The 63,795-nt window shown below is 56.7% G+C and overlaps 6 protein-coding genes across 9 annotated transcripts; 4 read left to right on the plus strand and 2 right to left on the minus strand.

Moving 5' to 3' along the window:
* Positions 1–3,103: 3,103 nt before the first annotated feature.
* CRYBB1 (crystallin beta B1) lies at positions 3,104–7,217 on the plus strand. The gene is made up of 6 exons (XM_041488361.1): positions 3,104–3,136; positions 3,723–3,882; positions 4,658–4,776; positions 6,317–6,449; positions 6,566–6,708; positions 7,037–7,217. The coding sequence occupies exons 2-6, from the start codon at positions 3,742–3,744 to the stop codon at positions 7,215–7,217; spliced, it is 717 nt and encodes a 238-aa protein (XP_041344295.1). The 5' UTR covers positions 3,104–3,136; positions 3,723–3,741.
* Positions 7,218–8,202: 985 nt separating this feature from the next.
* On the plus strand, positions 8,203–24,069 carry TPST2 (tyrosylprotein sulfotransferase 2). Of its 4 annotated transcripts, XM_041488357.1 has the most exons (8): positions 8,203–8,288; positions 15,695–15,760; positions 18,177–18,269; positions 18,859–19,761; positions 21,223–21,421; positions 22,123–22,173; positions 22,296–22,344; positions 23,532–24,069. In XM_041488357.1, the coding sequence occupies exons 4-7, from the start codon at positions 18,926–18,928 to the stop codon at positions 22,323–22,325; spliced, it is 1,116 nt and encodes a 371-aa protein (XP_041344291.1). In that variant the 5' UTR covers positions 8,203–8,288; positions 15,695–15,760; positions 18,177–18,269; positions 18,859–18,925; the 3' UTR covers positions 22,326–22,344; positions 23,532–24,069. The 4 variants fall into 4 exon arrangements, with proteins under 4 accessions (XP_041344291.1, XP_041344289.1, XP_041344290.1 ...); XM_041488355.1 differs by lacking the exon at positions 18,177–18,269; XM_041488356.1 differs by lacking the exons at positions 8,203–8,288; positions 18,177–18,269 and adding an exon at positions 11,801–11,877.
* Positions 24,070–24,201: 132 nt separating this feature from the next.
* TFIP11 (tuftelin interacting protein 11) lies at positions 24,202–33,423 on the plus strand. The gene is made up of 12 exons (XM_041488353.1): positions 24,202–24,544; positions 25,821–25,974; positions 26,639–26,795; positions 27,285–27,412; positions 27,891–28,043; positions 28,713–29,222; positions 30,018–30,124; positions 30,358–30,526; positions 30,713–30,956; positions 31,505–31,647; positions 32,108–32,273; positions 32,844–33,423. Exons 1-12 carry the CDS (start codon positions 24,348–24,350, stop codon positions 33,197–33,199), a joined length of 2,484 nt encoding a protein of 827 aa, XP_041344287.1. The 5' UTR covers positions 24,202–24,347; the 3' UTR covers positions 33,200–33,423.
* Positions 33,424–34,098: 675 nt separating this feature from the next.
* On the minus strand, positions 34,099–35,907 carry SRRD (SRR1 domain containing). Its single transcript, XM_041488363.1, has 7 exons — positions 35,759–35,907; positions 35,646–35,686; positions 35,436–35,566; positions 35,262–35,360; positions 35,029–35,183; positions 34,753–34,798; positions 34,099–34,480 (listed from the first exon to the last, which is right to left on the minus strand). The coding sequence occupies exons 1-7, from the start codon at positions 35,905–35,907 to the stop codon at positions 34,274–34,276; spliced, it is 828 nt and encodes a 275-aa protein (XP_041344297.1). The 3' UTR covers positions 34,099–34,273.
* HPS4 (HPS4 biogenesis of lysosomal organelles complex 3 subunit 2) lies at positions 35,878–50,315 on the plus strand. Its single transcript, XM_041488354.1, has 13 exons — positions 35,878–36,072; positions 36,875–36,965; positions 37,637–37,780; positions 38,752–38,859; positions 40,032–40,148; positions 40,257–40,351; positions 41,594–41,666; positions 42,352–42,385; positions 42,940–43,036; positions 43,477–44,365; positions 46,686–46,818; positions 47,143–47,251; positions 49,157–50,315. Exons 1-13 carry the CDS (start codon positions 35,906–35,908, stop codon positions 49,326–49,328), a joined length of 2,229 nt encoding a protein of 742 aa, XP_041344288.1. The 5' UTR covers positions 35,878–35,905; the 3' UTR covers positions 49,329–50,315.
* Positions 50,316–53,746: 3,431 nt separating this feature from the next.
* On the minus strand, positions 53,747–58,110 carry ASPHD2 (aspartate beta-hydroxylase domain containing 2). The gene is made up of 3 exons (XM_041488360.1): positions 57,231–58,110; positions 54,915–55,028; positions 53,747–53,858 (listed from the first exon to the last, which is right to left on the minus strand). The coding sequence occupies exons 1-3, from the start codon at positions 58,108–58,110 to the stop codon at positions 53,749–53,751; spliced, it is 1,104 nt and encodes a 367-aa protein (XP_041344294.1). The 3' UTR covers positions 53,747–53,748.
* Positions 58,111–63,795: the final 5,685 nt, after the last annotated feature.

A 63,795-nucleotide genomic window follows, 5' to 3' on the forward strand; every position in this document is an offset into this window, starting at 1 on the left:
CCCCACCACAGCTCCTGGTGCCAAGGAGAGATCTAACCCCGGATCTTGGATGTTCCCACAGCTCCTTGCTCCCAGGACCCACCATGGGCATGGGGCAGCTGCCCCAGGCTCCAGCGCTTACCTGGGGTGAGGCACTGGTGCCCAGGGAGGTGGCATGTCCAGCAGCCTCTGGCTGGGTTTTTATAGCCTCCAGATAGAGACAGAGCCCAGGGGAGCATTACTGAAACCCCTAACTCAGCACATGGCGGGGAGGAGGGACCGGCCAGAACAAAGGCACCGTGTCAGAGACGCTGATGAGCTGGGATGTCGAGCTGGCCCCCCGGGCACAGGCTCTGACCCCCTCCCCACAGCTCCAGGGCTGGGGCATCGCCCCCAGGCCCTGCCAGCACTCCTGCCATGTGCCCTCCCTGGCGTGGGGCTGGGCTGGGCCGTGTCCCAGCTCTGGCAGTGCTGCCTGCTCTGGGGCACAGGGAGGTTTCCTCACCCCTTTCTAGGAAGTGGGAGGAAGGACACGTCTCCACTTGCTCTCCCTTCAAGGGCAGAGCCACTCTACCCTAAATCCGGGGTGGCTTGTTGCAGGTTGGGCACACAACAGCCATGGACACCATAAGAAGTGGGGACCAGGGGCATGGAAAGTGGTGGTGGGGGGTATAAAATGCACAGGAGGGACTGGAGGTGCAGGTCATGACTCGGGAAGAGCTGCAGCAGCCTCCTGCCTCTGTGTGCTGGAAAGACTCTGCTGCCACCACATTATGGAGACCTAAACACCTTCCAGCTTTGCTCACAGTGACCCACACACCTCACAAATCATCCCGGGGTAGTGCCAGGGCTCCACAAAGGCTGGGCAGAAGCAGCCACCCAGCCTGCCCCTTGGAGCGGGCAGCAGGCAATGGAGGCTCTTGAGTCCAATGGGAAAACCCGTGTCCACAGGGAGTGCTGTGTTTTGGGACAGAATTTGCTAGAAAACTGCCAGGAGGCTGAGCCAGAGTCTTTCTCATGCAGCTGCAGCAGCCCTGTGAGCCCCGGGCACTCTGGGGGAGGCAGAGCAGGGCAGCTGGGGAGGCTCAGCACAACGGGCTGCCCCAGGGCACAGCAGGGCTGCACGGGACCTGCAACCCCAGCAAAAGCCCTCTTGGCACTGGAACAATTTGTCCCTGGCCTCTCGCTGTGGCCTGAACTAAACTCAGCTTGCACTGGCCACCAGAACAGTGACCAGCACTCGCTCGCTGTCCATGCCTTGTCCTAGTAGTGTGACACGGTCACTGGAGCCTGTGCCCCCATGGTGCCACTCATGCCAAGCAGGGAGGCAGCAGCAGGAGGTCCATGGGCAGCAGGACTCACCAGGGCAGAACAAACCCTCGTGCCCGTGCCCTCCATGCCCACACTGTGCCAGCTCTGGCTGTCTGCTGCCAGGGCAGCTCTTTGCTGTGCTGGAATTGTGCATCTCTGTGCCAGGGAGAGATGGTGCAGTGAGGGCACAGGGTCCATGGCAGGGCTGAGATTTTGTGTCTGGGGGGCTCAGGGATGGCCAAGGATTGATCCCTCCTGTCAGCCCTGCCACAGCACTGGCTCAGGGAAGCCCACAGGGATGCTGAGTGCTCAGTAAGGAGCAAAGCAGCCATCAGGAGCAGGGCTTGGCCCCTCTGAGCTGGCTTTTCAATGCCCAGGTTCAAAGGTGCTGGGGATTGGGAGGGGAAGCAGAGTCAAGAGCAGGGGGTGGGTGAGACCTGGTGATTAATGCCCAGGAGGCACAGGGGAGGCAGCACAGGGAGAGCACCCATGCTGGCTCTGGGAGGAAGAGAGGGCAGGTTAAATTAGAAATCTGGATAAAAACCATGGAAACGAGCGCAAATTGAGATCGTGAATCATAAAACACTGCTCGGTATCAAGGTGACAACCAGACTGAGCCAGTGCCCAGGGTGACAGGGCAGCGGACCCCACACCCAGCCATGTCACGGGCACAGCACACCTCCTGAAAAGCCTCGGGAAAAGAAGGGATCAATCCATTCTTTTTGTTGGGGATTTTGTGCAAAGGCCCAGAGGGTGCAGCTGGACCCCACCACTGCTGGGTGACACATGAGAGGAACAAAAGAGGAGGGCAGCACACGGGGCTCTGAGCCCTGTGCCCGCACCCCCCGGGTGAGGCACTGCTGGTGCTGGATGCTGCGGGAAGCTGCGGGTGCTGGACAGGGGTGTGGAGATGCAGAAAAGCTGATCAGAGGTTCAGAGGGATTCAGGGGTAGGTCCCCCCGAGGTGCCATGGGGTAGGGGAGATGTGGCACCAGAGGCTGAGTGCACCCTGCTGCAGGGACTGGTGCCAGTGTGTCCCCAACCAGCCACCCCACGACCCTCCTGCACCAGTCAGACAGAGCTGATGCCCCAAAACCATGAGTGTGGTGGTGGCAGAACCAGGGGTGGTACAGGGTGACCACAGCATGGGGAAAATGGGCTAAAAAGCAAAGAAGAAACCTGCCAGTGAGCAGGGACGTTCCCAAGGGAGAACAAACACTGTTTTCAGGCACTCAGGTGGTTCGCAAAGTGTCAGCTTCCATTACACATCGTTTGGAAAAACCTGGCTCCTGAAGCACTTCAGAACACTCAGGTCTCGCTCTCTGGCATCTCCAGAGCAGCGCTGCCGACGCTTGCGGGCACGGGGTGATGTTCAAAGTGGGAGGTTCAGTGTTTGGAGGGGAGGAACGGGCACGGCGGGGCTGCCAGGAGAGCGGGGTGTCGCCGCGGGCCCGGGGCCGGGGCGCTGGGCAGGGGAGCTGTTCCTGTGCCGGTGCCGGCCCCGGCCGGGCCGTGCCAGGGCTATATATGCCCTGCCGGGGCGGCCACACGCGGGGCAGCGGGTGCCGGGCGCGCTGCAAAGTGGCACGGTCAGGTCTTCTGTTGTGCCGGGGGCACAAAGGAAAGTGCTGGGTTCAGCGGCTGGGCACGGGGCCGGGGAGAGGCTTCCAGCTCGCCCAGCGCTTTGCAGGATGTGATGACTGGGCGGCCGCGCAGACACTGATGAGCTGGCAGTTCCTTTGTGAGCCCGCCCGGGGGTCTGCCCTTGCCAGGCTATAAAGTGGGGGCCTCGCGGCGCCCCGAAACACAAGCCCGCTCACTCCAACAAGAAGCAGCAGCTGCCCAGGTAAGAGGACAAAGTCCCCGGACACCGGGCTGCAGCCAGACTTGAGGTGGGGAGAGGGAAACTCAGGGTCTAAGCCGTGGCCACTGCTGTGGTGGTCACGTCTGGGAGCACCTCTGTGCTCAGCATCCCACCGCCCTCCACTCCCCGGGGAGCTGCTGCTGACACTCACCTGCGGGGTCACAGCAGGGTGCCAGCTGCAGGGCCTCAGCAGACCAGGGCTGTCCCCTTCCCACCCCTCACATGCTGCCTGGTGCCCCCCAGGCTCCCAGGTGCACCCCATGCGGGATGGCCCCGGTGCCTGGCACAGCATCGAGCCCCATCCCTGGGCACTCCTAAAGGGCTAGGACCACGCTCAGGGCTCTTCTGACCACAGAAGGAGAGTATGGACTCCAGAACCTCCTGTGATCCCCCTATTGAAGACAGGACCCCTGCCTGTGCCTACTGGAGAACCTTCCAGCAGCTCCTCCCCTGGCCCTGCCCACCCACCCCATTGAGAGTCCCCATCCAGATGTCACTGTTCCTGGGGTATGTTTTGGGTGCCTACATCCATTTCTCCCTCTAACCTGCTGCTGGTGCCCTGTCACAGACTTGAGCCCACCACCGCGATGTCTGAGACCACAAAACCCGCTGCTCCCGGCCAGGCTGCGGATGACAAGGAGAAGGCAGCTCCTGCTCCAACTCCATCCCTCGACCCTGCTCCTGTCGCAAACAGCAAGGGCGAGGAGCCCTCCCCAGAAGCCTTCAGGGTAAGCCCTGTGGCTCCCCATGTGCAGGGACACGCTCCGGGCTGAGGGACAAGGGCAGGAGGAGATTGTTCCAGGGGGAAGAACTGTGGAAGTGTGGGTGATGCCATCCCTGCTCTGTCGCTCTGACAGCAGGCACAGGATTTGGGCAGCTGCTGCAGGAGGAAGAGTGCCTGAAGGTGCCTTGGCCAGGACAGCTTGTTGGGGACCACAGGCTTTGGAAGTGTTCTCCCCTGGGTTGTGGTGTCAGAGCTGACTGCTGTCACCTGCTCCCTCTGGTCACCCTCTGCATGCAGGGGTCCTGTGGGGAAGTGGAGGGGACACTAGGGGTGACAGGGCCAGCACTGAAATGCCACAGTGATACCAGCATGCCACAGAGGCACTGCAGCAGGGCTGGCATGGGGGGTGAGGGATAAGAGGGCTCTGGTGACACTGTGCCAGGCTGAGAAGGCCACGGTGCAGACAGAGCACCTGGAGAAACAGCTCCTTCCCACCACTGTGGGCACCAGCAGCAGCAAAACCAGGTGCAGGATGAGGCCATCTTGGAGCAGGAACAGCTGTTGGGGGGAGCCTTCCTGTGCTCAGCCTGTGCTGGGCTTGCCCATGCACAGAGCCCAGCTCAGCACAGGCGGGCACCAGGTCCGAGAAGCTGCAGGAAGGCTTGGAGAGCCGAGGGGGACACGTGGAGCAGTGGGCTCAGGCATGCTGTGTCACCCAGCACCAGCCTGCCCTCCCTGAGCATGCCTGTTCTCATCCAACCCTTTCCTTACACCCCCAGATTGTTGTCTTCGACCAGGAGAACTTCCAGGGCAGGCAGATGGAGTTCACCGCCGAGTGCCTGAACCTGGCTGACCGCGGCTTCGACCGGGTGCGCAGTGTCATTGTCACCTCCGGACCGTAAGTGACCCCAGCCGCGGAGGGGGCTGTGACCCTGAGGATGTTCCTGCTGGGTGGGGACACAGCTCTGGGGGCACCCTGGGCACAGTGTGATGTTCAGGGACAGCAGGGCCAACACAGGAGCAGAGTGGGCATCCCGGATCTCCTTCAAGGAGGACAGGAGGGCCAGGATGGGTGGGAAGGATGCCAGGGCCACATGCAAAGCAAAGGGCACCAGAGGCAAAGCCAAGGGCTGAGGAAACGTGTCCATCATTTCAGGCACCTGGAGCTGTGCATGGAATACAAGGGACCTGCAGATTTTAGAGAAGCCAAGGTGAAATGAGGTGGGATCCTTGGACCAGGCTGGAGCAGGCAGGGACAGGCAGGGACAAGCACCCGCCTGCACCCAGGCAGCTGAGCAGCAACAAGGGGGCTGGGCAGGTCTCAAAGCCGTGGGAACAGTTGACACAGGCAGGGACAAAAACGATCCCCAAAGCAGATAACTGAGCAGACAGATGATCTCTGAGCATCCCACCATGCTGTGCTCGGCTGGAAACAGCATGCCCAGGAATGCAGGGGGGCTGATAGAGCTGTGGGGAGGATGCAAAGAACATGGCTTGTCCTGACAGCATTGCTGAGGAACCAGGAGGGTGACCTGGAATGACACCACGCAGCACCTGAGACTTTTTTATTAGGAGCCCAGAATACCCAACTCCTCTTGAAACAAGTGGGGGATGGAGCAGCCTGGAAGGAGCTCAGATATGATACCTGGGAAGCTGCACTAGACATAGAAAGGGTGAAACTGGGAGGAGAGAACTTGGGTGTCATTGTGGTCCTTAGAAGCTTCTTGAGAGTCGCTGATGGAACTCTGCACCCAAAAATGTGCCTAGAGGAAGATGAAAGCAAAACAACCAAGCTGAGCTTTAGCAACCAGCTTGAGGCTGTGCAGCCTGGGGTACCTGAACACATCTCCTGCCAGCGGGAAAACCCCTGCTGGCATCTGCAGGAAGAGCTGTTCTGCAGGGAAAGGGGAAGCAGCAAATGCAGGGCTGTTGTGGTGCCAGGGGCTTCTGGAGCCCCACACCCATGACATTCCCAGCACCTCGTGGCTCTGCTGAAGAGGTGACATTGCAGCTGAGTGAGCCCCACTCCTGGCAGTGGGATAGGTGCCAGTGCTGGCTGGCGCTGGAGCAGTGAGGCGTGCGGGCATGCCAGGACTACACAGCCCAGGCAGGAGGGACAACAGAGTCCTGAACTGACTCTGCAGTGTCACCAGCTGTGCAGGAGTCCTGCTGCTCCCCAGCTGAGGAAGAGGAGCACTGTGAGTGCTGGTGCCTGCTGCAGGTTTGGACACTCACACACCAGTGAGCTTCCCGCTGGGAGCCCATGGATCAGTGCTGGCTCTGCAAAGGCCACAGTGACTGGGCCGGGAGAAAGACGGCAGCAGGGTGGTGGGGCCACAGCCTTTTTGGAGACCTCTCCACTGTCCTGCAAGCTGACTGAGCAGGAGGGGAAGTGCTGCGTGGCACCTGACCCACTCTTTGCCCACCTCTCTCCCCAGCTGGGTGGCGTACGAGCAGGCCAACATGCGTGGGGAGATGTTCATCCTGGAGAAGGGCGAGTACCCTCGCTGGGACACCTGGTCCAGCAGCTACCGGAGCGACTGCTTCATGTCCATGCGTCCCATCAAAATGGTGAGTGCTCGGGAGCAGAGAGCCCAGTGCCCAGGGCTCTGTGCTCGATGGCTCACTGCAGCAAAGCTCCAGGGCTTTGGCCATAATGCCCAGCACCCTCCCTCTGTCTTCCCCAGGAGGCTGAGGACCACAAAATCTCCCTCTACGAGTCTGCTGACTTCAAGGGCAACAAGATGGAAATCCAGGAGGACGATGTGCCCAGCCTCTGGGCTTATGGCTTCTGCGACCGTGTGGGCAGCGTGCAGGTGCCCAGTGGAACGTAAGCTGGGCTGCAGTGGTGGCTGCCTCGTGCCAGGCTCCCTGTCCTCCCCAAATGGCTGCTGCAGGCTCTCAGGCAGCCAGAAAGTGCTGCACGGCTGGTTTTGGTGGCATGGCTGGTTTTGGTGGCATGGCTGTTTCTGGTGGCATGGCAATTTTGGTGGCAGTTTTGGGTGGTGTGGCTGTTTCTGGTGGTGTGGCCTGTCCCCCAGAGGTTGGGGGCCAGCACAGGGAGGCCCCACCGGCCCCCTAAGCACCCACTAGCCATGTGGCTGCTGCCTGGAGCGGCCAACCCCGCTCAGGTGCCTCTGTGTTTGCTTTTCCCACAGCTGGGTCGGGTACCAGTACCCTGGCTACAGAGGCTACCAGTACCTCTTTGAGACCGGAGACTTCCGACACTGGAATGAGTGGTCTGCCTTCCAGCCCCAGATCCAGTCCATCCGCCGCATCCGGGACATGCAGTGGGACCAGAAGGGCACCTTTGTCACCCCCGACGCGCCCTCCGACTGAGCGTGCTGCCTGCTAGCTACGAGTCCCGGGCCCCGTGGGGCACCCCCGCCTCCCCTCGCGCTCGCCTGCCCAGCACTTTCCTTGTACATTGCACATTCCCTGGATGTACTCTACCTTGTGAGGCAAATTAAAAAAAAACCAGAAGATTAGAACTGCTCGGGGGTCGGTGGTGCATGAACGCGGCTCGGCTCGCCCGGGATGTGCCAGCCTTGCGCTGGAGCCGGGTGGGACACGGGGGAGGGGGGTTTTGCCGGGGAATTGGTCTCATGCAGGAACTCCCCGCGCTGGGGCTGGGACACAGGAGACCCTTGGGGTAGGGGAAGGGGTTGGCAAAGGCTCTGAGCCCGACCCCACCAGCGCCGGTGGGGACCCTCTCAGCTGGGGGACTCGGGGTGCCCCGGGAGTTGCTGAATCAGGGCGGGCTCCCGGTTCCGTCCACGGAGTCAGGGAGAGCTCCTGGCTCCGTCCACTCCTGCGGGATCAGGGGGCTGCGAGGGGTCCTGGGTCCGTGCCCGCAGGATCCACCTGGGCACTAATTAACAGCCGAAATTGCAGTCAATCAAAGACCGATTCACTTTCAAGGAGGTTTTTTTCCCCCTCGGATGCTGTCCCTCCCCACCGGGCACTCTTTGCGGCCTCATTCCCCTTTCCATCCTGTTGCCTCCCGGTGGGACACCTGGGGTGGCATTCCCCTGCGCTCCCACGCCGCTAATTAGCGACGGCGGTGATTAATTACAGCGATAGCAGTGACGGCAGGGCGCTGCACACAGGCAGCACGGGCACCGGGGCGGGGACCGGGGATAACGGTGAGGCCGCGGCAGCGCGGTGCGGAGCGCTCCCGGCAGCCCGCGGGGACGGCTGCGGGGCCACGGCCGGTAGCGGCACGGGCAACAGCACCGGCACGGGGACAGGCAGGGACGCGGGTTCGGGCTCGGTCCCGGGCTCGGTCCCGCGGTGCCGCCCGGTGCCCGGCGCGCGGGGCGCACGCGCGGAGCGGCGGGCGGGGATCCCGGCCCCGCGTGCGCGTGACGTCGCCGCGTCTCGCGCCGCTCCGGGCCGGCGGCGGCCCCGGTGAGTGCGGGGGGCACCGGGGGCGGCGGGGGGAGCGACCCGGCCCGGCCCCTGCGGGTACCGCGTGTGCCCCTGCCGTTTGTCACCCCAGCCGCGCCGGCTGGCAGGTGACAGCGGCCGGGCTGCGCGGCGGGCGCTGCCTGGTACCGGCGGGCGGTGCCTGGTACCGGCTCGGGGCTCGGTGGGTGGCGCGGGCGAAGCGAACGAGGAGTGAAGCGGCAGGGGATGCTCGGTGCGCAGTGCGGGGGGTGCGCGGTGCGCGGTGCTGGGAACACCGGGAGGTGATGCGTGATCGGAACGGTGCTGCGGACACAGAGCGGTGCTGGGTGTGCGGTGCTGCGGACACAGAGCAGTCCTCGGTGCTCGGTGCAGAGTGCTCGGAGTAGCGCTGGGTGCCCAGGACAGGATGCGCGATGCAGGGTGCTCGGAGTAGCGCTGGGTGCCCAGGACAGGATGCTCGGTGCAGGGTGCTCAGCGCAGGATGCTCAGTGCTTAGTTCAGTGCAGGGTGTGCTGAGGTGCCCACAGGATGCTCAGTGCACAGAACACAGTGCAGGATGCACGGCAGGTGGGACAAGGTGCTCAGTGCAGGGTTCTCCTCGTACCTTTATCCTCTCATTCTGCTCTTTGGCTCACGATCCCCTCTCCCCACTCCCGTGGCACCCCTCTGGCAGACCAGCACCAAGCTGTGCCCCCGTAACCTGAGCACTGCTGTACACAGTGGCACCCATGGATTGGGGCTGTCCATCTGTCCAGGTGTCCAGAGCTCAGCCAGAGCTGTAACTGCCCTCCTATACCAGGATGAGCCTGGTGGCCTGGGCAGGGTGGGTGCCCAGTGAGAGGCTGCACCTGTGAGTCTCGGGCAGCATCAGCCCCTGCTGAGATTTGAGAGGTGTCGGCAGCACCGAGGTCAGGGTGGCTGTGGGATGTGGGTCCCTTGGCAGGGGGTGCAAATGGGCTCCTGAGCAGCTGTGTTGGCACCTTGCAGCCCACGCAAAGCACTGGCACTCTCCTGGCAGTGCCCATCTGTTACTGTGCCCTGTGTGGCAGGGATGTGACACCCACACTTTGTCCAGCTCGAGTTCCTTAGGACTCGTGGCTGGAGGTGCTGGCACTGGAGTCAGCAGCATGAGCTGGGCTGCCCTCCTCGGCTGGCAGGGGATGGTTTGCATCACAGAGGCCTTTGCTCTGTCCCCCTCTGTGTTTGTTTGCATGCTCAGGCTCTGTCCAAAAGTCATCTCACAGTTTGAAACCCCTTCAGACACCTCCCTCTGCCAGGCCCCGCCGGCTGCTTGGACTCAGTTTCGGGAGGGGAGTCCCCCCTGGGCACAGCTCTGCTGCTCCCTCCTGCTCAGGCACCGAGCAACGGTGAGTGGGGAGATCCGAATGATTGGTGCCAACAGGTTTCCAGATTTGCCGTGTGTTTTGTGGGGATGCTGCGGGGTGCTCGTGGGGAGCTGTCAAGTGCCAACGCGGGCGCCTGCGAGCGGGGTGTGCCATCGCGTGCAGTGGCAGCTGGTGCCCCGAGGCTGCTGCATGTGGTGCCACAGGAGCAACTGTGCTGCAGAGCCCGAGGGGAGCCCAGGGTCTGTGGAGTCACACGAGGGGGGCAGACTGGAATTTGGGGGACAGCAGCTGAACTGGGCACTGTGTGAGTCCTCCCCAGCATCTGGTACTGGGGGGCTTCACTGTGGGGGGATGTGGCAGGCTGAGGCCTGGGGTTTCTGTAGAACACTGGTGGGCTCACCAGCATGGGCAGGCTCATGCCATCGCTGTACTCTGCCTGGAGGTTTTACAAAGTGTATTAGTAATTTCTGTCGCTATTTTAAGGAGATTTTTCCAAAGGCAGTTGGCATTACGGGTACGCTGAGCCTTTGGGGATGTGTGGGATGGCAGGAGCGCTATTAAAATGCGGGGACTGTCAAGAAGATTTTTGGAGAGAGAAAACAAACCCCCAGCAGGTGGTTTTATTTGGCACTGTGCAGATGTGCCTTGTGATGAATTTGTGATGCCTTGAGGAACCTCAGCCTCATGCCTTGGCCGAGCACGTTTCCCTCCAGATTCCACAGGCAGTGGGCACACAGAACCCGGGAGAAGCTTGCCTTGGTGCTGGCTGCCTGCTTTGGTTCACTCTGTTTTCCAAGCCTTTAGTGCCCTGTCTGCCTCCAGAATTCCTGCAGGAATTCTCTCAAAGATTTCCTCTCTCAAGGTGAATAATGCCTTTTTGCCCCCTTTTGGTCCCCAGTCCGTGCTGTGGTGCCTCACGGTGTGGGTGCAGGCAGGAGGGTGGCCAAGGCTGCCACAGGAGCCCCTTGTCCCCTCGCAGGGACATCAAACAAGAGAAGCAGCGGGGGTTGCTCAACACACAGCACTCGGAAGTGAAGCAAGCGGCTGCTTCCCACCGTGCATTCCCAGGCAGTGACCCCAGACGAGACTGGGGGCTCTGAAGGGGCTGAAGCATGCAGGTGCTTCTCCACGGAGGAATGACCACGGGCATGTTGGCTCTGAAGCTGCAGGCTGGGGCAGGGGAAGCTTTTCCAGCACTCCTGCTCCTGCTCGGTGCTGGGAGGGATCCTGTGGTGCGAGCAGCTGTTGCCAGCAGTGGCTGAGCTGCAAGGAGGGTGGGAAAGCAGCCATCCCCCCTCGGGCAGCTGTGCTCAGCTGGCCGTGAGCCAGCGTGGCTGGGTGGCACTCAGGGCACGGGCACAGGCCTTGGTGGCTCAGCGTTTGCAGATGCAAGTGGCAGCAGAGGAGGAGCAGGGCTCCAGCTGGGCTCTGCAGACAGGAAGGCGCTCGGATGTGCTGTGCAGGCTGCTTTGGCTGATGAGGCAGCGGCAGCGCAGGCTCGGAAGGACCCAGTTCCGTTTCTTCCACCGGTGGTTTCACAAGGGCTTCACCCGTGCCAGGGCTTGGGGGTGGTCACTGCCCGTCCTCGCTGGGGCTGGGAGTGGGAGGCCACAAACACACATTGCTGAAGTGGGTGCTGGTGCTTCCCAAAGTTTCTGGCTTTGTGGAGACGCCACATGCTTGTCTTTATGGTATCCATTGTGCTGAGCATGGCTGGGCACTGCTGGAGATCCTGGGGCTGGTCTGTGTTCGGGACTGTGCTCCTGAGGGAGCTGCAAGAAACAGGACAAGAACGAGCAGAGGAGCTGGGGAAGATGGGGAGCAGTGTTCCCTCCCCCCTCCCTGCCTGCAGGGTGAGCAGTGGCACCTCCATCCTTGCTGCCCTGCCCTGCCCTGCCCTGCCCTCAGGCAGTGCTTCCAGGGCTGCTGCTGATGCTGCATGGGGAAATAAAACACTTTGATTTTGTTTCTTAAGCAAATTTGAGGTTTTGGGGTTTGTCTTGCAGAAACAATTTTTTATTTGCAGATCCTGATCTTTGTGCATGCAAGAATGGAGCTTGTTGAGACTTAGGGTTTGGCGTGTGGACTGGGAAAATATTTTTTGAAGATACTTGGTGTTTTTTCTAGCAGTTCCTCTGACTTCTCTTCCTCCCTGTTGTATGGCAGGCTCTGACCACCCACATTCCTGCAAGGGAATATTTGTGCAGTTTTGTGAGGGAAGAGCTGTGTTTGCATCAAACGTGGTGAGTGAACAGGGGGGTTGCAAACCTCGGTTCCCCTCACCCAGTGCCCCTCTCCCATGGGGATCACCAGGACATACCCTGGATGAGGGCTGAGAGTTGGAGGGACTTGATCAGAGTTGTGGAGAGGAATAGAATCATCACAGAATCATGGAATGGTTTGGGTTGGAAGGGATCTTAAAGGTCTTCTAGTTCCACCCCCCTTCCATGGGCAGGGATGCCTTCCACTAGACTGGGTTGCTCAGAGCTCCATCCAGCCTGGCCTTGGGCACTTCAGAAATGGGGCAGCCACAGCTTCCCTGGGCAAGAGGAGCTGGGGGAGAGCTCAGTGCTTTCCCAGAGCTCCTTCCTCCAGCAGGACAATGGAGTCACTGGTCAGGGCACAAGGGGAACCAACGTGGGAGTGTCACCATCAGTGGACCTGTGCTGGCTTTGCCTTTGTCCCCCTGAGGCAGCAACTGCAGAGTAATTAAGGAAGGGTGAAGCTCTGTGGGTTAATTAAAAGTCAGGAGCTCCCTCTGAAGTGCAGAGCTCGTGTCCCATTTCAGCACCAGCGTGTCTGACGTGCCTGAGCCTTGCTGCGGTGTGGGCACACGGTGCCAGGTGCTGGGGAGTGGGTAGGTGCCTCCATCCCTGTGTCGTGCCAGCAGCTTCCCCCTTGGGCATTCCATAATTAATCTGCCACTCTGAGCTGAAGGCCGTGTCCCTGCAAGGTTGGCAGGGTGAATGCTGAGGTTTCCATCTCCCGATGATAAAATGCCGTCGCCGTGCTTGGAATGAGGGATGGGTGGAGGGGACTTACTGTAAATTGGTGGGATTTGTATTGTTTGAGGAACACTGTACCACTGAGCAGGATAATAAAATGTTTTGCTAATCATAACAGCCTTGAGGCGATAAACCAACAGTCTGTGCTGTGAAATGTCTGTGGATTCTCTGCTGATGTGATTTAGAGCCTGTTGGAGCTGGCTGGCACACAGTGCCCCTATCCCTGGCTGGGCTCTTTGGGATGCTCGGCTGGAATGATTGGTGTGGCTCAGGGCTCTCACCTTGCAGGCTCTTCTGAGCCAGAAAGTGTTTGAATCTGGCACACACTGCCTTAATCCTTGGGGCAGCAGGTTCTGCTGGTTTATTTTTCTAGGTACTCAGCAGTGAGAATAAATTCCCCTTTGCCCCCTGAGCCTGTTGGGTGCTAAGATGCAGCTGGAGCAGCCTCTGTGTGGTTTGGGTGCTGAGGTGGCTGCTTGAACACTCATCTCTGAACTCTTTTGACTGTTATTTTTCCCTGGGATGATGGTGGCGGTGCAAGTGTAAACCACAGTGCTGTTTGGGGATTTTCCAAGGGACACAGAACTCCAAAGTGCTCCAGATCCCAGGTGTTTTTCTTGGGATTGGTTGTGTTTTCACTGGAGTTGGCCTCTGTTCCAGTGGATGCCTGGGTTCATGACCTGCAGTGCAGCTTCAGTTTTAGTCACCAAACCCGTCCTGCTCTCAGTGGTGCCACTCTCGCCACGTGGTGGCTGACAGCAGCTTCTTTTTTGTTGTGGGTTTTTTTTGAGTGCTGCAGCTTAATTTTCATATCTTCTCTCCAAGGCTCAGGGCCATGGCACACCTGCAGCAGAGGTGGGTGCAGAGCTCCTGTCCCACCACTGGGGTGGGTGGGTTGGACTCTTGTTCCCAGTGTCCCGTGGGATCAATCCCGGTCTGTGCAGTGCTGGGGTGGAGGAGCACGAGCTGCGGTTGTGCAACAGGGCTGACGCTGCACTCAGTGACCACAGCCACCCCCGTGGTGCCTCTGTGTGCTTCTGGTGGAGATTGGGGCTGGCCCCATGCTCCATGCCCCACACTGCATGCTCGCTGCATTCCAGTCCTGCTGAGAGAGATACTTGGGAAGTGTTTGGAAATGTGCTGTACAAGTTGCCAGCAGGAGCATCCAGGAGGAGCAGAGCTGCCGTCAGCAGTGCCAGCATTGGACTGAGCTCAGGTTGGGATGAAGCAGTGGCCCTCAGGCAAGCTGTGTTTATTTTTGTAAATGAACTGGAGACTATCAATTCAGTAATTAAATATTGCTGATTTGTAAAGATGCGAGTTGGATATGTTGGGACATTGCTTGCTGACCACAGTTTCTGCTGCTGTTCTGCCACAAGGGTGCCTGCAGATCCTCATCCCTTTATTAAGCACCAACAAATTGAGCTCAAATTTTCCAGGCCACACCTACGTGTTTTGGGGAGGCTGCACTTGATGACACTCATTTCTGGGAATGGTTTAAAGAAAAATGCAGCTTTTGGTGATATGGGGCTTCTTGTAGAAACTGTTTCTGTGGTTGTTTGTAACACTTTAACAAATGGTGTTTCCTCACTGCTGAGGGTGCTGTGCCTGCTCAGGGCTGTTCTGGGGGTGGTTTTTACCCGTTCCCAGCGCAGGTGCCAAGGTCAGGGGTTTGACCCAAGGGTTTTGGTCGGGGTTTCGGTCAGAGCTGTTGGAGCCCAGCTGGTGGTGACGCCCTGCACAGCTTCAGGAAGGAAGTCACAAACAAGTGCGTGTCTATGTGTCTGTCTGTGTATCTGTGCCCGGGCAGGAGCTGGAGCTGTTTCCGGAGCGGGGTGAGTCGGGTGGGCTGTTGAACCACCTCTGTCCCTGCCCCTCAGTGCTTGGGGCACTGCAGAAGCACATCCAGGGATGTGGGTGCTGCTTTGTGGAGCTGCAGCTTGATCTGGTGCTGGAATCCTGCAGTCCATGGAGGCCAGGCTGAGCAGGAAGCCTCACAGGGAAGCGCTTGCACTGTGGATAAGCCCTTGTAGAGCTCCTGCTGGGTGGAGTTTCCCTCTGTTTTCTCCTTAGTGCTGAGGCGGAGGGACCAGTGACACTCGATGGCAGGAGAGGAGACTGGAATAGCCATTAGTGTCACTACTGGAAATGTTCTCAGAACATCCTGCGAGGCTAGGACTTGCTGGACAGCCAGGGGGAGCTGACTGGGAATGTCCCAGCAGCAGTGACCCCATGATGGTCCCATGTCCATGCTGTGATCCTGGGAGCAGAGTGACATCTGGTGATCCGCCAGGTCCTGGCCCCTCAGAGTGCTCTGCTGCAGCTCCGTGTCACAGACTGTCCCAGGATGCTCTGTGCTTGCAGGAGGACTGCTGGGCTGCTGGGCTCCCTGGCATGGAGCAGTCCTTGTGGGAAACCCAGTGTCCAAGGTTTGGTTCCCAACCTGGAGGGATTTCCATGCTGTGCAGGGCTGGTGCTGCTGCCTTGGCAGGTGGTGAGACTGGAGAGAGCTTTGTTCCTTGGGATGGAGCCAGGAGGTCCTGTCAGGCCTGCAGGTCCTCTGGGCTCTGTCTCCTTTCACTGTCACTGATTTGGAGGCTCTGGTCATTGTCTGATATGTGCCTGATTTCAGCATTTCCAGCAGGCGAGTCTGGAGCTGCTTCCTCTGGTCAAGACTGTTGTGCTGGTCGGTGTTTGCTGGAATTGTGCCCAGCTGGATTGTCATCCCCTGGGCTTTAAACATCCAGGCTGCTCAGGTCCCCCTGAGGCCTCTTCCTTCCAGGAGGCTGCATTTCCTGAAAGAGCAGCTGCCCTGCTGCTTCCCTCTGTGTGTCTTGGCTTGGCTGTGCCCTGTGAACAGTGCTGGTGTCTCAGGGCAGGTGTGTCAAGTCCAGCTGCCGGTGCTGACCGTCAGCTGGGGCCACCAGCTCCAGCAGGAACACCTTTCCCTGGGGCTCAGAGGAGGCTGTGGGGAGGAGGGGGAAGGTGCTGAGGAGGAGAGCAGATGCGTGTGCTAAATAAACAAATCAACACTGTGGCTTCTCTTCCCCATCAGGTGTTTTGGTGGCCACAGGTTCACCATGAAGCTCAACTAGCAGCACAATGGCCGTACGGGGAAAAGGTAAGAGCAGCTGGATGTGTGGCTGCCCTGGGATGCTGGGTGGCTGCTGCACATCTGTCTGATGATGTTGCACGTCTGTCCACACCACCACTTCTGCCCCATTGATCCTGTGTTGCTTTCACAAGCTGGCACAACACAGTGTCAGCCTTGCTCATGCTCAAGTCCCATCAGCATGGGAATAGGGAAGACTTACTGCCTGTAGGACCTTGTCACTCTGCTGTCACATCCCCACTGGTTCCCATCCTCGCCCACGCTCTGGGTACCAGTCTTACAAGGCTGCTTTTACTGCCTAGGGTTAGGGTTACGCCTAGGGTTAGGGTTTTGAAAATCACAAAGCCCAGAGCTCCAGGCACACTGCAGCTGCAAAAGGCATCCCAAGGGGAACACAAAACTGCCAGAACATGGCTGCTCCACAGCTTTATCCTTGGAACCAGCCTTAGTCCCCTGATGCTGGCCATGATCGGAGCCCCTGGCCATGTGTCACATCCCTGTCCTGCTGTGTGTGAGCTGCACTCAGGGGCTTCAAGCCCTGGATTGCTGCTGACACTTTGCTTTCTGCTCCCATGTCACCATTCCCTGCCAGAGTAGCCTCTGAGAGCTCCCTAACTCCTGCTGGAATGGGAAGCTCTCAGAGTCAGCTTGGGCATCTGAAAGGGTGTTGTCTCTGGAAGGGCTGTCTCTGCTCAGACAGCCCTGCACCTTATTACACCCTGATTCCAGCACAGTGTCTGCTGGGGAGGAAATGACCCATCCGTCTTCCCTCACAGACTAATGAGGCCCATAAATTTTAGGAAATTCTCGGTGGAGAATTGCACAAAAGAGCTGAGAACCAGCTGGGCCGTTTGTGGTTGTCCCGGCCCGCGGCCAGACACGCTCTGGGTGTTGTTCAGCCCTCCCAGCACACTGGGGTGATCCCAGGGTGATCCCAACGGAGATCCCAACGGGAGAGGTTTGTCCCATTCCAGCCCTCCCAGGCCCAGGGGCTGCTGTGCAGGGGCAGAGCCAGAATCCAGAGCTCAGCAGTGGGGAGAGGCCATGCTCCTGTGGGCACCTGCCTTTCTCACTCCCCACACAAGAGTGAGAGCTTCCCATGTTGGTGGCGTTGGGTAGGAGCAGTGAGGGCTCAGTCCCTGCCTGCTGGACAGGCAGGGTAGTCCCCAGGGACTCCCAGAATCCCAGGATCATTCAGGTTGGAAAAACCCTCCCAGACCATCCAGCCTGAGTCCAACCTGTGCCTGGTCCCCACCTTGTCACCAGCTCAGAGCACTGAGTGCCACATCCAGGCATTCCATGGACACCTTCAGGGATGGAGACTCCACCACCTCCCTGGGCAGCCCCTCCCAAGGCCTGACCTCTCTTTCCATGAGGAAATTCCCCCTGATGTCCAACCTGAACCTCCCCTGGCACAGCTATCCAACACAATATGAGAGTCCCTTTGTTCCCTCCAGAGCTGCTGGAGCATCTCGGTGGGAACTGCTCCCTGTCAGCTGGTTCTCCTGGAGAACAGAGCACTTCTGTGCTCCAGCCTCCTTTCATGATGCAGCCTTTGCTGCTAATTAGCCTGTCTTGGTCTGCATTGCCCTAATTATTCCAGTTGGCCTTAAATCCTGCCTGCTCCTCTGCCACCCATTGAGATGGGCCTTGTGGCATTTGCAATTATTTTGGGGTGAATATTTGAATATATTTACATGACAGAAACAGATGAAGAGAGCAGGAAGCAGCAGCACTTGTCTTGTTAATGGCTCTGACTCTGCTTGTTGCTGCAAAAATGCCAGAGCTGTTGGGTGTCCCTCTGATCTACATCCCAACAAATCCACCCACTTTATCTCATACCTGGGGATGCAGTTGAGGCTGTTTAGCTTCAGGTATGTTAGCAAGCAGCTGGTTAGGGTGGACCAGGGAGTAAAGAGCCACAAAAATACTTTTAGTGGTGATGTTGCTGTGCTGCTGGGATGTGGGAGGGCATCCCTGGGCTGGCAGAGAGGGGTGGATAAAAGCCAGTGGGTGGAGTCCAGGATGGTGGAGTGGGATGTCAGGGACTGGAAGGGGGAGCAGAGCGAGTCCTTAAGTGCCTGGCAGGAGGAGCAGGAAAGCTGTCCAGCTCCAGGCTCTCTCCTGCCTGCTCCCTGCTTCGCATGGGCTGCTGCACAATGTATTCCTTCGTTGTGGGGGGGAAAGGATTTTCTGGAGCAGCTCTTTGGCCTGTCAGCAAAACAGAATCCATGGACGGCCCGTTCCTTCCACTCCATTCAGCTCCTGCCCCAGCCACATAATCACAAAGAACTGGAAATCCCGGGGTGAGCCCAGGGGAGGATTGCAAAACCTGCAACTGGGGCGGACTGGGGGAGGGGGCGGGAAGCAGTGCCAGCATTCCCGGGAGTCCCTCCGGGCACGCAGCTGAGCTGGGCACTTGCAGAGGCTGCAGCCTTCCTGCTGGATGTCCTGCCGAGCCGTGGAAAACCCCGAAAAGTCTCAGTGCCAGATGAAGTTTCACGGATTTCTCCGTCAGGTCAGTTCCCGAGGCAGGGCAGGGTGGTGAACGCTGCGTGTGGCTGTTTGCTCTCAGATGGTTGAATCTCTCAGTGTTTCATTATAACGGTTTCTCCTGACTCAGACTCTTAAAGCTGGCATGAAAGGCTTTTGTTTTTCTCTTATTTCAGCTTCCCCCTCCCCTGTGACCGCATGGTTAAACTAAACAAAATGCAGGGAGGATGCAGGTGGCTGGGAGGTGAGCAGTGCTGGAGCGCTGACTTGGGTTTGGGAGGCATAACCTCAGCTTGGGTCTGGGCTTCATCTGGGATGGAGCAGGCTCTCTGTAAAGATTTTGTTTTAAGGAGTCCCTGAGTATACAGTGCTCCTCCTCTCCAAAACGTTCCTGGAGCTTTGCTCTAGCTGTAAACCTGTGTTTCTGGGAGCACAATGCAGAAATTCTCTCTTTGGGTGTGCACTGAGGCAGACTTTAATTACCTGCTGGGTGTAGGGCACCAAGCCTGGGAGGTGCTGATAAATGAAGGAGGTGCTGATAAGTGAAGGAGGTGATGAAATCTGGGATGGTGTCAGCATCCCATCGCTGCTCTGACAGTGCTGTTCTCTTGCAGATGCCCGTGGGGTTGGACACTCGCTAGCAGAGAGCTGAAGCCCCCAGCCTGTGCCCAGGAGAGCAGGATGCGGGTCACCACGCGCAGGGTGCTGCTGCTGGTGGGCTCGGTGGCGGCCCTGATGGTGACCCTGCACCTCGGGCAGCAGGTCCTGGAGTGCCAGCAGGTCCTGAGCGAGAGGAGGCACAGGCTGATGAGGCCGGAGAACGAGGAGCTGGTGATGGTGGACGCCAACCACGTGGAGTACCGCTACAGCAAGGACATGCCCCTGATCTTCATCGGCGGCGTCCCGCGCAGCGGCACCACGCTGATGAGGGCCATGCTGGACGCCCACCCCGAGGTGCGCTGCGGGGAGGAGACCCGCATCATCCCCCGCGTGCTGGCCATGCGCCAGGCCTGGTCCAAGTCCGGCCGCGAGAAGATGCGCCTGGACGAGGCGGGGGTGACGGACCAGGTGCTGGACGCGGCCATGCAGGCCTTCATCCTGGAGGTGATCGCCAAGCACGGCGAGCCCGCCAGGTACCTGTGCAACAAGGACCCCTTCACGCTCAAGTCCTCGGTGTACCTGTCCCGGCTGTTCCCCAACTCCAAGTTCCTGCTGATGGTGCGGGACGGGCGCGCCTCGGTGCACTCCATGATCACGCGCAAGGTGACGATCGCCGGCTTCGACCTGAACAGCTACCGGGACTGCCTGACCAAGTGGAACAAGGCCATCGAGGTGATGTATTCCCAGTGCCTGGAGATCGGCCGCGCCCGCTGCCTGCCCGTCTACTACGAGCAGCTGGTGCTGCACCCCGAGCAGTCCATGCACAACATCATGAGGTTCCTGGACATCTCCTGGAGCGACACGGTGCTGCACCACGAGGAGCTCATCGGGAAGCCTGGTGGGGTGTCCCTTTCCAAGTGAGTCTCGGCTCTTTCCTCAGCTTTTCACTGCACAAAGCAGGCTAAAATGGGACAGAGCCGCTTTGCTGGTGTTTGTGTGTGGTTTTGGGGAGGAGGGACAGCACATTGTACTGCAGTGGGGTTTGTGTTCCTGAGTAAGAGATGGCTTTAATGCTCCCAATCTGTTGTACTCCGCAGAACAGCTTGTCAAGCAAGGATTTCGGGAGCAGGTGACTGTTTAATCTCTCTTGACACTGCAGAAATTATTTCAGTCTCTAATTTGCAAAGAATTGCTTGCTCTGAAACGTGAGCTCTTTAATGCCTCTTTCTCCACCCGTCCTCAGATGCCTCCTTGGTGTGATTAGTTGTGCTGTTAATGATGATGAACTGCAGTTCAGCTGCCAGGTCTGGGGTTGGTATTGCAGAATAAAAGCAATACCTGCTCAGTGGAGGCACACCCAGCACTCCCTCCTGCCCTCTCCGTGTGTAGGGGGTGTTTGTCTTCTCCCACTTTCTTTTCCTCTTTTAATGCTGTTTCTTTTCTAAATGGAGGCTTAAGTCAGGCTTAGCAAAATTTAATCAGCTGTGTAAGGGAATTATCCAGTCTGTCTCAGTTGCTGGTGCCCTGGTGGTGAGGGCACAGGAGCCACGGGGGGATGTGCAGCTGCTCCGGTTTTCCAGGATACCCTGGGAGAGCAGCCAGCTCTACTTCCCTGTTTGCTTAGAGTAAATTGGTCCAGGTTGCTTAGATCAGGTTTTGAATATTCATTGGGGTCACCTAGTGTATCTGTGCTACAGCCCACACGTCTTACATTGTTTTCCTCTGATAAGCAGAGGTGTCCTGGTGAAACCCCCTGTCCCAGTGCAGGAGAAATCCCTCCTGTGCAGGATAGATCCCAGATAGGAAAAGAGGAAGCAGCCTCAAGTTGTGTCAGAGGAGATTTAGGTTGGATAAAACAGCAAATTCCTTCCCTGAAAGGGTAGTTAAGCTTTGGAACAGAACAGTGGTAGAGTCACCATCCCTGAAGAAATTTAAAAGCTGTGCGGATGTGGCAGCTGGGGACATGGGTCATTGGTGGCCTTAGCAGTGCTGGGGGAATGGCTGGACTCACTGATCTTAGAGGGTTTTTCCAGCCTTAATGATTCCATGATTCTAATCAGGAGAACCCAGCCTCTGGGGCTGTGGAACCCCCTGCCAGGGTCTGCTTCCCCAGAGCAGGGCTGTGAGGGACAGAAACTGTGGCTACCCCATCCAAGGAAGTGCTCAAGACCAGGTGGGACAGGATTTGGAGCAACCTGGGATAGTGGAAGGTGTCCGTGCCCATGGCAGGGAGTGGGATGGGATGGGATGGGATGGGATGGGATTTAAGTCCTTGTCCTGTGGTTCTCTGTGGAGGTGGCAGCAAGCTGTGTGTGAGCCCAGCACATGCGTGAAATCCAACCATTTTATGTTTTGTTTTTTTCCTTTGTTTTCCCCAGGATAGAGAGGTCAACAGACCAGGTGATCAAGCCGGTGAACATGGAGGCGTTGTCCAAGTGGATCGGGCACATCCCGGGGGATGTGCTGCAGGACATGGCCCACATCGCCCCCATGCTCGCCAGGCTCGGCTACGACCCCTACGCCAACCCCCCCAACTACGGCCAGCCCGACCCCCTGGTTGTCAACAACACGCACAGAGTGAGTGGCACTGCCACGGAGGGGACGGGCCAGGGGCTCACCCAGCCCTCCGGAGCAAGGGAAGCTCCTGAGCTGGATCGGGATGGAGCAGGGGGGAAACAGACTCACACAGGGAAAACAGAATCACAGAATTCCAGAGTCATTCATGTTGGGAAAGGCCTCCCAGAACCATTGAGTCCAACCTGTGCCCCATCCCCAGCAGAGCACTGAGTGCCACATGGAACACGTTCCTTGGACACCTCCAGGGATGGGGACTCCAAACCTCCCTGGGGAGCCCCTTCCAAACCCTGACCACCCTTTCCATGAGGAAATTCCTCCTGGTGTTCACCCTGACCCTCCCCTGGCACAGTTTGATGCAGTTTCCTCTCCTCCTGTCCCTGTTCCCTGGGAGCAGAGCCTGACCCTCCCCTGGCTGTCCCCTCCTGTCAGGAGTTGTGCAGAGCCAGAAGGTCCCCCCTGAGCCTCCTTTTCTCCAGGCTGAGCCCCTTTCCAGCTCCCTCAGCTGCTCCTGGTACTCCAGCCCCTTCCCTGGCTCTGTTCCCTTCTCTGGACATGCTCCAGCCCCTCCATGTCTGTTTTGGAAAGAGGGGCCCAGAGCAGGACAGAGCACTTTTCCCTGGGAAGGCTGGGAATGGCTGACAGCAGTGACCCAGAGGGGATTCCACTGCCCCAGGGGTCACTCCAGGTTCTCTTTCCCACAGGTTTTAAAGGGGGATTATAAAACACCGGCCAATCTCAAAGGTCACCTGCAGGTAAGAGCTGGGTGTACCCTGAGGGTTTGGGTGTTTGGGACACGCCAGGGTACCTGGTTCCTGCTGCCTTCCCTGAGGAATGCTGGCTCAGAGCTGACCCTTCTCTTTTGGGGCTCCTCCAGGTGACTCAGAACACGTCATCTTCTCACTAAGAAAATTAATGATTTCCAGGTAAGACCCTGTTTACTTAATTTTGGGATTTAGGCAAATCCTGCTTTGCTCCAGGACCAGCACTTGGTTTGTGTGATTTCTGTGGTTCAGCTGGGGTTCCAGGCACACTCCTGGTGCCAGGGATCCTTTGCAGTCGCCTCAGATCTTCCCACACAATGCTGCTGTGTGGGACCATGTGTAAGGAATTCTTTTCCTGAGCTCTGGGAACAGGATTAAAGCTGCAAAATGAAACTCAGCCGCCTGGGAGGGTTATTGCAGCCCATCCCTGTGGGCAGCAGGGACACATGGAATGCATGGATGAGCTGAGCTGCTCCCCAGCTGCCTCCAAAGACGTGCCATGGACCTGAGGAAGGGGATAGAAAACAAAGGAAAACATGATGGAAAACAAAGCTGCTGCCTTGGGCTGCTGCTCCAGAGACAACTGTTGATGTGTTGGATGTTCTTCGTCCATGCTAAAGCATAAAATACCATTCTTGGTACTAAAACTGATCCTTTAAGAGCAACTTTCTGTGTACAAGCAGATGGTTGGGCTAGAAAAAGATCAGAAGCACTGAGGGAAGATCAGGAATTGTATGTCCCCTTGTCCTGGGCTGAGAATTGGTTCCTTTCTGGCCAATTTTTGTGTTGTAGGGGCTTTAAATCTGCAGTTGGGCATTGCTGTGATAGCCTGAGGGGATCCTGCATGTGAGGAGATCCAGCTCCTTAGGGGATCCTATCCCTGAGGGGATCCTGCTTCTGAAGGGATTCTGTTCCTTCGGGGATTGTCTTCCTGAGGGGATCCTTCCCCTGAGGGGATTCTGTTCCTGAGGAGATCCTTCCCTGAGGGAATCCTCTTCCTGAGGGGATCCTGCTTCTGAAGGGATCCTGCCCCTGAGGGGATCCTGCCCCTGAGGGGATCCTCTTCCCTGAGGAGATCTTTCCCCAAAGGGATCCTGCTCCTAAGGGGATCCTGTTCCTAAGGGAATCCTGCCCCTGAGGGGATCCTCTTCCCTGAGGAGATCTTTCCCCAAGGGGATCCTGCTCCTAAGGGGATCCTGCCCCTGAGGGGATCCTCTTCCCTGAGGAGATCTTTCCCCAAGGGGATCCTGCTCCCGAGGAGATCCTGCCCCTGACGGGATCCTGTTCCTTAGGGGATCCTGCCCCTGAGGGGATCCTGCCCCTGAGGCTCTGTGTTTCGTCTCTTCCAGAACGCTGCCAGCGGCCTGTTGTTGCCCGAGAAGGACGAGTGTGCAGTGGGCCCGTGGAAATCTGTTCTCCAAGCATATTGCTTGCTCCTACTGTTGCCAAATGACTGCGCTCCAGGAATGTATTTGCATTTATTTGCAAAGGCCAAACGTGCTCCACGGCGGGAACGTCCCCGGCCCGGCCCGGCGCTCTGTGGGGAACGCAGCTGTGGAAAGCCGGGCTGAGGGGGACGGAAGGAGATTCCCTGTGCCGTGGCTGGAGGACTCCGTACATCGCGTTTGTGTCTCGTGACCTGTTCCCCGTTCCCGGTGTGGGGAACAGCCCTCCCATGCCCGCTGTTCCGTATTCCTGGGATCGGGAAGAGCCACCCTGGTCCTGCTGTTCCCAATGCCCAGGGTCAGGAACAGCCCCCTGGCCCTGCAGAGCCTTTGTGGTGCGTGTGTCCCCTCTACCCCTACCCCAACCCTGCAGAGGCTATTGCAGAGTTAATATATGCCTCCCCCCCACCCGGTGTCGGACACCATTAAAGTGTTGATTTGATATTTAATATTTTAATTATTCATCGCGCGGACTCCGTCCCCTCTACCCCTCCGGGCCACAGGGCGACGCTACCGGCGCGGCCGCGCCGCTCCTGGCGACTCTATGGTTTAGGGGCGGGGCTTGCGCTGCTGGAAGCGGAAGTGAATGGGGCGCATCCGGTGTGGCGGCGCGGCCGCGACCGGTGCTGGGATCCGTGAGCGGGCCCGGGGTCCTGGGTCAGGAGTTCCTCAGGGGGCTTGGGGTCCCTGAGCGGGCCGGGGCATCCCGGCGGTGCCAGGATGTCGATGTCACACCTGTACGGCACGGACGGAGACGATGGCGTGGAGATGGAGAGCTTCGAGGTGTCGGACTGGGACCTGCAGAACGAATTCAACCCGCACCGGCAGCGACACCGCCAGACCAAGGAGGAGGCCACCTACGGCGTGTGGGCCGAGCGCGACTCGGACGAGGAGCGGCCCAGCTTCGGAGGGAAGCGGTACGGCCGGGCTGGGACTCCCGGCCCGCTCAGGGACCCCAGGAACTGCCCCGGCTGCGGAGCTCCCCCTTTCCCTGGATATTATTTCCCCCGCTCCCTGGATATTATTCCCCCCCTTTCCCTGGATATTATCCCCCCCGTTCCCTGGATATTATCCCCCCCGTTCCCTGGATATTATCCCCCCCGTTTTCTGGATATTATCCCCCCCGTTCCCTGGATATTATTCCCCTCCGTTCCCTGGGTGTTTCCCGGCTGTGGACACCTGTGGTTGCGTTTGAGGGTGCCAGGAGGTGGGAAGAGATGAGAATCTTGACTCCATGTTTCAGAAGGCTGATTTATTATATTATGATATTACCTGGATATTATCCCCCCCGTTCCCTGGATATTATCCCCCCCGTTCCCTGGATATTATCCCCCCCGTTCCCTGGATATTATCCCCCCCGTTCCCTGGATATTATCCCCCCCGTTCCCTGGATATTATCCCCCCCGTTCCCTGGATATTATCCCCCCCGTTCCCTGGATATTATCCCCCCCGTTCCCTGGATATTATCCCCCCCGTTCCCTGGATATTATCCCCCCCGTTTTCTGGATATTATCCCCCCCGTTCCCTGGATATTATTCCCCTCCGTTCCCTGGGTGTTTCCCGGCTGTGGACACCTGTGGTTGCGTTTGAGGGTGCCAGGAGGTGGGAAGAGATGAGAATCTTGACTCCATGTTTCAGAAGGCTGATTTATTATATTATGATATTATATTATATTAAAATTCTATACTAAAAACTATACTAAAAGCATAGAGAGAAAGGATCAATCAGAAGGCTGGAGAGAAGAGGAGAGGAATGATAACAAAAGCTCACGACTCTCAGAGTCCAACGCAGCTGCATCTTTGATTATTAAGTAGAAACAACTCACAGGAACTAATCCAAGATGCACCTGTTGGTAAACAATGTCCAGACCACATTCCACAGCCATCAGATAGTTAATTGTTTACATTTCTTTTCTGGGGCTTCTCAGCTAGAATAGGAGAAAAATCCTAGCAAAGGATTTTTCATAAGATGTCATGGCTACAGACACCCCCCCGAGCAGCCCATCCCTGCCCTCGGGACCCCCTCACCTGCAGAGATTTTCCCTGTGCTCACTCCCTGCAGCACAGGGGGGAGGATGAGGATTGCCTGGCAAAAGCAGGGTTAAGCAGCTGGACAGCCTTTACTGTCCCATTTTTGAGGGGTGTAAGGCACAGCAGCCCCCAGGAATGAGCAGAATTCCCTCTGGTTTTGCAGCTCCAGGGATTACTCGGCCCCCGTGAGCTTTGTGAGTGCTGGGCTGAGGAAGGCGGCCGCCGAGGAGCTCTCGGATGAGGACTCAGATGATGATGAGAAGCCTGTGAAGCAGGAGGAGATTCCCAAGGAGTTTGTGCCCAAGAAGTTAAAAACAGTGAGTTCTCCAGGAAATTTACTGTGCTCTGTTTTATGTTCATGAAACTCTGGCTGTGGTTGAGGGCAATGAGACTGTAATAGGGCACTAAAAAAGGGAGGAATATTAAACCAGAGACCCAAGTGTGTCAGTAAGGGAAGTGTTTGCTCTGGATTTTGTATCACTGATACAAATACATTGATAAAACAAAAGTCAGGATAATAAATCATTGGTATAACTGTACATTGATATAATAACTGTGTGTCCTTGGGAATCAGTCCTTTCATTTTTCTCAATATTCCTTTTGGTCAGTGGAGGTTTAAAGAAGAGAATTCCTGTGGTTTCCTGCCTTTCAGAGACTTTGTTTTTCTGCTTTCACAGAACAGACAAATCCGTTATGTTATAGATTAAAATTCAAACCCTTCTTTTCAATTAAAACCAGAAAGAATCAGGAATCAGCTTCACCTAAATCTGGTGGTGGACCCTGAAAACTGTCAGGTTGTCAGCCAGAATTTTTTCAGGATTTTCCTTTCCCATCTGAGGAATTTCAGGAATCTCCACAGGAAGCACTAGCAAGGTTCCAGTGAGCTGGGCAGAGTGGGAAGAACCTTCTGAGGGGAATTTTGCACACCTTGGTTATTTGGAGCCTCAGGGCTGCAGGTTTTTGCATGTTTGTTTTTGACAGGGTGGAAATTTCAAACCCAGCCAGAAAGGCTTCGTAGGGGGCTCCAAGTCCTTCGTGGATTTTGGCAGCTGGGAGAGACACACTAAAGGAATTGGGCAGAAGCTTCTCCAGAAGATGGGATATGTCCCTGGAAGGGGTCTGGGGAAGAATGCTCAAGGTACTGTCAGTGTGTTTGGTGGTTTATTATTATTAATTGGGAATTTGGGGGAGAGGTTGGATTCCTTAAAGAACTGCCAGCTCCAGGTGGTTTAAACTTCCTTCTTGTTTTCCTGCCAGTGATCCAGGTCCTGTGGTGAGAGTCAGGGGTGTTCAAACTGACCTGTGGTCATTTACAAGAGAAAAAGAGCAAGAAGAAAGGCAGTAAATTCCAAAGAGGGTCATCCCAGAGGAAAGGAGATGCTGTGTTACGTGGCAGAATAAACAGGCAGTGGAATGTGGCTGGGAGCAAGGCTGTGCTTTGGCAGTTTGGTGTGTGCTGGGATGAAGTGATTTCACAGGGAATTGGTGATCTTGGAAATGCCACAGCGCTGGAGGCAGTGCCAGGGAGGGTGTTGGTGCTGAGCTGTAACTCACAGGGAAAGCCTGGCTGTTCAGCTCTCTCCCAGCACACAAACTGCTCCTGCTGACCCCATTCCCATCCTGCCAGGAATCATCAATCCCATCGAGGCCAAGCAGAGGAAAGGCAAAGGTGCTGTGGGCGCTTATGGCTCCGAGAGGACCACGCAGTCCTTGCAGGACTTTCCTGTGGTGGACTCAGAAGAGGAAACTGAGGAGGTATTTCTGGGGTTCTTGCTGTTTCCCTGCTCTGCTGTGTGTACAAAATTCAGTTTTCTTAATTTCTGTGTCAGAGAAAACTGTTTGGGCTCATTTTAGATAAGAAGCCAAACACTGAGCACACTGATTTTGTTTAGACAGATCTTCCTTGTCACTACATTGTTCTTTGTTGTTTCTGGCTCACTCTATTTCAGTAGCTTTGCTAGAATCCCTCCTTTGAGGAGTCCCCCACATAAATAGCCTTTGTCTTTTGTTTAAATTAAAAAAAAAAAAAAAGACCAGGAACATCCTGTTCATTTAATCCATAGGGTGGGTGACTGCCCCACAGCATCCAAGCTGGTTTGGCAAGAGCTTTTCTACTTCCCATTTATTTCCTGTACAAATTCGTCATTGACCTGATGGTTATTCTCCTGTAAAAAAGAGGCAGATTTGAGGTGTGACAAAGAGCAGCCACCTCAATTCTGCTGTTTTTGTCCAGGAATTTCAGAAGGAGCTCAGCCAGTGGCGGAAGGACCCGAATGGAGGCAAGAAAAAGCCCAAGTACAGCTACAAAACAGTGGAAGAGCTGAAAGCCAAGGGCAGGATCAGCAAGCAGCTTGCAGCCCCTCAGAAGGAGCTGTCCCAGGTCAAGGTGAGGTTGATAAGCCAAGAGGTGACCCCTGAGGAACAGTTTGGGCTCTTTGGTGTCACCAGCACATTTTAGGCACTGGTAACCTCAGTAAAGCCAGTCGTAGGAGCTGCCTGTGCAGCCTCATGGAGCTCATCCCTGAGCCATGTAATAGCTCTGGATGTGAGTGTGTGTAGAGGGTTAATTGCAATTTAAGTTTAATTGTTTCACATTTGTCATAATAAACATTCACCCACTTCTATAAGCACAGTTGTCCTTTTTGGGATCGTTTGAACAATCTTCTACCTCAAAGAGACAGTAAGGGATTTGTCTGCTGTGCACTCAATAAAATTATTAATCTGAAATTAAAGTATCTTTACAAAATTGTAGAAGTTCTAAGTGCAGTAACTAATGGCAAGATCACTGCTTGTAGAATCATTCAGTGAAACTGGGATGAGATGAGGAGATTCTTCTGGTTCTGATTCCAGATTGTCTCTTATTTGTTCTGACTTCTTGTGTCTGGAGAAGGCCATTGTGGAGGCCATCCCCTTGTTCAAATACAGTATACATTAGCAGCCTCCTGGAGTAATTAAGGTCCTTGGAAATCTCCAGATTTCAGTTTGGACTCAGGGCTTTTCTCCTTTTTTGAAGCTGAGAGTTTTTTGTTAGAGAATTTGTTTTGTGTGCTGGCAGGTGATTGACATGACGGGCCGGGAGCAGAAGGTTTATTACAGCTACAGCCAGATCAGCCACAAGCACAACATCCCAGATGACAGCCCCCAGCAGCCCCTGGGCAAGGACTCCAAGCCCCAGGGCTTTGCCCTGCCCGAGCTGGAGCACAACCTGCAGCTGCTCATCGACATCACGGAGCAGGAGATCATCCAGAGCGACCGGCAGCTGCAGTACGAGAGGGACATGGTGGTCAACCTCAGCCACGAGATCCAGAAGATGGCTGAGGTGCTGTCCCACGAGGAGAAGGCCATCAGCAACCTCAGCAAGGTGCTGGACATGGTGGAGGAGTGTGAGCGGCGGATGCAGCCGGGCTGTGAGAACCCTCTGACCCTGGATGAGTGTGCAAAGATCTTTGAGACCCTGCAGGACAAGTACTACGAGGAGTACAGGATGTCAGACAGGGTGGACCTGGCAGTGGCCATAGTTTATCCTCTCATGAAGGAATACTTCAAGAACTGGGATCCTCTCAAGGTGTGTGTTGGTTTGAGTTATCTGCAGTTCTCACTTGATGGCTCCAGTAATCTTTATTACTTTGTCCCAAGTGTGGTCTAGTGGGAGGTGACCCTGCCCATGGCAAGGGGTGGAATGAGATGAGCTTTAAGGTCTCTTCAAATCCAAACCAGTCTGGGATTCTAGGATTCTAAATTCCTGATCAGTCTGGAGAAAAAGAAAAGAGACAAAATGAAACTCTGTACTGTCCCCACTCTCAGACATTTGCTGGGTAAAAATTTAGGAGTTTGTTAGGCGAAAACCAATCTCTTTTATAAGTGTTGGGATGAAAAATTTGATGAAAAATGTCTAGCTGTTGTTTTTTAGCAGAAGCAGGAGAGGTTTATCTGTCAGGTATCAGAGATGCACAGTCTGTTCTCAGTGGCATTTAGGCTGGGATAGAGTGGCTCTCTCTGTACACCTGCAAAAGTTCAGACTGTCCTATTCTCTCCCTGGAGGTGTATTAATACTGTAAGGTGGGGTTTTTCTCTGGCAGGACTTTACTAAAAGTCATTTAAGAAATGATGGACGTAGCACTCGGTGCTCTGGGCTGGTGACAAGGTGGGGAGGGGTCACAGGTTGGGCTCAGTGGTCTGGGAGTTCTTTTCCAAGTTGAGTGATTGTGGGATTCTGGAATTAGGACTGCAAGCTCCTGGCTTGCTGTGAGAGGAGGTGAAAAGGCTGGCTCTGCTCAGCACACCCTCAGCCTGCTCTGTGCAGATCCCAGCTGGAATTAATGGGAAAGGATATGGACCATTTGTGCCTTGTCATTCCCAGGACTGTACATATGGCACAGAGATCATAGCCAAGTGGAAGAACCTTCTGGAAAACGATCAGCTGTTATCCCACAGTGGGCAAGACCTGTCAACAGATGCTTTCCACAGGTAAAGAACAAATGATCTGTACTTTGTGCAGCATCTTCCTGTGCTGCTTCCTCGGGGATGGAAAAGAGCAGATACAAGGGAGCTTTTCCTGAGGATTCCCTTGCTGGGCCTGTTAACATCCAGTTTGCAGCTATAGAAAAGAAGCAGCTTTAACTAAAAGCTCCCATTTGGCTTATTTAGGCCCAGGCTGTAGCTTTGAGCTTCACTTTGATTTATTTGGGGTTTCTTGCCAGATTGATGTGGGAGATCTGGATGCCATATGTCAGGAACATCGTGGCGCGGTGGCAGCCGAGGAACTGTGGATCCATGGTGGATTTCTTGGATAGCTGGGTGAACGTTGTCCCTGTGTGGATACTGGATAACATTCTGGATCAGCTCATCTTCCCCAAGCTGCAGAAGGAGGTGAGAGAAGAGGGCAGGGGAGAGCAAAGCCATGCTCTGAACCAGTGTTTGAATTCCAGCTGGAACTCCCAGACACCTATGTGCAGCCTCTGCCAATGGATTGAGGAGCCGGGGAAGCTCTTTGTGCTTCAAAAAAACTTGCTGCTGGTGGCTGGATTTATTTAATCTTTGCTGTTGTGCCCCAAGGTGGAGAGCTGGAATCCTCTGACGGACACAGTGCCGATCCACTCGTGGATCCACCCCTGGCTGCCGTTGATGCAGGCGCGCCTGGAGCCGCTGTATTCGCCCATCCGCAACAAGCTGGCCAACGCCCTGCAGAAGTGGCACCCCAGCGACTCCTCTGCCAAGCTCATCCTTCAGCCCTGGAAGGATGTGTTCACTCCTGGCTCCTGGGAGGCTTTCATGGTCAAGAACATCGTGCCTAAACTCGGTGAGACAATAGTGCTGGCAGTGGCACCTTCACCCTTGCTAATGTTGGTGCCGGTGTTACATCAGAGATTGTTGTTCGTGAGGTTAGACCAAGTTTGCCTCTGATGTTCTGCCAGTCCTGTGCAGAGGCAGAAAGATGAGAAGGAATTACTCTGGTTGTTCTCTAGGTTTTCTTCTTATTTTTTATAAATCGTCCATCTCCAGCTGGTAGGAATATCCGAGAACTGTCAGGTAGGACCAGGCTGTAAGATGTCTCTCTGTTACTCTTGAATTCCTTGGTTCTAATGTTTCACCACGAGTTTTGTAATGCAAAGAGGCTCAAAGGTTAAAAAATAGTGAAGTGTTTTGTTAAAAAATAGTCAAGTGCTGCAAATTGTAATCACTGAAAGTGGAGCTGCACCATTTTGTGGCAAGATCAGCCAAAGATCCCCACTGTCCTTTAGGATAACAAAAAGGTGCTGCTCAAGTTCTGTGTATTGGTAGTGAAAGACATCAGGGCACTGATAAAACTGAGTGAGGCTCTTTTGTAACTGTCCTTTCCTTTCCCAGGAATGTGTCTGAATGAGCTCATCATCAACCCTCACCAGCAGCACATGGATGCTTTTTACTGGGTGATCGACTGGGAGGGGATGATTTCTGTCTCCAGCCTCGTTGGGCTGCTGGAGAAACACTTCTTCCCAAAGTGGCTGCAGGTGAGACACTGAGGGCTGAGGAAAGAGTTTTGGTTAACTGGGGAGTGTTTCAGTGATTCCTGTCCAGGAATTGCTGAGCTGGGCTGGTTTCCACTCACAGCTCAGTAGTCATTGGAACAGTTCCTGCTTTTACTGGCAGTAATAAACCAAGTGGTAAATTATGCCAGGAGAGATTCAGGTTGGACATCAGGAGGAATTTCCTCATGGAAAGAAAGGGTGGTCAGGCACTGGAGGAGGCTGCCCAGGGAAGTGGTGGAGTTCCCATCCCTGGAGGTGTCTAAGGAGTGCCTGGATGTGGCACTCAGTGCTCTGGGCTGGTTGATAACGGGGTGATTGGTCACACATTGGACTCAATACTCTTGGAGTCTTTTCCATGTTAAATGACTCTGGCATTCTGTGGCAGAGGCCTGTCCTGCACAGACGTCCCTGTGCTGCTTTTGACCTGTCCCTTGCTCCGCAGGTGCTCTGCTCTTGGCTCAGTAACAGCCCCAACTACGAAGAGATCACCAAGTGGTACCTGGGCTGGAAGTCCATGTTCTCAGACCAGGTGCTGGCACATCCCTCCATCAAAGACAAGTTCAACGAAGCCCTTGACATCATGAACCGGGCCGTGTCCTCCAGCGTGGGTAGGTGGCTCGTGGCGGTGGCTCTGCTGCTCTGGGCTGGCAGCACTGGGAGGCTGACTGGGGCATGGCCCTGCTGGCACCATGGCAGGAACTCCCATGAGTGAAAGTCAGTGGGCTCTGCCTTGTTCTGTCCTTAAAGAACATGTCTGAGGTGCTGCTCAATAGTTCTGGGCTGCACTGAAGCAGAAACAGATTTTGGTGGCCATTGAACAACTGATTCTCTTCCAGCCTTGCCCTGTCAGTCAGACATCATCCTTTAGGGCTTGACTTCTAAAACTGTCATTACTGGGTATTTTTTTCTTTATGGTGAGGTGAAGGGAACCAGCAGTTCCCTTCCACATGATTCTCCCTACTACCTAAAAGTGGTAATTGGGAATTCACTGGGAGTTACACTGAATAAAAGAGAAGGGTGTGCCTGAGGGAGCAGCACCGGAAATCCACCCTCTTTCCAAAACTGAGAACTCCCTTTCTGAGCCCAAACTTGAACACCACCCTCCAATTCCTGTCCTGGATGGAGCTGCTTCCCTCTGGCAGCAGCTCAGGACCGTGTTCTCCCCGTTCTCTCCCCAGGTGGGTACATGCAGCCGGGCGCCCGGGAGAACATCGCGTACCTGACGCACACAGAGCGGCGCAAGGACTTCCAGTACGAGGCCATGCAGGAGCGGCGCGAGGCCGAGAACATGGCCCAGCGCGGCATCGGCGCCGCCGCCGGCTCCGTGCCCATGAACTTCAAGGACCTCATCCAGACCAAGGCCGAGGAGCACAACATCGTCTTCATGCCCGTCATCGGGAAGAGGCACGAGGGCAAGCAGCTCTACACCTTCGGCAGGATCGTCATCTACATCGACAGGGGCGTGGTGTTTGTGCAAGGGGAGAAGACCTGGGTGCCCACCTCGCTGCAGAGCCTCATCGACATGGCCAAGTGAGGTCTCTGTGCAAGGGGAGACCAGCCTGGGTGCCCACCTCGCTGCAGAGCCTCATTGACATGGCCAAGTGAGGTCTCTGGGGAAGGGGAGACCCACCTGGGTGCCCACCTCGCTGCAGAGCCTCATTGACATGGCCAAGTGAGGCCCTGCTGGGGACTGAGTCACCAGCCAGGAACAGCTTCTGGGTAACACTTAGAATAAAGTTCCAGGTTTGTAAATAGTGACACTGGAGCTGGATGCCAGGATGGTTTTATTGGAAGAGCTGTTCAGGCAGTGGCAAGAGGATGGAGGGCCAGACTTCCCAACTCAGGAAGCCAGACTAAGGGAGAACAAGTAGCACTGACACTTGTAATTGCCACCTGGGACAGGTTTACCAGCAGGTTAGGAGGGATCACATTCTCTGCTCCAACAGCTCAGTGAGGGCTGACCTAGCTGAGTCCCCTGAGTCTAGTGACAGATGTCACAGCTTGTGCTGGCAGTGAGTTATTGTCCCCACAATATCCCTCACACAGTGGGCTCTTCTTCGCTGCACACAGCCAGGACCTGTCCCAGCTCTATCTGCTGTGGGGCTGCAGTGGTGAAGGAACACTAAGACTTTTTTTCCTGGAGGGAGCCAACCTGGTTGTTCTCAGGACTGATCAAGAGCTGATCTCAGCAGCAAAGATAGCTGGGAGCTTTTTCCAAGCGTGCACAGGGAACCAGACCCAAACACCTCCCTCTACAAACCCCTCTGATAATTTCCCCTTCCTGATGCTTTGCAATGTGTGTAGGACATGCAAAGGCCTTGAATTGTTATGGAAGGGGAGGGAATCAAAGGGCAATCACTGCAGTGGGAATGGCTCCCAAGGCAGGTTTTGGTGGAATTAGTTTGCTGTGGTTCAGTGAGTATAAATCAAAGCTCAGCTTTACTTTTTTATTAAACAAAATACAAAAAACGTCCCATCACCTCAGCATTCAGGTGCTGCTAGTTTGTACAGAGCCTGATGCCACAGTTGCTCCTTGAGCTCTATCTTAGCTGCACAGAAGCTTCCATGGGAAGAGATGTGGATCCCAGCCCTGCCACCACAGGGATGGTCAGGACTTGGCAGTAGCTTCCTCCCCCTTCCTGATGATCTCCAGGTCCTCACAATCTTGGTACAGCGGCTCCTCCATGAAGTCCCAGACCTCAGGGGAGAGCTCCTGCAGTTTATCCAAGGGAAACCAGTGCACAGAGGTGTCATTGAAGGTGTCCAGGTAGCGGGGGTGACTGGGGAGTGCCACTTCCTCCACTCCTTTCAAGACCTAAAGATCATTTGGGGAAAAAGTTACAATGCAGCAGCCCCTTCCTGCAAAGCTGAGCCAGTGAGGATGAGAATGCTGTTACATTACCCTCAGCCCCTGTGTGCAGGATGTTCTGCAGATGTTCAACAATCCTAAAGTGATTAGCTTTTATATTACAGTGTCTAGGAAAAAGGTTTTGAAAATAACCCCCTCTTCTTTCCAATGGCAGTTCATTTCCATTTTCATTAAAAGGTGTGTTGTCAACATGAAACTGTTAAACTGTTGCCTCATACCTTTGCTATGTAAGAATAATCTCTCTCCAAGATTCTGGACAGCAATCTGCAGTAACAGAAGATGTCCACGTTAGACATTACATTCCCGTGGATTTAGACAGGTTTTCTGCATGGGGGTGGGAACAGAGGAGGGGGAGAGGACTCATGACTGAAAACTTTACGGCAACGAAAATGCGCAAAACAGGGAAATTCCTGACTGAGGCAATAAAAATAAAGTGGGGGATAGAGAAAAGGAAATCAGGGAGGCACTAGAGCCTGTCCGGGCTGTGCCCTGACCTCTCCTCGATTCCTCGGAAGCTGTTCCCGATGATGACCAGCTTGGAGAGCGCCGCTGGGCTCCAGTTGCTCCACAGCAGGTTGTTGTACAGGGCCTTCCCGCAGTGCACCATGTAGAACAGCGTGGCCGCGCCCTCGATGCCGTGTTTCCCCTCCTGCCCGGGAACCACCGAGCCCGTCACGGCCGAGCCCTGTCCGCGGGCCCCCGCGGTCCGACCCGGGGATCTCCTCACCTCATTCTCCGGGAGCAGGCACAGCCCCAGCGCTCGCAGCGCCGCCGCCTCCCGCGCCGAGAAGGCCGGGTCGAACACCGCACAGCGGGCGGGCGGCACCTGCGGGGACAGGGCGGCGTGAGCGGGGAGCGGCCCGCTGCTGCCCCCGCTGCTCCCCCCGGTGCCGGTGCTCACCCGCAGCTCGTCCAGCAGCAGCAGCAGGAACGCGAGCTGGTAGCGGGCGGCGGGGCAGCGCCCGAACCGGCCCAGCCCGTAGCACACGCAGCGGGCGGGCGGCTCCGCGCCCAGCGGGGCCCGCACGGCTCCTGCGGGCGGCGGGGTCAGCGCGGCGGAGCCGGGGCTCGCTGTCCCCGCTGTCCCGCACCCCCCGCTCCCCGCACTCACCGGCGCTCGCCGCCCAGAAGCCGGAGCTCAGCAGATCGTCCCTGCGGGGAGAGCGCGGCGTTAGCGGGGCCCGGCGGGGAGAGAACACACACGGACCGGGGCCGGGCACTCACCGCGCCTCTCGCAGCCGCCGCAGCACCGCTTCGGTTCCGGGGCCGCCTTCCCCTTCCTCCTCATCATCCTCCTCCTCCTCCTCGCCCCGGCCCCGCCGCCGCCGCCGCCGGGCGCGCCCCGCTCGCCACCCTCCCGCCGCCGCCGCCATGCGCGCGGTCACGTGCGCGGTCACGGGACCGGGGGCGCGCCCGGAACCGGCGGCGGGAGCGAGCGGGGCGATCCCGGAGCATCCCGGAACCGCGCGGAGCATCCCCGAGCCGCCGCAGCCTCCCGCAGCCATGTCCCGCCCCGCCGCGCCCGGCCCCGCGCCATGGTGAGCCCCTTCCCCGCGCCGAGCCCGGGAAACACCTCCGGCCCTTCGCTGATTGCTGTCCCCGGTCGTGGGTGAGCTCTGGCAGCCCCCGGGGCTCAGCAGCTCGGTCCCGGGCCGTGGGTCCCTGCAGGGCCGCGGAGCGGATCCAGCCCCCCGCTCCCGGCCCGGCAGCAGCGCGGCTTCCTCGGCGCCACCTCTGAGGTCAGCCTGTGCTCCAGAGCTGGGCTGCTCCTGCGGGAAAACTCCCGCACGAAGCTCGTTCCGAGCTTGTGCTGACTGACGGGAAAGAATGGAAAGTGTTACTGAATACGTGCGTTCGAGAAATTATAGTTTCTCACACAGAATTCGAGAAATTGTGAGCAGAATGATATCACATCGTCAGAGGGACTCTGCTGTCTCCTGCTCCTCGGGAGCTCTTGGGTGCAGGCAGCACCCGGGAGCTGCTTGAGATGCACATGGATAATAATTCTCGATAATTATAATAATTATTGTACTCTCTTAATTATGATTATCCCGTCTGCTGAAGGTGCAATATCTCACAAATCCACTTTCTTTCCAGTTCTCCTTCCAGGTGTCTGAGAGTTGGAGTTATAGAACCTGTTTTAAACTCACAGAAGTGGTCAAATTTAGTCATGAGGGACCTTTTTGGTGCTACTTTTGGGTGTAAAGTCGGTGTGATTGTGCAAAGAATCATGTCTCTCCATTTACAATAACTTTTTGTTGCTCTTCTGAAGAAATAGAAAGGAGAGGGAGAAGGGTAACAGCTTTCAAATACACAATCATTTCTGCCAATGTTTTTTAGGTGGAATTACTTTTTCCTTTATGATGGCTCAAAAGTGAAGGAGGAAGGGGATCCTACAAGTGCTGGCATCTGTTATTTTTACCCTCCCCAGGTAATGTCTGCTGTATTACCTGTAAAGGGTTGCTGATGATTCTGGGTCAGGAGGGGTCGGGCTTCCAGGTGATTTGGATTAATCCTTACTTAGTAGTCACAAAAGTTTTAAGAAATTTTTTTTGAGAAATCTCAATTATCAGTTAACTCCAGGTGGAGCAGGGCTGGGCTTTCAGGGCACAGCAGTGGGGTTAAACTCTGCTCCCTCCCTCAGGAATGGGCCAGCACAGCCCAGCTCTGTCCTGGTGATGTCAATAAACACACATGAGGGATGAAAGTTCCTCTCGGAACTTTCCATAAGCCCCAGGCCCTTGTGCTGCCTGGAAAAACAATCCAATTATTTTTCTCCCAGAAATTTGCCTGTTCTACTGCGTTTGATTTATAGAATCCTAGAGTTGTTAAGCTTGGAATAAAATCAAGTCCAGCCATGAGCCCAGCACCCTCTTCACCACTAAACCTTGTCCCCAAGTGCCACACCCACACATTTTCTGAACACTTACAGGGATGGTGACTCCACCACTGCCCTGGGCAGCCTGTGCCAATTCCTGACAGCCCTTTCTGCAAATTGAGTTGAAATGATAATGACTTTTTATTTATACCTAAAAACAGCAGTGATTTTTTTTTTTTTCCGAGTTCTTTTAATGGGAAGTTAAAGCCTTGTCTCCCTGGCAGACCATCCCGGAGCAGCAGGAGCTGCTGTGTGGGCAGATGGCCGGGGTTGTTCGCTGCCTCACCGAGATCTCCGGGGCCCCTCCCAGCCTCGTCCGCCTCAGGAAGCTCAAGTTTGCCGTGGTGGTGGATGGAGACTTTCTGTGGGTGAGTGCAGGAGCTCCGGAGCAGTCACACAGTGAAAACAGCCAGGGGCTGAAGGGTGGATCAGACAATGAGGGTTTATTTGTCAGGGTGTGGGCTGCGCCCAGGGATTGCTGGGGAGGGTCCTTGCAGTGCACAGATTTCATTTCATTCATAACTTAAATTCTGTTTTCTGAGGCCTGGCAGTCGCTTCAGCTTCCTGCAGGAACATTTCAAGTACCTCAATTCTGTGCCCACGCCCAAAGGGATTTCTTAAGATGCTCCTGGCTGGAAACAGAATCCCAAAATCCCAGACTGGTTTGGGTTGGAAGGGACCTTAAAGCTCATCCAGTTCCACCCCCTGCCAGGGGCACCTTCCACTGTCCCAGTCCAACCTGGACATTTCCAGGAATGGGGCATAACAGGATTCCATGTGCTGCAGTTTGTAAGGACACAGCCACTGTTTGATAGTCTGATTGCTCTTTCCTTCCAGCCCTCCAGAGCTTTGTCAGTGTCCACAGATATTTAGAATATAAAGAGCAGTGTGTGGCAGTTGTGACAAAAGTGCCCCAAACCATCCCCTGGGAACTGGGCTGAGGCCAGTCAGCCCCATTTAATTGGCACTGCTGCTTCTGTTTCAGCAATTCAAAAACTAGATGGAGCATCACCACAATATAAATAATGAGTTAATTAGAATATTTTGAAGTACTTAGTTTCAGGAAAATGTTCTTAGCTATTAAAGCACCAAGTTAGGTCATCTAACGTGGGAAGGGAGCGTGTCTGAAGCGCTGCATTTCTGGTATTTATTTATCCTGACTGTGCCAGGGCTTTTGTGTGGGTATGTTTGCATTTCCTTTTCCTGTGACTGTGATTCCAAGGGGTGTCTGCCTGCACAGAGCTGCCTGTCCTTGTGTGAAAGCGATGAGAGCTGTTCTCACTTGTCGTGCCCGAGTTCTGTCACACAACCTTCTCCATCCCTGCTGTGTCTGCTGCAGGTTCTGGGCTGTGCTGTGGAGCTGCCTGACGTGAGCTGCCGGCGGCTCCTGGAGCAGCTCATCGGCCTCTTCACCTTCTACCACGGCCCCGTGCGTGGTGCATACACGGTAACCAGGGACTGGGGGCATGGGGATAGGGTAATGAGGGACTGGGACATGGTAACCAGGGACTGGGGGCATGGGGACAGGGTGACAAGAGACTGGGACATGGTAATGAGGGACTGGGGGCATGGGGACAGAGTAACGAGAGATTGGGACATGACAATGAGAGACCTGGTAATGAGGGGCTGGGGACACAGTAACTTTTGGGGAGATTTAAACACTTCCCATGCTGTCCCAGCTCTGCAGCGTTCCCTTGTGTTGCCTTCCTCCTGCCAAGGGTCACACATCCAAGAAGTGGGACCTGGAAAAGTGAGCAGGTCATCCCTGCCATTGCTCCAAGGTCCTGTGGGGCTCTGCTGAGCCTTTCCCAGATGTTCACCCTAATGAGGGACTGGGACATGGTAACCAGGGACTGGGGGCATGGGGACAGGGTAATGAGGGACTGGGACATGGTAACCAGGGACTGGGGGCATGGGGACACGGTAATGAGGGACTGGGACATGGTAACCAGGGACTGGGGACATGGGGACAGGGTGACAAGAGGCTGGGACATGGTAATGAGGGACTGAGGATGTGGGGACAAGGTAATGAGACTGGGGCATGGTTACAAGGGACTGGGCATGTGGTGATTGGGGACATGGTAGCAAGAGACTGGGACGTTGTAGCAAGGGACTGGGGACATGGGGACACTGTAACAAGAGACTGGGACATGGTAACAAGGGACTGGGGATGTGGGGACATGGTGACAAGAGACTGGGACATGGTAAGGAGGGACTGGGGACATGGAGACACAGTAATGAGAGATTGGGACATGACAATGAGAGACCTGGTAATGAGGGGCTGGGGACACAGTAACTTTTGGGGAGATTTAAACACTTCCCATGCTGTCCCAGCTCTGCAGCGTTCCCTTGTGTTGCCTTCCTCCTGCCAAGGGTCACACATCCAAGAAGTGGGACCTGGAAAAGTGAGCAGGTCATCCCTGCCATCGCTCCAAGGTCCTGTGGGGCTCTGCTGAGCCTTTCCCAGATGTTCACCCTAAAGAGGTTCCCCTCAGTATTGTCTCCCACCTTTTCCTGACCTTATCCTGGCAGGCCCTGTCCCACACGGATTGCATCTCCCGTCTTGAGTGCAGGAACACTTTGCAGTGACAGTGTTTGTGGGGGTTTTGTCACCCACAGGTGTTTTCCCAGGAGGAGCTGAGCAGGGAGTGGGACAGGTACATTGAACACATCCAAAAAAACACCAGTGACCTCCACAGGATTTTCAATTCTCTCTGGCATCTGGACAAAACCAAGGTAAGAGCCTGTCCTCTGCAGTGCCCCAGTGCCACTGTGTTTGTTTATTTGCTGCTTGGAGCTTTCCCAAGATTCTGTGGCCTCACTGCCCTGGTTCTCCCTGCCCAGGTGGATCCCCTGCTTTTGCTGAAGGCAGCTCTCATCCTACAGACGTGCCAGCGCTCTCCCCATGTCCTGGCAGGCTGCATCCTCTACAAAGGCTTGTAAGTAACCATGTGTTTGTTCCCTGGAGGGTTAAATCCACCCCTTTCCAGGGCTTGGATCCTGGAGTGCATCCAGGGAGCAGAGCAAGGGCTCAAAGGCTGATCTTGGTTGTTGGCAAAACCATCAGAGGTTCAGGCCAGGCCTCCCCTGGCTGTCTGTGGGTCACTGACACTGAGTGGTTCATGGAATTGTGGGATCCTGCAATGGCTTGGATTGGAAGGGATCTTAAATCCCATCCTGTTCCACCCCCTGCCATGGGCAAGGACACCTTCCACTATCCCAGGTTGTTCCAAACCTCATCCAGCCTGGTCTTGGATGCTTCCAGGGATTCAAGGGCAGCCACAGCTTCTCCGGGCATCCTGTGCCAAGGCCTCACCACCTCATGGGAAGAATTCCTTCCTAATGTCCCATCTAACCCTGGCCTGTGGCAGTTTTGAATCCATTGCCTCCCTGTCCTGTCACTCCAGGCCCCTGTGAACAGTCTCTCCAAGGTTATCAGTGCTCGTCACCATGAGGGAGTTCGAGACTTGGCTTTTAGTAGAAATCTGCTGGTTTTGGTACTCAGCAGGATGTGAGCACTGAATTTCTGAGGCTTTTTAGGGGGAAGTCACCCAGGAAAAGGGAGATGAGTGGAAGTTGTGCTTTCCCAGCAGCGTTCCCTCTGCAGGTGTGCAGTTCAGTACAGGTGTGTCCGTGTGTCCCTGGGTTTGTCTGACCTGCTGGCCAGGACCACTGTCTGTACTGACAGGAGGTGTGCAGGGGGATGAGCCAGGATTCCCCACAAGAAATTCCAGCTTCCTTCAACCAAAGATGACTGAATGACTTCAAGGAAAGCCTCCAAGGTGGCCCTGAAAGACAGGAGGTGGGGAATTCCGAGAATTCCTTGGCAGCAGTGCTCAAGTGCCATTTTTCTTTGGCATGAACTGTTCCAGTGACACCTTTTACAGGCGCTGGAAATGTGCCACAGGGAGAGCATCTGCCAGAGAGTGACCTCATAGCTGCAGGCAGGACACTGGAGTGAGTCACTGCAGCACCTGAGAGTGAAGGGACCTGGACATTTGACCTGAGAAGGGACTTGGGAGCCTTGTCCTGCACCAGGGTGTGTCACCTTGTGTCTCTGGTCTGTCTGGTGGAGACATTTTGTCACCAGATGTCATCAGAGTTGTCTGAACTGATGATCTCTGAGTTCCCTCCCAAGCCAAACCGTTCTGTGTTTCTCTGACTTTGCTTTGTCCTTTCAGGATTGTGAGCACCCAGCTGCCACCTCCACTCACTGCCAAAGTCCTCCTGCAGGGCAGCCAGTCCCCAGGCCAGGTATGGTACTGAGCACATTCCCTGCAAGCAGATTCCTGTAAGGATGGTGGTGTGGGAGCTCTTGTCACACAGATCTGGGATGTGTCACCATGGGGAAGGACAAATATTGGTGATGATGCTTAAAGCTTTTATTGGTTATGATTTAAAAAGGTTCCAAGACTTCTGCACTAGGAATTAGCTTTTTTTTTTCAGTCTTTAACTTACTGAATTCCTGAGTTCTCATGTATGTGGTGTTTTGACTTGCTTTTTACACAAGTTTTGCTATTTTCTGGGAAATCCATCAAATGAGTGTGTGACAAACAGCAGTTTTCATTTGCTTTAAAACTTGCCAAAAGTTAGTATGTGTGTAATCAAGATGTTCTGTAAAAAAGCCATCAGTATGCAGATATGGAGGCAACCTTTGCTGTTCTTCTGCTTGAATGAAGGGAGTTTCTGTGCCCTGAGCAGGTGGTGATGATAAATCTGGGCTCTGTCCTGAATTTTAGGTGTATTTTGGTTCTTGGGAAGCTCCCCTTGGCTTTGAGAGCTCCCTAAGGACCAAAACCCTTCCCAGCACTGAACAATTTCAGCATTTGCTGGGGGGGTGGTGTGGGGTTTGCTGCGGCCTTGGGGGACTGGGAGGGTGACAGAGGTGTCCTGGTGTCCATGATCCATGCACAGAGCTGATTTTTGGCTTGTGTTGCAGAGTGAGCCTGGAGCTGAGGAGCTGCAAGAGCCTGGTGAGCATCCAGCTGCATCCTTTGGGCTGCCTTCCCTGCATGGGAGCACGAGCTGGTTCTCTGGGATTCACACCCAAGCCGAGCTGGGTGCTGGAGTAGCTCCAAAATATCCCAGAGGGTGTTGCTGCCACCAGCCAGCCTGTGCTGTGTGATCAGAACCAGCTCCTTCTGCTGGGTTTGCTCTTTTGGGTTTGATTCCAGTTCTGCAGATTCCTGCCTTAATTCCAGTTCCCCATGTGGCCACTTGGCCACTGCCAGGCCCTGACAGCAGATGGCTGGTGCTTGCAGTCCAAACCTCCAGCCATCCCCTCTCAGCATCAGTGTGGAGATGATCTGCCAGGATGGAAACACTGAGGAGAAATTTAACTGTGTCAGGCATGAAGGGAATGAGCAGGATGGGAAAATGCTGGGAGGGTGGGAACAGGCTGCCCAGCTCGGCTGGGATGCAGCATCATGGCAGGCCTGCAGCTCCTGCAGAAGCCTTTGGGTTGATGAGGTTTGGTTTGTGTTTTTAAGCTGGGACATGTTTGTTGAATCCTCCCCTGCTCTTGCAGAGCCCCTGCTGCCGCCGGGTGTCCGAGTCCTCCCGGTGTTCCTCACAGCTCAGGAGGTCTCTGCGCTCCGGGACTTTCCCGTGGAGTGGAAGGCCAGGTAGGAAACCATGGCACTGTGTCCCTGTTGCCATTGTCACTGTTTTCCCTGGAACTAAGTCGGGCTCTGTCACTGCCTTTGGAGCAGCCTGAGGCCCCTCAGGCTGGGCAGAATTCCCGTGTCCATATCCCTGCTGTAAGCAGCCTGGAGCAGAGCTGCTTCCCCAGACCAGCTGTGATCTCTTGTCCCTCAGCTCACAGCATTGCTTTGTGGACAAGGCAGGGACATTCCCAGGAGCCTGCAGTGTAGGATTCCCAGGTTTTCACCTGTGTTAGACCTCAACCCATCCTTTTCCTAGTTCTCTTTGTAGCAGGGGATGGATCAGCCATTGATCAGTGATCAGCCATTGATCAGTGTCAGGAGCCAGTGGGGTTAGCAGCTATGGGATAACTCCACACAGATCCTGCTCAGTGTTTCATCCACTTGTCACCTCCCACTAGGTCACCCATGTCCCCAGCAGGCCCCAGAGGAGAAGAGAGTGCTCCCTGCTCCCAGGCAGTTCCAGAATCAACAGGAGCCCATGAAAACCAAGCCTTGGATGGAATCTCTGTGCAGAAGTCCCGTGAGGACCCTTCAGCCATACCTGCCCCAGGAGATGCTGTGCAGTTGGGCAGCCCTGCAAGTCCTCTGATAGACTTTTCTGGCATGGGAGCCAGCACAAGGAATTCTCCAGCTGCAAACCTGAGTGGAGCAGGCAGTGAAAACTCAGAGCTCAGCAGGAAAACATCCTTCCCCTCAGAGAGTGACACACAGCAGCTCCCAAGCCCTTCCTCACTCCAGACTGAATGTTCTTGGACTACAGGTCCATACCTGGAAGGCTTTTCCTTTCCCAACCCTTACTCCTGGGAGCAGGAGAGCCAGGACAAGACGGAATCCCTTGCAGATTCTGATGTTGGCCGCTGTGCTTCCCAAAATTCCCTTTCAGTCAGCCGCAGTCCAGCTGTTCCCTCTTCTGCCCAGGAGCTGAGCAGAAGAAAATCCAGTGAGCAGGACAAGCCATGGACTGTGAGCCAGGAGCATGTGTCTGGAGGGAGTGACAGCACAGCTGGTGACCACGGGTGGGGCTTGGATTGTCCAGGCACTGCTGGACACACACAGCTCCTCAGCAGGAGGCAGCCACACGTCCCAGAGCTTCAGCAGGCTCTGCCCAGTGCCCCTGCAAGGGACAGACCATGTCCCAGCAGCAGGGAAGGCAGCTGGGACAGGCTGGGTGGCAGAGAGGGTGAGCCAGCCCAGCTGAGCCTCTACGTTCACTGCATCCAGGGCTTGGTGCTGTCGCTGCTGGCTGAGGAGCAGCTGCGCCGGGACCGCAGCGCCGTGGAGGACGTGGTGAGTGGGAAAGCTCTGCCCCACTGCAGCTGCACTGGTGGGGAGCACAGGGCTCACAGCTGAGCAGGGAGTGTTGAATCGTGCTCCCCGTGCCTCCATCACCTGCTCCGAGCTGTGCCGGGCTCGGCAGCCGCGGCTGCGTGGGAGCTGTCGGAGCTGAGCGGAGCGGGGACAGCCGCGTCTCACAGGCGGCTCCCGGTGCTGCTGTTGTCTGGCACTGCCGGCACCGGAGCAGAGCGTGGGGGTGTGCCAGACACCCGCGGGCTGCCAGGGGCCTGTGCTGGAGCTGGGATTCGCTGGGGATCCCCGTCAGTTCGGTGCTTTTTGGGAAGGGCGGTTGGTTGTGTTAAAGGCCCAGCATGCACGTCACCGCCTCTCCCTTGGGGAGCACCGCAGACGCAGCAGGTCCCAGGGAGGTTCCCTTGGCTCTGGGAGCCTCCAGGCTGCTCCCTGGGGATGCCATGTGGGCACTGCACCCAGGTAACACCAGAGCAATCCCAAATCTCCCCGTGGTGGGATTTGGGTGCCGAGACTCCTCAGTGAGCAGAGTTAACGGGGCTGCAGGGGCAAGATGTGCTGGCCCCCCATCTTTCCTGGGAAGCATCAGCTGCAGAGCTGCTGCGTGGCCTCTGCCTCCCTACCAGGAGCTGAGTCAAAGCTGCAGAGCCCTGTTTGATATGCCAGTTGCCATAGGAACAACCTAATTTCCTTCCCCAGCCAGACTGGAAGGTGGAGGGAAGCTCAGACTAATGCAGAGCCTCAAGGTTGCTCCTTCCCCTCGGAGCTGTGGGACACCTGGGGCCCCGGGAGCTGGGGAATGTCTGCTCTGCACAGCAGGGCTGATGTGCCTGGCTTGGGATTCTGCCAAATCAGCTGAGCCCAGAGGTGCAGCTGGGCCCCTTTGCACCAGACATGGCACTTTGTCCCCTTTCTCCTCGTCTGGAACAGCAGGGGGGACACAGGCAGGTGGGAATTGTCACGTTGGAGAGCGGAATCCCTATTGCACAGGGATTGCACAGTTCATCTTCCTTGATGTCTTGCCCTGGCGCTGACAAGCTCTCATTCCATTCAGGTTCCTCTTTTCCCAAATATCTGCTTCCATCTCACGTACCCTTGTTTTGGATCTCACCAAAACTGCACTGTCACACAGCTTGGAATTCAGCTGTGGCTGGGCTCTTCTGCTGCACCCTCCTGTGGGTGCAGGTGTGTTATCCCTCGGGAGAGGTGCCCTGCACCTCCCATTGTCCCAGGAGGAGGGGCAATGTCTGAGGAGCTGCAGCTGGGCTCTGCTGCTGGTGGATTTGAGGCACAACCCCAGCTTGTCTGTCCCTTTGTTTATCTGTAGGTTAAAAATGACCCTCAGCTCTCAGGGATGTCAAAGCTTAGTTATAATTAATGTTTTTTTGAATGCTTTGAGGCCCCCAAATGACACCAAAGAAGGGTAAAATATGCTACTTGTGCAGCTGTGAACCTCTGGGAGGGCGGGTTCTATCCCAGACTTTCCCTGTGGAGTGGGAGGCTCTTGGCCTCGCCTCCTGCTTCTCTTTAGGTCTTATCCCTTCATTTCACTGCACAGAAAGGAAAATCTGTGCCATGACAGGGGTCAAGGATAGGCCAGGCACTGCCGTCCTGCTGAAAAAAAGCTTGATCCTCTCCCCAGTAGGGGAAAGCGCATTGGCAGGATGAGGATTATGGAGTTAATCTTCCCAGGAGTGGTGGAGGACCCCTGCCTGTGCCCTGCCTGTGCCCAGGGAGCCTCAGCATGATCAGGGCCTCTAGGCTACTGAAAATCCATCCAGGATATCAGCTTGGTATTCATTCAGTGCTTTGTTGTGTGTGTTTGTGCTGCCCGGTGTAAGCAAAGGAATGTCCCTTGCTGGGGTTGTAAATCATGTGAAATGAGCCCTGAAGAGTAATGGTTGATGGTAAATTAATGGGGCCTTGCATTTTCCTGTAATTAGTAGCATCAGGTGGCTTAATGGCTGATTTTCAGGTTGGAGGGCCCTTTTCTGGGTCGTGCAACCTCAGACTGGTTTGGGTTGGGAGGGACCTTAAAGCCCATCCCATTCCAACCCCTGCCATGGGCAGGGACAGCTCCCACTGGACCAGGTTTTCCAGAGCCCCATTACTGCCTTGGGAGCTCTGTGACTTGTCTGCTTCCCTCCATGCCAAAATTTCCCAGCCATTTTAGGTGGGAGCCTGGACAGTAGAGCGAGGAAGGGTCTGGTCCTTCTGTCACCTGAACTCCTTCCAGAACCTCCTTGAAGCCCAGGTGGGGCACAGGTGAGGCTCTGAGCTTTTCCTTTCCCTCTTCCTGCAGTACCACAGCAGCCTGGCCTCCCTAAATGGCCTCGAGGTTCACCTGAGAGAGACCCTGCCCAAGGACTCCTCGGCCTCAGCCAGGACCAGCTACAGCTTCACACACTATGACTGTGTCCAGAATGTCCTCACGGGTGAGCCTTCTTCTTCTGGGCCTGCAGGAAGAAGCAATGAGGAGAATGGGGTTTATGGGAGCCTTTTCTCATGCCTCAGACACCATTTCTCAGCAGAGCTCCCACCACAGAGTCCAGATCAAAGGCCCTGTTGGGGGAGCTTTGTCTGCTGGCATTGAGGCTGTCCCCAGCCTGTTCTGCAGCTGTCCAGGGTGTGTGGTGAGCTCCAGGGCCTTTTCCTGCTCAGGGAACAGGGGTACACTGCAGGGTGGGTTTTTAACCCCCTCTCTCCTGTTGTGCAGCCAACTAGGGTGGGTTTTTAACCCCCTCTCTCCTGTTGTGCAGCCAACTTGCCCCACACCCCCGGGCCCCTGGACCGGCACTTCCTGAGGGCAGCCACACTCATCCACTCCGACTTCAGCCAGCTCCCCTCGGCCTCAGAGGTGATCATCAGGTAAGGGGTGCTCACAACCCTCCTGTCCCAGGCTGTCACAGAAGGGCAGAACCCCTCTCCAAGGCTGGCTGGGTTTTGACCAGGTTGTCACCACACCCAAGGACCAGTCACATTGCTTTATTCCCTAAGTTTGCTTTGATTTGTGGGCTTCTGGATGTTGAGAGGCTGCAGTGGCACCAGGGGGGTGGACTGAGGGCACAGCTGAGTGGTGCCATGGCTTGGATTAAGATGCAACACTGACACAATTGCCAGTTCCTGGCACCGTAAGGTTCTAAGACGCAGTTTTAAATTTAGCTGTTCCTAATAAATTTGTGTCTCGGCAGAGAGCCAAAGGCACCCAGAATTGGCAACCTAGATATTGTTTTCTTGCACAGCTTGTTGGGTTGGAAACACACTGTGATGTGCATGGCAAACTCAATTGTGATGCACCAGCCAGGATGGTCTTATCACAGCTAGAGCCCTTCCCAAAACCCAGAGCTTTTCCTGACATCCAGAGCCCTTTCCCAGGCCATGGCTGAAGTGGACACCCCTTTCCTCAGCTGAGCTGGGAGTGCACAGATTCCACCCACCTGGTCCTGCTTGTTTGTCCAAAACATGATGAAATAAAGATGCTCCTGGGAATTACACAGTAACTCTGGCACCGCTTGCCAAGGGAATGTGAATCACACACGTCAGTGCTGGAGAATTCCTTGTTTAGCATGAGCTTCACTGGCTCCTTAAATCCAATCCTAAACTGGCTGGCTAAGCTGGCATGTTCCCTGTTACCCCGAAAAAAGAAACTCCATGTGTGAATCAGCCTGAGTAACAAGATGACTAAAACTGCTTTCTTTTATGGAGAGTTGTCACAGAAGGGTGTCAGCAAACATAGCAGTTGCTGCTTTCCTCCTTCGAGGAGGAATACAGGGTCCTTGGCTTTGCTCCCTGCCAGCCCTCCTGCAGGGAATACTTTGAGAGGGGGGATTCTTAGTCTTAATTAATGTTTTTAATCACAGCTTTGGTGGTGACTGAATTTGACTCTTGTCTGAGCTTCATCACACCTGTGAGCGAACACGTGGTTCCTGTGCCAGGTGCTGTGCTGGGATTTGGTTGTGGCCAGCAGCAGTGGGAGAGGAGGAATGTCAGGCACGAGGAGTGTTCCAGGCTCATGGTGTGCTAGGCTGGGCTGGCAGCAAGGGGAATCTTTGGAGTGTGGCCACACATAGAATCCCAGAGTCATTAAGTTTGGAAAAGCCCTCCCAGACCATCGTGTCCAGCCTGTGGCCAATCTGCCAGCCCTCCTGCAGGGAATACTTTGAGAGGGGGGATTCTTAGTCTTAATTAATGTTTTTAATCACAGCTTTGGTGGTGACTGAATTTGACTCTTGTCTGAGCTTCATCACACCTGTGAGCGAACACGTGGTTCCTGTGCCAGGTGCTGTGCTGGGATTTGGTTGTGGCCAGCAGCAGTGGGAGAGGAGGAATGTCAGGCACGAGGAGTGTTCCAGGCTCATGGTGTGCTAGGCTGGGCTGGCAGCAAGGGGAATCTTTGGAGTGTGGCCACACACAGAATCCCGGAGTCATTAAGTTTGGAAAAGCCCTCCCAGACCATCGTGTCCAGCCTCTGGCCAATCCCCACCTTGTCACCCAGTCCAGAGCACTGAGCTGGACTCAGTCACAGTTGGACTTGATGGTCTTGGAGGTCTTTCCCAAACTAAATGATTTTGTGATATCTCACTTTCCCTTTTAAGGATGCCAGGACCCTTTAGAAGGAGGATCTGGTTCTCTGTGGCCTTCAGGGGTTTGGTGCCTATTCAGCTCCATGCTGAGACACCTGAAAGTCCTTCCCAAAACTTGGGAGCCCAGTGCCCAGCTGTGAATCTTGCCCAAAGCTGTCAGTCTGACCCCTACCTCTCCCTTCCCCTCCAGGAACGCCTCCACAGCCGTGTATGCCTGCCGGAATCCTGTCCAGGAGACCTATTTCCAGCAGCTGGGAGCTCCACTCCGCAACTCAGGCGTCCCCAACCCACACGACAGCGCCTTCAGCCTGCCCAGCAAGGCCAAGCAGAAGCTGCTGAAGCATGGGGTGAACCTGCTGTGAGCTGCTGTGCTCAGACAACGGCTCAGCCCTGTGCAGTGTTCATCTCCAGTAAGGAAAATCTCAGCTGTTTATGCCCACAGAGGCACGAGGCCCTGCCCTGCCTCTGTGGAGTCTCCAGCCTGCCTGGCCCTGAGCAAGGGACACTCCTTGCCCTGTCCTGCAGCACGTTTTGGGCTGATGCAGGTGTCACTGACAGCATTTACCAAAGACTGAGGACAGAACACAGCATCTCGAGGCTCTTGGTTTACATGGACTTCACAGGGACTCTCTTGGTGCTCTGCAGACACCCCACGTGCCTTGATCTGAGGTAAAACCTCACCTTGCCCTGAGTTACACAGCCCCTGGGCACTGCTGGCTTTCAGAGATGTCACTTAGCCACTGTCTGTGCCTGCACTTGCCCTGGTCAGACTTTGGCTTTATTTCTGTCCCTTAATCCATGGGAATGATCCTTCCATGACGTTGTGCCTTACCTTGGTTAGCAGTGCCTGCCTGTTGTCACACGGGAGCAGAACAAGAGCTGCAGAGCTCACAATCCCCCTTTGGGTGCTCCCAGGTGGTTTTATGCCACAGGCGACTCAGAAGGGATGTCCCTGTCCCTCTACACCTCCCTGGTCAGTGATGGTCCAGCCCAGCCCTGCCCTCCTTGTGCAGCCTCCCAGGGGCTGGCTGGTGGTGGTGGTGGTGTGAGTGTCCCTCAGCCTGTGCTCCCTCCTGCTGCAGGACCTCACTTCACTGCTCTGTTTGCCCACACTCTGCAGACCCCAGAGTTGCCTCTTAGCTGATGGGACCAAAGAGGTTTTGTATCCCCTCAGCAGCTGTCCCCTTTCTGCTCTGACAGTGTCCCCAGTCAGTGGTGGCTGGGGAGGCCCTTGGTGGTGGCTGCTTAGACTGAGGGTTGGATAGCTGTGTTTGGCTGGGCTTGGAACCTGCTGCTGGTGCAGACACACCCCTCAGTGTGACTGGAAATAAAGGAGTCTCCAAGGCTCATCCCAGCACTGTGTCAGCAGCCAGAGTCACGTTGTTGTCATGTTTGTGCTTCCTGGTGTGATGGGCTGGGCTGTGGGAGCTGTTCCCTGTTTACCTCCTCCAAGGGTGGTTCCTGCAGTGCTGGGGTTGAACAGGCAGAGCCTGTTGGTTCAGTCAGTCCTGCAGAGCAGCTGCTTGGAAGCTTCCTGATGGATAGCTGTGTGACTGGTGTCACCAAGAGATGCTGAACAGAGACATGAATGTGGGGAGGTGCTGAGCAGGCTCGTGCTAGAATCAGAGCTGGGCATGGGAAGGTCACCACTGCCACAGCTTCTGCTCCCACTCCAGCACAGACAGTTCCCAAGGTCACTCTGCCATTCAAGGCCTGCTCTGCAGACATTGCTGGGAAGTTCAGAGGACTCCAGAGGAGTGGCTGGGCACAGATGCCACTTGGCTGGCAGCCCTGGCAGCTGAGGAGGTGTTTCAGCAGGAGCAGAGTCATATGGCACTGCTCCCATCCTGGGCATGAAAGGACTGCCAGGAGCCTGTTGGCAGCGTAGGAGTGAAAACTCCCTGGGAAGCCTGAGCTGGAGTCACCCTGGTGATCTCCTGTTTCAGTGGCATCCATGTGGAAGATGGCACAAGGTAAGGTGCTGCTTCCCTGATGACTTCCCGGCACAAATCCACTGGGTGATGGACAAACTACTCTGGTTCTGGAGGGAGCTCAGGGAATATTGTGAGGAAGAACATCAGGGAGGTTTTGCAGGGTGGGAGAAGGCAGGAGGGATGAGGGTTGTGTTCTCTGGGATCCCTGCTCAGCTGAGCCAAGTGACTCCTCTGGGAGATGCTGCTCTGCCTGTCCCTTCTGTGCCCTCAGCAGATCTGGATTCCCTCTGTAATTCCCAGGAGAGGAAGCCTTGGGGCACCAGGAGCAGCTCCAGCCTGCTCTGCTCCTCAGGGAGATCCACTTGGATCCTGAAGATCCACTTGAAGCCTGAGCGCTTGGGAAGTGTTGTGTGCTCTAGCAGGAAACACAGAGAAGTGGAAGGAAAAGCCTGAGAGGGACAGGAGGGAGATTTGGCACAGCAGCAAAGCTCAAAGCGGATGGATGCTCCTGCCTGCTGCCATCAGGGATCCTGCACTGCAATCTGCTGAGCCGTCTGCCAGCCAGGAACAGCTGGGCTGGCTCTGCTCCTTCAGCTGCTCGGGCTGAATCTGCCCACCCAGCCCATGCCTGCCCACCCAGCCCTGTGCTGGTCAGGAGGGAACAGCACACAGAAAGCTCCCAGCCCACAGGGCGATGGCTGTGCTGGAGAAGATGCTTAAAAATGGGGCATTTTGAGCATCAGGGGATGAGGAGCAGCTGGGCCTGTCTGAGTGCTGCCAGGGGGGCTCATGGGGAGCAATTCCTGCCCTGCCAAGCTGGCTTTGTGCTTAAGGGGGTGAGGCATTGGTTTGCAGGCAGTTGGGCGGGATTTGAGCAGCACCCTCTGCCCTGGAGCTGCTCCTGGGAAGCTGCTGCCTTTGATGAATCAGTGCAGGCAGCTGGAAGCAATTCCTGAAATGGTTTGTGGATGTTCTGGCAAGGCTGATGGCTTCTGTGGGGAGCTTCAGGCCTGCAGCTGCTCCTGGGGATGGCTGGGGACAGTCTCTGCTGCCCTGGGCCAGGCAGCAGGGCTGGAACCCACAGATGTCCCCCACCAGCAGGCTCTGGGAGATGCTCCCTGTGCTCCTTGGCAGCCTGGGCTCCACTGACGTCACAGAATCCCAGGATGGTTTGGGTTGGAAGGGACCTCAAATATCCATTTGCAAGTCCCTGCCATGGGCAAGGATTCACCTACTAGACCAGGTTGCTCAGGGCCCCATCCAACCTGGCCAAATCCAGGCCTGGGAGGCTGTGATTGGTCAGGACAGAGTTTCCATGGGCTGGTTGTTTTTGAGCACTAGCCACACTCACTGTATCCCTGGCAAACAGGCCCGTGCCCCCTCCCACCCTGCAGCTCCTGCTCCTTCCAGGCCACTTCTCCCCACCAGCAGCCAGATAAGCAGGACCCAACCCCTCGGTGTTTGCTTGACCCTGGACTTGTTAGAGCAGCAGGCAAAGCCCATTCTGTTTTCAGCACAACTGTTTATTGATAATCTTTGCTTATCCACTGTATGAATGTTACCAACCTTTGGACAGAGCCAGCCTGCTTCCCCAGGGCCTGTGTCCAGGTAGCCAATGCGTGTAGAAATCATGCACTTCAGGTAGTCTGTAACAAGACGGCTGTAAAAAATATCTCAGATGTATTTGAAATCTCTGCCTTCTCTTGCAATCGAACCACTGAAAAGTCTGTAAAGAAGTTGTTGGGGGACAGGGCACAGAGGCAAAGGGTCCCCAGCCAGAGCTGTGAGCATCCACCACACACTGTGCTTTGGGGGGATGTTATAAACCAGCCCCCAGACCCCCAAGAGACCCTGGTGCTGGGGGACTTCAGGAAAAGCGTGGTGGTCCCTGGGTGGGCAGGACCTCAGGGTGGGGCCTCATTGTTCAGGCTGCAGAATTAACCCCCCTTGGGAAGCTGTCCTGTGGTGTCAGGTCCATGGGAGCTGCTGCTGTGTGTGCCTGCCCTGGCTTGAGGAAAGGAGAAGATGGAGCAGCAGAAGGAATGGTGACCTCCTTTCTTCCTACAGACAGACAAAACCCCCATTCTCTGTTTCCAAACAGCATCCCTGCCCCTGCAGGGCCTCCCAGCCAGGAGCTGGGAAAACTGAGGATTGCAGATAGAGCAAGGAAGGAATTTGGGCAATTGCTAACGCCCTTGGTCAGACTGAAGAGCACGACTGTGTGTGCTGTTCCCTCAGCAGGGTGGAGGTCGGGGCTCCTGCCTTGCTGGGCTGGTGATGGACTCTGCTCCCTGCCTGGCTGACAAAAGGGGTTTCTGAGGGCAGGAGGGCTGGGGAGCCCCAGCTGGCACATGGAGAAGGAAGCAAGAGCCCCAGGAGGGTTCTTTGTGAGCAGAGCTGTGCCCTGCCCAGCCCATCAGACCCAGCCTGGGGGGAGCACAGTGCCCGTGGCAGCCCCCAGTGTCCATCTGTCCGTCCATCCGGGACCGCAGCCGGGCAGGGCAGGCTGGTTGGCTGTTATGGTGGCTGTGTGTGTGTGTGTGTTGTTCCTTTGATGACCACGAGAAAAATTTTACATTACATTCAAACGAGCACCCTTGGGTTTGTTACTCTACTTCTGAACACCGCAAAACACAGTAGCAACAGAACACGACGGAGCAGGGGGGCAGCGGGGCCGAGGCGCCGGCGCTTGGAAAAGAATCCCTGAAGCCAACGATGGAGGAAGGAGATGGGTGCGGATACACGTCACAGTTTCCATTTACAAGACCCCCAGCAGGGAGCACCGAGGCCATGTGCCGGGAGAGGCCCCGGCCGAGCTGCCCTGAACCCACCAGGCCGGGCAGCGCCGTCATCGTCCCGGTGCAAAGATGAAGTCGAGGGCTTGACGCTCGGCCGCAGCCACATTGGGGTGCCACAGGTCCACCATGAACACCACGCGGGGACCTTCCTCCGGGGCACCTGGTGGGGGTGGAAGCACACAGTGAGGGTGGGGAGGCACCTCCCAAGTGCAACCCCAGTAAACAGCTGCTTACTGGGAACTCAAGGACATGAGGCAGGCTCTGGGTGCTTTGGGATTTGAGCATTCCTGAGGCAGGGCCTCCTTGCAGCTGCGTGCTGGGTCTGTGCAGGGAGCGGCTGCTGCGCCAGTCCGGCCTTCCTGGCCCTGCACGGAGCTGTGCTTCCCAATCCCACAGCAGGTTCGATGTGGAAGCAACAGCTTTTGTTCTCCCACTCTCTCCGCACGCTCCCCTGTGTAGAACAGCTCTGCCTGATGCTTTTATGCTATGGGCGACTAATGCCGGGTAATCTGGGAGAGCTGGAGCGAACAGCCTCCGTCAGCAGTGGAGGGAGGGACAATCCAACAATCCAGCGGGTGTGAGGCTGCTCCCCTGCTGGCCTGTCAGCACCGAGCTGCATTAGGGCCAGAGGAGGCCAAGGCCGAGCTGCATTAGGGCCAGAGGAGGCCAAGGCCGAGCTGCATTAGGGCCAGAGGAGACCGGGGCCGAGCTGCATTAGGGCCAGAGGAGGCCGAGGCCGAGCTGCATTAGGGCCAGAGGAGGCTGAGGCCGAGGCCGAGCTGCATTAGGGCCAGAGGAGGCTGAGGCTGTGGCACCACAGCTGGAGCCGCCCTGCAGAGCTTGGCAATGAAGGAAGCTGAGCTGCCATGAGGAGAAACAGTCAGCAGGCCCTGGGCTGGGCTGGCGCTGCTGTGACAGCACCGTGAGCAAGTCGGGATGGGAGCAAGCCATGGGCTGCTGGGGGACTCCAGGGGTGTGCCAGGAAAGGGGTGCCAGGATGCCCCAGCACCCTCAGGCAGAGGGAGGTGTTCATGGGGAGCCCTGCCATGCCAGGGACAGGAATGCTCCCACCTGAGGCAGGCCAGGGCCCTGAGCGCCCAGGACGGACCTCAGCCCTGCTGGGGCAGCAGAAGGGACTGGGCATGTGTGCCCCCCTGACTCATCCCCAGTCCCCAACACAAAGGGGACACCATGATGCCCCACACACTGAACTCACCTTCGTGGAACGCTGTGTGCAGGAAGGAGTCGTCGAAGAGCAGGCACCGACCCTCAGCCCAGCACTGAGGTTCGCCCCCCACCACCAGTTCACAGTTGCTGGGCGTCTTCAGACCTTCAGGCACAAAGAGACAGGACAGGGAGGGTCAGGCCATGCCGAGTTCCCTGTGGTGGGGCAGCAGGGAGCAAACTGAGCTCTGTGTGAGCCCCACGCTGCTGCTGAGGGGCTGCTCTCCTGCAGGGAGTGACCTGAACCCCAAGCCTGGAGCAGCTCAGCACCCGCCCCACTCCCTGTCTGCTCCCTCTTGCCTTTTCACTGTTCCCAGCAAGCTCAGCACTGCAGGCACTACTTTCATATCTGGAACAGCTTCGCAGTCCCCAGAGCCCATAGCCCTGAGGTGTGCACAGGGAGCCAGGCTCCCAGGATATTTTCCAACTTCAGGACCAAAGGCAGATCCTGCCTGCTCCTTCCTCCAGTCCTGCAGTGATGACCCTGTCCCAGGCAAGGCTGGGGGAGCAGAAATTGTACTGGGGCTGGAAAATGGGCTCAGTTGTGGCTCTGCCACAAGCTCCCCAGGGACCTGCCCCATGCCTCAGTCCCCATCACAGGTGCTGCCTCAGGGTGACCCATGGGGCTGCAAGGACAGAAATCTGGGGGGGTCACAAAACACTCATGGGGAAGCAGCTCTGTGAGGGCCACATGAAGGACAATCTTAAAAATAAAATGGGTCTTTTCTTAAAATACCAGCACAAACCAAGGCAGTTTGACAGGGGTTGATCCCATCACCTCCTGCAGCAGGACTGTCACCCCTCGCAGTGCTGGGGACGCTGGAGCTGCTGCAGAGCCATCCTGCCCCAAAGATGAGGCCGTGGTGGAGAAAAGGGTCAGGGCTCACGTGGCTGCTGAACAGTAACGATGCAGCAAACGAGCAGGACAGATCCAAGAGCGATGCCAAACCCAGTGAGCGCAGCAGGGACTCCCAGCTGCCCGGCAAAGCTGGGACTACAAAGCTGCTGTTTCAAAGGCTGCAAAACCCAAAGCCATTTCCCTGCACAACAGCCTCAGCTGGAGATGCTGGAACAGGGAAGCTGAGCTGCTGGGGGATGCAAGGAGGGAGCAGTCTGCTGCCCTTCCATCCCACCTGCACCCTCAGGATGCTGCACTGGCCCATGGAAGATGCCTGTGACTGGAGTAAATCCTCGGGAGTGACTCGCCCCACTGATGGCCGTGCTGGCTTTGCAGATCCAACTGCCTGAAAAGGCAGGCTGTGTTTTAAACCCATCCATGCCCTGGGCACAGCAAGAGCTGTGTTCCCAGCACCAGGATGGGGGTGCCAGTGTGCCCCCGGCCCAGTGCAGAGTCCCAGCAGAAGGACAAGTCAATGACCCGTGTCATTCCTCTGCCCAGGGCGTGTGCTCCAGGTGTGCTACCTGAGCCCACTCAGAAATCACTGGCTCCCCCCAGGAACCTCTCCCAGCCCCTCAGGAGGAGGACACATCCCCGAGTGCCCCAGAGAGAGGCGTCAGTGACAGAGGCTTCCTCCTGGCACCAGCAAGGGCAGCCCCTGGGATCAGCTCTGAAAACAATTCCCATTCCAAACAAATGGCCAGCACTGCCTGGGTGTGTTTACCCGAGCTGTTGGCTGAACAGGCACGGTTGGTGTTTGCCAGCCGGGCCCGTGCGGTGCCTCCCCCGGCACGGTCGGTGCTGTGCCAGCCCAGCCATCTGTGCCGTGTGGGCTCTCCCCGTCCCTGCCCGCCGAGCAGGGAGCACTGTGCCACCAACCCAGCACCTGACCCACCACAGGGGACACCCCAGGGGACACTCTGCCCTCACTTGCAGCTTTGTAAACCCCAAAGCAGCATCTCTGCTCCCATCCCCCCATGTCCCATGCAGAGCACCCAGGAGATTCCAGGAAAGGGGAACTGCCAGTGGGACAACACAGTCCTGGAGCAGCGCCCCAGGCTGCCCCACATCCCAGGATGGGAAAGGGACCAGCCTGCAGAGAGGGGGATGTTCAGAGACTCCTATGTAAAATCAGCCCTGTATCACACACCAGCAAGAGTCCATGGCCCTGGGTCAGCAGGAGGAGGAGGTGAAACCCTCCTGCTACTGATCTGGAGACCCTGGGGATGTCAGGTACCCAGAGACCGAGCACCGCCAAAGCCCCCAAAACCTCCCTCAGGCCAAAGCAGAGCAGGTGTCTGAGCCCCAAGAGCACGGGGTGCCAGAGACTTTTTTGGGGCTCCTGCACCCCGGCCTGGCTGCTGCCCTCCACGCCCTCCCGACACACGAACCATGGCGCTGGACACTCACCGAGGTGGCAGCGGATGCGGATGTTGGTGGGCCCGTAGTGCTCGGCGATGACGGTGCCCGGGCTCAGCACAGAGATGCAGGCGTTCCCAAAGACATTGTTGCCAATGCAGGTACGGAGGCTCCCGAGCAAGCGGTACGTCCGTGGGCATCTCCGGCAGTTCCTGGGCACGCACATGCCCTGGTTCACCAGGTAGAAGGTGAACCACTCCCCGCTGGGCGTGCTGTTCATTTTCCATCCTTGCGGGAGGCTGCAGTTTGAGAACGCCTTGTACAGGGTCTCAAACTCACACAGGATGGTCTGGAAGTTGCGCTCCAACAACTCCACGTCGTGCTTTTGAGCGTCCCGGGAGAAGTAGGGCGTGGTGGGCAAGTCGGGCAGGAAGAAGACTTCTGGCTTCTGGATGGAGGGCCGGCTGTTGAGGTAGCGGCCCTGCTCGCGGATGCCCTTGTGGATCCTGCCCATGCCGGACCAGGAGTAGCGCTTGGCATACTCCTGCAGGTTGTGGTAGAGTTTCTGGTTGAGGCCGTCGTGGTGCGAGCAGCGCACGCACTCGGGCGACTGGCAGTACACGAACCCGTTCTGCACCCCGTTGGCCTCGGCACTCTGCATCAGCGCGTTCACCGTGGCGTAGGCGCGGGGCTGCTCCCGCCCCACGTGGTAGCAGTACCACACGAAGAGGACCAGCAGGCAGGCGACGGCCACCAGAGCCGTGGCGTCGCAGTCGCGGAAAGACTGGATGCCCGTGGCAATGAAATCCCGGAGTCCGTCCAGGGACCAGCTCCAGTCCATCAGCCACTCCAAAGACATGGTGGTGGTGCTGGGAGCGTGCAGCGGGGCCCGCCGGTCACTGCTCGTGGGGCTCAGGGGCACCCACACCATGCAGCCGGGCCGGGGCGCGGCGGGAAGGGGCTGCCATGGGCGAGCGGAGCAGCAGCTCTGCCCTGCACTCCCCGGAGCTCTGCATTGGCAGCGGTGCCCGGCAGCACCCCCGGGTCAGCAGCCACGTGGCTGGAGGGTCCCCGCCGGTGTTCCTGGGCCCATCATCCTGAAAGGCAGTGCTGGAGGGAGGGTCTGGGGAGAGAAACCCAGAGGTGTTAGGGAGAGGGCTGCTGGGATCAGTGCACAGGATACAGCTGGAGCTGTGTGCTGGGAGTGTGTGGGGCACTGGCTCCTCAGGGAGGGGATGGTGGATAAGGAGCCCAACATCAGCCCATGTTGAGTAAATCCCCCAGTGCTCTCAACAGCATCTTCCACAAATACCCAAATAAAAGACCCAGATCCAGGCCCCATCTCCCACCACCCCAGTGACCATCTCCCTCCTGCTCGTCCTCCAGTTTCTCTCCTAAACTGCTGCCTTATCATGTCTGAAATCTGGCTGCTAAGTGAATATACACTGAGAGTACACACTTCACTGCCCTATCTGGCAGCACATCAGCTTATCCCCTCCATCTGACGGTTCTGAAGTGACTCTCCCTCCAGAGACTGAGCTGTTGGAGATCCCAGAGCTCAGCCAGCACCAGCACATGGCCACAGGGCCAGCACATGGCCATAGGAGCAGGTCAGGGTGGTGGCAACAGAGGCAGCTCAGGTTGGCTTGTTTGATTTCACCAGCTCACCAGTAAGAGCACTGACTCTAAGTAGCAAGATGGGTTTATGAGCCAGGAAAGCCATCCAAAGCCTCCCCAGCCCTTCCTGCCAAGGTCCTGCAGACTCTCAATGTGCATTTCCTTATCAATGGTGATGGAGACGGGCTGCAGATGGGATCTGACCCTACAGCAGGGACGTGCTGCAGGGCTGGAGACCTGGGATTCAGCCAGTGTTACACCTCAGGGAGGAACATCCACACACCCGACCTCCCTCCACCCTACTTCCTTGTAGCATGCTGCCTGCGTGCCCCATCCTGGGATCTGCAGTCCACGTGGCATGTCACAGCCTCCCGGGAATCTCAAGATAACTTTCCTCCATCTCCACGGCTGGCATCCCTCCAGACACTCCCGCTTCTCCCGCCCAGGCCTCCCTTCCTGAGGTGCAACCACAGAGTCGGTGCCAGGAATGTCCCCCGAGGCCAGCACAACCCCCGTGCTACCTGGAGGACTGGAGCATGCTAGGGAAGGAGCAGAGCCCTGGGTGATGTGCATTCAGGGTGGCTCCTGCCCTACAAAGGGAACTGCTCAGGCACAGCAGCCATGCTCCGTCAGAGCTGATAGCAATGCAAAGGGGAACAGAGCTGGGGGGGTCTGACAGCCTCGGGGTACCCAGGTCAGAGTCACACCCTGCAAGGGCAGCACAGCACAAACACGGCCACAGTGCTGCCCCAGGGATGCAGGCAACACCTCAGATCACAGGGAAATCATCAGAACAGTAAGAAATCCAAGCCCTCATGCCCACACACTGTCTGCCTGACCCCAGAGAGCCAGGGAGCCTCGGGCTGCAGAGCCATGGGGTTCTCTGAGCACAGTCTGCATGGGACCAGCTCAGGAGCTGCCTCCTATGCCAGCACAGCCACCCCACTGCAAACCTGACCAAACCCACCCCCACAGGGGCTGTGTCAGCACTGGGTCAGGGCCCCCAACATCGGCACTGCTCCCAACACACACCACGTAGCTGGGATGGCACAGGGCACCCCGTGGGTGCTGTCACCTCCCAGAGATGGCCCTGCACCCAGACAGGTCACATCCAGCACCCCTGGCCTGAGATGCCAGAAAAGGCTCCTCAGTTAATGATAACGGCAGAGCCATTCCAGGGAGGGAAGAGCAATTCCACGTTGCACCGAAGTTGTGCAGGACGTGGAGGCGAGCACCGTGCCAGCAGCAGCCGTGTTACATAAGGAAGGCAGAGGCTTCGATGCAGCACAAAGTTGCATCTCAGTGACTCCGTGGTGGCCACTGCATCTCCTGGAGGCAGCGGGTTCGGCTCAGCCTAGCCAGGGTCCCAGGGCCACGGGCCTGCAGTGACGGGGATGCGTGGCTGGGATGTCCTCGGCTCCGCACGGCTGGTGTCGCCTTTGGGAGCAGCATGAGGAGCAGAAGCCTTGGGATGAGGCGGGATGCCCGCTGCCACTCCGGAACAGGAGCAGTGGGTGCTCCCTTCACCCTCTCCTGAGCATGCCACCCCGCCGGTGCCACCAGAGTAAGTGTCACCCGCGCACTGCTCTCACCCAGAGTGACGGTGTCACCCGGCGTGGCGGCGTCAGCGGGTGTCACCGCTGTGGCCGCATCACCCGGCGTGGCAATGGCACGGCCGTGCCGGTGTCCCATCACCCGGCGCGCCGGTGGCACCTGCCGCCGCGCTGTCACCCGGCGCGGCCGCGCCGCCCGCCCCACGCCGGAGGGGCCCGGAGGGGCGGGGGAGCCGCGGGGTTGCGGCACTCGGGAGGGGTCCCGGCGGGAGGAGGCGGCGATGGTACCCGGGGGAGCGCGCATCCCAGCCGCGGGCACCCCGGGACGCGGGGACACGGTCCCGGGGACGCGGGGGCTGGGTGGCCCCAGGCGGCGCGGGAGGTGCGGGGGCACCGGGGGTGCAGCGGGACGCGCAGGGACAGTGGATGCAAGGATTCAGGCACTGAGGGCTGCAGCAGTCTGGGGATGCTGGTCCCAGGGGTGGGAGCACGCAAGGATGCAGCCACCAAGGGAATGGGGACTGGCTCCAGGGACACAGGCTATTAGGGATGCAGCAGTCGGGATGTGCAGGGTTCTGGCTCCAGGGATGCAGGAACACACGCATTCAGGGAGCAGGCAGTACTGGCTCCGGGGATTCCGGCCCCTTGTGCCGCAGCCCTCGGGTTGCAGGGGTTGCTTGTCTTCAAGAATAAATGCATCTGGCGTGCAGGGGACAGGAGCTCCCAGCGAGGCAATGCCCAAGATGCAGGCAGCCAGGGAATGCCTCAGCGAGGATGTGAGGGTGTGCTGCGGCACCAGGGATGCGGGGAAACCGTTCCCAGCTTGGAGCGTCCCTTTACAACTCTTTACTGCTAGTGGAGAAACTGTCGTGAGTCCTCCTGCTTGCCTTTTTCCTCCCCAACCCATTTCCTGTTCCCCTAAGCCAACGCTCTCCGTTCCGGGAGCCCCAGGGGATCCAGAGCTCCAGTCCTTCCTCCTCCATCGCCCAGGTGCCGGGTGAGTGGCTGAGCTGAGCTGCCCGCGTGCAGATCCCGGGTCCAGAGAGATCCTGGGTCCAGGCAAAGCCCTGGCAGTGCTGCCCTGCCCTGCCCTGCCCTGCCCTGCCCTGCCCTGCCCTGTGGCAGTGCCACGTGGAGCACTGTGGGACACGTGTCACCGCCACAGGGCACAAGAAAAGCCCTGCCTTGTTTTGCAGATTTTGCCATCCGGTGCCCACGCATCCTCCGCATCCTCCGCTGGCACTGCTCAGGGCTCTGGAAGTGGAAGCAGAGCTGTCCTGCACAGCCCCTTCAGGTGTGCTTGTGCTTCCTCTGAGCAGCTTCGTCCCTGGCAGTCCTAAAATGCACCTTGTTTTCCATCCTGGCACATTTTCTGCCTCCTGCTTGGTCCTGCCGCTTCCCCGTGCCCCCACCAGCACATTCCCCAGCCCGGTGCAGGGCCCTGGCAGCGCTGTGTGCTGCAGGGTGAAAGGAACGGGAGTTTTTTCCACCCTGCTCCTTCCCAGACCCTCCAGCCTCAGGCACAGCTCCTGCTCCCGGCAGACAGCGCATTCTTCTGTCGGCACTCCCGCGGCTCTGGGCTCTCCCCTCCTTTCTCCCCTGCCTCTGCCTTCTGAGCTCCTTGCTGCCTCTGGACCAGCCCCTTGTCCCCAGCTCCACCACTCATCTCTTTCCCGAAGACCAACCTGGCTTTCCTGCAGACTCCAAGAGAGCTGGAGAGGGAGTTTGGCTGAGGGTGTGGAGTGGCAGGGCAAGGACTGGCTTGAAACTGAGGATAGGTTTAGATAGAATATTGAAAATAAATTCTTCCTGGGAGTGGTGAGACCATGGCACAGGCTGCCCAGGGAGCTGTGGCTGCTGCATCTCTGTAAGTGTCCGAGGCCAGGTTGGATGGGGCTTGGAGCAACCTGGGATGGTGGAAGGTGTCCCTGCTCATGGCAGGGGGTTGGAACAAGATGTGCTTTAAAGGTCCTTTCCAACCCAAACCAATGATTCCATGATTCTGTGATTCCTCAGCACAGGGAAGGCCCCTCCAGGAGCACTGTCCCAGCTCCAGCCTAACATTCCAGGAAATCCCAGCCCTGGCAGAACACAAGCACAGTTTTGGCAACAGCTGAGGGGAGGACACTGGCAGTGTCTGCCCCAGGAGGACAGCTCAGGAAAAGGGAGAAGGAACCACTGGAGCCAGGAGGCTGCCCACAGACTGGGCTCCTGCCAGGGTGTCGCTGGCAGAGCTGTGCCAAGTGCATCCCAGGGCTTTTCCCAGCCTTCTGAAGTGGGCAGGGATGCTGTGCCTGACCTGGAATGGGCAGGGATGCTGTGTCTGACATAGAATGGGCAGGGATGCTGTGCCTGACATGGAATGGGCAGGGATGCTGTGTCTGACCTGGGCTGTGCAGGGATGCTGTTGCCTCACCAGCCTCCAGTGCAGCTTGCAGGGAATCAAGGGGTCCCTGCTGCTCCATCCCTGACTCGGGGGTCCCTCAGCTGTGTGACTGCCGTGGCACGGCCCCGCTGTGCCCCCGCCCGGCCCCAGGAGGGGGAGGCCGCTGTGGCCGAGGCTGCTGGGCCCAGACAAAGCTCCATCCGCAGCACAACGCCTGAGGCCAGAGATTGGCTCCGGCTTTACGTCACCGAGGAGGAACGGCAGCATGAAGGGCTTTTTTTTTTTCCCCTTCATTTTAATTCTCTTGCAATCTCTGTCCAAAAATAACCCAATCTCCCTCCCCCAGGAATGCTCTGCATCAGAGCCTTGGCTCCCTCGCCCCCTGTGCATTAGCCTGGCAGCTGCTGAACAAAGCCATTATCGATGTCACAGCGTAACCTTGGTTAAAAGCTCGCCTGGGGAGGGCAGCGCTGTTGCATTGTTTTGGGTGCGGAGGGGCAGGGACAGATGGGAGCCCCAGGTTTCCTTGGCCGGGCATTTCCCGGGGTGTGGGGTGGGGTGGGCTGAGCATCCCCCTCCCTCCCTGCTGCCAGGGACACTTGGGGCTGCTGGCATCAGGGAATGCTGTCCCAGCTGGTGTGTCCCGGTGGCGCTGCTCCTCGGCGAGGTGACAGTCACCGTGTCAGGCAGAGCCGTGCTCAAGGTCCCGTGGTCCCCCCGCAGGACCTTACCCTGCCCACACCTGATGCTGGAGGAAAACCTCGCAGGGTCTCGTTTCTTCCCCCACCGGGGCAGCTCAGCCCAGAGAGGCTCCCAGAGAGCAGGGGGGGACTTTTCCCACCCAGCCCCGGGATCCTCCCAAGCTGTGCCTGCCTGTGTGAGATGCAGCCCCGTGCATACCGGGGGTCGGTGAGGCAACCCCCTTCTTGTCCCCACAATGGTCTCCCTGTAGTTTTGGGGAGCTGCCAGGTGACAGCCACAGGTTGTTGGGCAGCCGATGGGTGAGCAGGGCACAGACAGGATGGGCCCTCTGCCCAGTGGGGTTGGGCTACCAGGGCTC

The sequence above is a fragment of the Pyrgilauda ruficollis genome, unplaced genomic scaffold, assembly GCF_017590135.1.
Source record: "Pyrgilauda ruficollis isolate IOZ18807 unplaced genomic scaffold, ASM1759013v1 scaffold9, whole genome shotgun sequence".
Taxonomy (NCBI): Eukaryota; Metazoa; Chordata; class Aves; order Passeriformes; family Passeridae; genus Pyrgilauda; species Pyrgilauda ruficollis.

Bases quoted from the DNA above. Each gene is read 5' to 3' on its own strand.
- CRYBB1 (XM_041488361.1), top strand. From the start codon at position 3,742: ATGTCTGAGACCACAAAACCCGCTGCTCCCGGCCAGGCTGCGGATGAC. The intron at 4,777-6,316 runs GTAAGTGACCCC...CTCTCTCCCCAG, and splicing joins GTCATTGTCACCTCCGGACC to CTGGGTGGCGTACGAGCAGG. The intron at 6,709-7,036 runs GTAAGCTGGGCT...CTTTTCCCACAG, and splicing joins GTGCAGGTGCCCAGTGGAAC to CTGGGTCGGGTACCAGTACC.
- HPS4 (XM_041488354.1), top strand. From the start codon at position 35,906: ATGCGCGCGGTCACGTGCGCGGTCACGGGACCGGGGGCGCGCCCGGAA. The intron at 38,860-40,031 runs GTAACCAGGGAC...TGTCACCCACAG, and splicing joins CCGTGCGTGGTGCATACACG to GTGTTTTCCCAGGAGGAGCT. The intron at 46,819-47,142 runs GTGAGCCTTCTT...CCTGTTGTGCAG, and splicing joins TGTCCAGAATGTCCTCACGG to CCAACTTGCCCCACACCCCC.
- TPST2 (XM_041488357.1), top strand. From the start codon at position 18,926: ATGCGGGTCACCACGCGCAGGGTGCTGCTGCTGGTGGGCTCGGTGGCG. The intron at 19,762-21,222 runs GTGAGTCTCGGC...TGTTTTCCCCAG, and splicing joins GGTGGGGTGTCCCTTTCCAA to GATAGAGAGGTCAACAGACC. The intron at 22,174-22,295 runs GTAAGAGCTGGG...GGGCTCCTCCAG, and splicing joins ATCTCAAAGGTCACCTGCAG to GTGACTCAGAACACGTCATC.
- SRRD (XM_041488363.1), bottom strand. From the start codon at position 35,907: ATGGCGGCGGCGGCGGGAGGGTGGCGAGCGGGGCGCGCCCGGCGGCGG. The intron at 35,567-35,645 runs GTGAGTGCGGGG...CGCCGCCCGCAG, and splicing joins CTTCTGGGCGGCGAGCGCCG to GAGCCGTGCGGGCCCCGCTG. The intron at 35,361-35,435 runs GTGAGCACCGGC...CTGTCCCCGCAG, and splicing joins TGCTGCTGGACGAGCTGCGG to GTGCCGCCCGCCCGCTGTGC.
- TFIP11 (XM_041488353.1), top strand. From the start codon at position 24,348: ATGTCGATGTCACACCTGTACGGCACGGACGGAGACGATGGCGTGGAG. The intron at 28,044-28,712 runs GTGAGGTTGATA...GTGTGCTGGCAG, and splicing joins AGGAGCTGTCCCAGGTCAAG to GTGATTGACATGACGGGCCG. The intron at 30,527-30,712 runs GTGAGAGAAGAG...TTGTGCCCCAAG, and splicing joins TCCCCAAGCTGCAGAAGGAG to GTGGAGAGCTGGAATCCTCT.
- ASPHD2 (XM_041488360.1), bottom strand. From the start codon at position 58,110: ATGGTGTGGGTGCCCCTGAGCCCCACGAGCAGTGACCGGCGGGCCCCG. The intron at 55,029-57,230 runs GTGAGTGTCCAG...TTGTGCCTGAAG, and splicing joins CCGCATCCGCTGCCACCTCG to GTCTGAAGACGCCCAGCAAC. The intron at 53,859-54,914 runs GTGAGTTCAGTG...CACCCCCACCAG, and splicing joins GCACACAGCGTTCCACGAAG to GTGCCCCGGAGGAAGGTCCC.